Genomic DNA, 72,089 nt, shown 5'->3' with positions numbered 1-72,089 from the left:
GTTAGCCGGGTTGCAGCACGTTGCAAGCTTGTTGCAATTAGTTTTTGCATCACCACCCAGCGAGTGATTCGTATGCTGGATATATCAGTTTACCTCGCTCAACCTTGCTCCACCAACTCGCCACAAAGCGAAAGAGGGAGCCATTAAATCGACTTGGCAGCTACCAGCTTGCAGCTGAGGCAAACTTCCGTGTAATTAAGTGGCATACACAATGGTCCCAGCACCACCCATTGTGTGGGCCAGCTAAAAGCACAGACTCCACATCCTAACTGAGCTGCACAAACGTTTTGTGAAGGCCCAGACAAGCGTATGCACATGATTTCAACAAGCAGACGAGCAGCAGTCGGGTCTTGTCGTCTGTGCCAGAGCGGCGCCAGAGTTGGTTGGCAACAAAAAGATATCGCAAATATGATAAATTGGGCGCTAACTTTATTTATGCGCCTGCGCCCCAAACACTGCAACAGACAACAACACAACAACAATAAAAAACCAGAACCAGGCATCAGGCACCAGCTCTTCGAGCCAGTTCTCTAAGCCAACTCTCTGGCCTCGTTTGCCTGTAATTTGAAGCCATTTTGGTCAACCAAATAAAGTTGTCAGCTGGCTCCTTCACACAAAATGCAAATGATGGCAACCCCACCGACCACAGAGCCCCCGACTCGAGCTCGAACTCGCACTCGAACTTGGACTTGGTTTCACTGCGGAGGCTGTTGTTCATTTTTCTTATTTTTTCTCCTTTTTTTTTTGTGGTACGTGTCTTTGCAAATTAGACTATCGTGCAACGCGTTTGTTAGTTGCTGAAAAGTTTCTAGAATTTCAATGGCATTTAATTGATGTTTGTGACACGAACAGCGCATACCCTGTAAGCATACAAGTTGCGGATAGAGAGGGTATGTTTATATAATCTGATAAAAGTCACAATAGTAAAGATAAATAAATATGAAAATTGGTTTAATAGTCTGATTACAGGGTATCTTAAAGCATGCTATCCAATTACTCTAAGAGTTTCATGAGAAGCGACTAATAAGTCTAACTACAGGGCAATTAAAGCATACCATCCAAATTTTCTTCGAGTTTGATGACGATCGGCACACAAGTCTGATTGAGGTTTTCATGATGATCGCTCCATACTTCTGATTACAGTGTATCTTAAAGTATTCTATCCAAATATACTAAAAGTTTCATGACGATCGGCACATAAGTCTGATTACACGGTATCTTAAAGCATGTTTTTAGTATAATTAGAGTTACATGCATATCGACCTATAAGTCTTACTACAGGGCATCTTAAAGTGTGCTATTTAAATAAGGCTTATAGATCTGAGTACAGAGTATCTTAAAGTCGTATGTTAGTATGTAATTCAATTATAAACATTGCATAATAGTGGGCTTTTAAACCTGATTACAGAGTATTTAAAAGTTGATCACTTCATAATAGTATTCACTTACATTTTAGCATGTTCTCCAAAAAAGCCGAAAGTTTCCAGCCGATCGGTCTATAAACATGATTTTTTTTATAGGATATATTTAAGTCTATCACTCCCTGCCAGTTTCACTTGTTTGGTTTTTTCTTTGGAGCCGGTTGCCACACAGCAGCAAAACAGAAGCTGCGGAAGTCTTTAAGGCTAATGGAACGGCTTACGGGAACCAGACAGCCGCAGCAAAATCCAGTTCTCGCATATATGCGAACCGAACTAGTTCGCCAAATGATTGCAATTTCCAGATAGTATAGAAAAAGAAATAGAAGAATGGCTCGCATCGAAGCGGCATTAATAACTTTATCATGGTAATTTGTTGGATGTCGTGTCGCAGAAATGTGGGTCAAATAATAATAACGTCCAATTTCTGACCATTTCGCATGCTCAATGCACACTCTAGACTCTTGTGAAATGATAATTAAGCACAAAATTCAATAAGTACAGGCATAAATCACATCGAGTAGATGGAACCTGAGTTAATTATATTGTTTTTAATAAACGATTCCACTGATAAATGATTTATTTTGCGCTAATGCTAATTGTTACTTTACATAAGTGCGCTGCAAGTGTATAATAAATGATATGAATTATTGAATTTATAATTCAAATGCTTTAACGGCTCATCAATTAGGCATCTACGCTGAATACGCCTTAAAAATGTTGTAGAATTAATTAGCCACATTGCGAGAAAAGAACGTGTTCGCGGGAACCAGTTGGGAATTATTGTATGTCCTCTTTTAAGCAGTTAACTTCAATTATTTGTTGTGTAAAAGATTGAAAAGTGCTTTGAGATCTCTTTTTGTAATACATTTTCTAGACTATGCAAAATTACGTGGTTTTTTTTTAAATTAAAAAATGTATATATATATTTTTAAATAATAATTATTTCTTATTTTTACCTCTTCTTTCTTTTTAGCATTTGAACGTAAAATTTCACCAGCTTTTCATTCAAATTGTAATAAAATGGTATGAGGTATGTTTAAATATCATTAAATATATCTATATATGTTTATCTATGTATATCCATATTTCTATATGTATAAATATATATTCAACTTATTGCTTTGACTGACTGATTGACTGACTAACTGGTTGATTGATCCACAAGCCACAGCCTGAACCCTTTAAATCATTATTAATTATAAATACATTTAAGATGCTTGTACATTTTTCACGTTATTTGTCTGTTGTACTGAGACGCTAGGACAGGAATTTTGAAAAATTTCTACTTTAAGTCTGTAAAGCGATTTTCAAATAATATTTACTCAACCTGGTAACTCTGGCTGGCAAACGCGGGACTAGGATTATGAGGTGGGGAAAGCCATTTCCTAACATGTCCATATTTATAGCCCTTTCTTAACATCTGTATCCATAACTCATATATAGAGAAAATCCATAAATGTCAATAGCCAATACGCACACCCATTGAAAACTGACCAACAGACGAATGTCAAATACACAATTTCACACAAATATCGCGCGCACATTTATCGATTGCTATAAAATCGATCATTAACGCTGTTAATTTGCTGCGCCCCGCGAGCGTTGATGGCAACGCATCGACAGCTGAGCAAAAAAATAGAAAAAAAGGGTGCAAGAGTCATAAAAATTAAAAGCAAATTACGCAGCTAGAATCGTATTAATAATAATAATAACAGCAGCAGTAGGAACGATAACTACAACAGCGCCAGTTAACTCGACAATATTAGCGCAGTGTTCGAATGGTTTGTCGATTGGGTTCGTTCGATTGAGCCACTCAGCGAGGAACCAGACCAAGCGCAACCTTTTGTCACTCTATATTGACGCACCTTATGCCCGGACAGCCGGACACTGGACAGCCGACTTTCAGTGTGGAAACTGGAGACGAGCACTTCCGTTTAGCATTGAAGCGCAACCGTTTCAATAACTTTTTTACCCCCACCTGGTAATACAACGAGTCACAAATAAAAAAAAGAGTTGAACTCTATGGGCAAGAACAATTTGAGTGCCTAATGACGCAGAGTAATGAAGTCGCCGGCGCACTACCGCCCCAGCGCCAGTCAACTAGCTAGAGATGAGCGGGGCATGATTTATAAGGCACGCGAAAGGCACGAAAATTCGATTCAAGCAACTAAAAAACGCACATTTTAGCTAGCTTCAAGTTTTGTAGAGATTAAGAAGCGATTGTCGGGAAGAGATTGCTTATTAAACGGAATATAAACAAAAATCGATTGTGTCTACAAATATCGATATCACGAATAAAATGTCTTAGGTAACAATATATAATACAAAAGAAAATATCTTAAAGAATATTATATATAAAACTTCCTAGATACCTTGGATAAAAGTTATTAAATGTTTGACTTCGAATAGATTTTTAATATATATATATTTAGCTCACAAAAATTTATTTGGGTTAATCTAGATACATTGGATTTGTATTTTATAGCCCAAGATGTTTATCTAATACCAAGAGCAATATTTGAAAATATTTCCCAACTAGATTTTATCCTAATATTTTACAATATTGTAGTCCCCAACAAATTATTCCAATATTGTAATTCTTTTAAGTAACAATATAGCTTTAAGAAAATATTATTCCTAAATATTTTAATATTTATGATACTGAAAATTCATACATTTTTTTTACCTTTACAACTTTTGCCCATTTTATTTACAATATACAAAACATGATATTCTGATATCTTACCATATTTAAAATACATAATACTTATTTAATTCTATATATTCTTTATATAAATTGTTCTAAAATTATTTATTTAAGTCTAAAGACAAACAATTTTTTGGCCATCTCTAAGGCATAGACGACCGTAACACATCGAACCAAACCCCTTTTTTTCGCGCTTGATGTGTCGTTGATTTGTTGTTGCTGTCGTCGTCGTCGTCGTTGTTGTTGTTGTTGTAGTTGTTTTTGCTGCTGATGGGTGCTAAAAATCGTCACAGCTGTGCAACGTTTCGAATTGAATGACTTAATGTGCAACATTGTGCCATCAATATCCGTTCCATTCAGCTCTCAGTCACTCTGTCCCACTCTCCGCGTGCGATTCTCAATTGAGTTCTGACCAACTGCCCGTGACAAAAGTGTGAATTACGCTTGAGCTTGAACGCCCACTTGTGCTGGGTCCCTCTAGACAATAAATACCCCCACCTCTGCAGCTCCCCTCAGCCTAGAGTCGCTTGATGCAACCACCCACTGTCAACGCAGTCAGTCTGAGTGTATTTGGCCGTCGACTCGTCTTACCAAATTTGCCTCTCGTCTCGTTAATCCTTCACTTTCGTATCGCATATGACCGTCGATTTTTCTCGCCCGGTCTTGTGACTGACATTTGACAGTCAGTCAGTGTCAAGTCATCAATATGTACTTAGTGCAATGCCTCTTAGCCCTGACCGGGGCCACTCGACCACGACCTCGACTCTCGACTCGTCTCTCGCGCTCGCCTTTGTCTCGCCTAATCCCTATGTAAATCTGTCAAATTAGATGCGATTAGTTCAAAGTGTCAAGTAGTTCTTAGCTCTCTCGCGCCTTCTTAAGATGCCGCCGCAAGCGTCGATCCGTCGAGACGTCGACAATGGGTACTTATGGGCGTTTGAGTGTGGAATTTTCGGGTTGATGGGCACTTGTTTTAAATTCACTTTAATGTGAGTTGTATTTTGGAGAATTTACAGTATACTCATGATGCAGCTAGGTTATATTGATAGGAAATCCTTTTGATGAACTAGCTAGACAGCTATAGCTATATATTTACTCCAAGCGAAAGTCTTATCTCAATTTGATTGGGCTAGCTTAGACAGTTGAATGAAAAGGTGTAAGGACAGATTTCTATGAGATATAATTAATTCCCAGGTAAATTTTGAATATATACATGAACTTTTAGTCAGGGATATATTTATAATAAATAAAGCTATAATGTTAAAGGGTTAAGGTGAAAAGTAAAAGGTCAAGCTTCTCTAACTCCTGTTTGTGCTATTATAAAATCATTTTGATAGGTTTCACCCAGTTGGATTTCTTAGTTCCTTAAAATAAATGCATCCCTTAAACCTTTTCCAGCACAAAACAAGACTTTCTTATTTGCCTGGCCAGTCGGCAAGGCTTACATTTAAAGCATCGGAAACTTCTTCAAGCTTTTTCACACCACCTTCCCGTGTTTTAGTTCACTGTAAATCAGTTTCTCACGCCTCTAAGCTCGCTTTCATGCCCTAACATTTCAGCTATTCAACAAAGTGTGCGCCAATTTGCACAGCTAATAAAATCTAAATTTCATTTAAATTAATTTACAAATTCCCACGTACGCCCAACTAACTAAAAAGCCTTGCTAGCGCAACGAATCGCTTAAAAAAAAAAAATAAAGAGAAGCGAATGCCAAAAAAATTGAAATCACGCGACCTACGCAACGCAACTTTTCAATTTAGCGGCAGGGACAAAATCAGACAGGAGACATTACCAGGCGGCGTATGCTTAGCAATTGGCAACGCCAGACGGCGGCTCATCATCATCATTATCATCCTCAGCAGCAGCATCATCATCATCATGCTCGTGGTCTCTCTCTCTCTCTCTCTCTCTCTCTCGCTGGTTGGTTATCATCGATATCATAATGACACTATCTGGCGATGCGCAACTGTGACAAAATTAATTTTCAACTTGACTGCATACGCTTGGTTAGAGAGTTTGAGAGGGGGAGGGAGGGTGGAGGACAGGCTGCACCCTCGCACCGTTCAGTGTTGATGATAATGAGACCATAGATAACAGCATTTTATGTTGCCGAATTTTCCGACAAAATAGTTGCACGAATTTAGCGCAGCGCAGAGCGCAAGCGACTGTCGAGTATCATTCGCCATCATCCGCATTCGCATCCGCATTCGCATCCGCATCCGTGACCGTGCCCTGGTGCAAAGCACTCACAAGTCAACAGCAGGCAGACAGGCGAATGTGTTTGGCTGTAACCACCCCTTTGCTACCCTCTCCCCTTTCCCTTTCCCTTTCCCTGTTATTTTTTTGGTGGATTGTGGCCGGTGGCTATCTGAAAATCAGAACGTGGCCGAGCAGCGGGAACGGGTCGGGCAGGGCGACACCAAACGCCACCGCACTGACAAATTGTTCCGCTAAATAAATCACGATTCATTATTATCGCCATGAAATCGAAATTTTACGCTTTATTTTCCATGTCTCGGGCACAAGTTATCTAATATGCTTTAAATGTGACCCCCCCTTCCCCAGCAAGGGAGGGGAATTGCATTGCGACAGCTTAACGAGTAGCTGAATTATTGATTTAGGCTGGATTTAGTTTTTAGGCTCGGCTGAGAATGGAGCAGGCGGATCTAAACGGATGATATGGGAGCTTGTATAAAACTATTGAGTTTTATAGAGGAAATTAGGGAAAGAAATAATATCTTTATACTTAACAAATGGCTGAGTGAGTTGGAATTGGCTAGTAATAGGAAAAAGGACTTAAGGCTTTCTAGAAAACTAAGAAGATATGTTTGCAGAAGTCTATCGATTTCTGTTCAAGGAAATTCGGAAAAGTAGATTTCTTTGGCTGCTGTCATAAGTTGATATAAATATAGAGAGAGAAGATCAGTCTTAATAAAAAATAAAGAATCTCACGGATTTCTAACAAACTATAAAAACTATTGAATCACTTAATAGACTTCTGCATACTTATCTTCTCAGTTGTCTAGAAGAGAGTGTCTCCTTATCTTAAGGGAAAAAGAGATTCTTTTATTTGATGCCCAATGAATATGGAAAGCTTTGATAGGGATCAAAAATTCAAGGCAAAATTAAAACCAACATCAATGAAGGAAAGATAAAAAAAGTGAAGAGAAATAAAGAAAATAGAAGAGAAGGTGATATAGAGGCTTACAGCAGTCATAAGGACCTTAAAAAGAAAATTGGAGAGCGAAGAATCTTATGTTGACTTTAAAAAATGATAATAAATAGAATTTTTTATGGGAAAATTAAATCAATATAATATTAAAAGCTTAAATTGGTTTATATATTTGTTCAAAAAGTATATAAAATATAATACATAGCAAGTACTTTTGAGAAACTAAGAAAGATTTAAAAAGAAACAGTCGAAGTCTGCTTGCTATTTTCCCATAATCATAGAAATAAAATAGAATTGATAAAAAAAACCCCCCTCTTAAAACTAAAAAAAGGTATAAGAATAGAGGTGTCCTGTGCGACCTCTACTATTTGTGTGTATCTCAAACTTCACAATCTTAAACAATTTCAAGTTGACCTACTGGAGCAAAAAAGCCAGCATCATGGATCGTTAGCTGCTCAGAGCCAAGCTAACCTCAATTGAAGGTTCAACAAAGTCAGCTAATTTTCTTTGGGCATTGTCTAAGACAAGATTTGGCAATAACTGCAATTAACTAGACACTGAAGGTTAGCATCAACATCCAAATCAAAATCAAATCAAATCGAGCTCAACAACTGACAAATCCTGAGAAAGTCAGTAAGCCAGTCAGGCAACACAATGCGCAATCAGAACCACCCCAAAAACCTAGAGAGGGGTGCCAGAGAGTGAAACCGCAATAACAAGCCCTCTTGTCATATTTGCTCATTTAACGGGCTGACACATCAATGTCAAATCAAATCTGAGACTGCGAGAGAGAGAGAGGGAGAGGGAGATATATATGTGTAAAAATGTGTCATTGTCATCAAAGTATGAGAAAAGAAAACAAAAGCGCGCCAAAACATGACAGCTAATCTAATGGCAATTATGTGGCCCAGCCCCTAGGCCCTGCTGCTGCTGCTGCTGTCGCAGATGTGTGAGCAGGAAAAAGTCTCAATTCCTCTAATTGAAGTTAAGCATAACGAATGCCAGAGTTTCACTACCAGCAGCAGCAGCAGCCGACCCCACCCCACCCCATCCCGACCAGCATCAGCCGTCCGACTCGAATACAGACTATAGTTTTTTTTTTTGTCGGGCTAACCAACTGTCAAAACTGACGTGAGACAAGCGACGTATCAAACGAAATCAACAAGAGTTGCCGTAATCAGCGGCTGATAGGTGCGTGCGGGGGTCGCTCGCTCAGCGGGGGTAGGGCGGGGGGTAACACCGGGCTGGTGTAGTTGTTGTGGTTGTGGCTGGTGCCATTTATGGAGCGATTTTCAGCATTTGACACTTGACATGCATATGAAAATTCTGACACGTCAACGCGCGGCGGTTTTTACACGCCAACACACACACAGACACCCTACTCACACACACACACACACACACTCTCCACACACACACAGCGCACAGTTGACCGCGCTGCTTTTGTAATTTGAAACGTTACTAATTTTTTTCTAGCTCTGCTTTTGTCTTGTAACACACAGCATAGCACACTGGTTAAAGAAAGTACATTGAGGAGGTTAAAGGTTCAAATCCCCGACAAACATATAGTTGCGCTAAGGTCCTGTACTTTGAACTCCCTTCCAAATGAACACAAAGGGGAGTTCAATTACAATATAAGTACTCGTATAAAAACTGAAATTTTACTTAGCTAAAGGTTTAGGCTAAGGTATAGATTATCCGCTCTTAATCCGTTCGACTTTGCACATTTCGTTCCTTCACGCATATTGTTGCTTCTTTTATATAGAACTCTATACTCGATCTTGCAAATTTTAATATAATATTTTCCTTTAATAAATAAAATTGTTTCACTTTTGTGACAATGTTAAAAAATAATGAAAACAGAAGATTTCTAAAACATAAGTTTAAAGAAATAACAATTATAAAAATGTATAGTGTAAGGTTTGAACCAGCAACCTTCCGCCACTAGACAGTTTATACACTCTGCCCGAATATATTTGGAAAATTTGAATCATTAACTTTTTTCAAATCTTCGATTTGTTATAACTTTTGCAAGCTACCAGTAGCTGATTTATAGCCCATCATAACCATAATTTATTTCTTTTCTATTCAAATAGCATTGAACCACTGTGCGCATTGATAAAAGATCCATAAGCATTCGATATTGGAAATGGCTCTGAGGGGGCGTGGTGACTTCAGCCAGACATCAAAAATTTTGATTGACGCATTTGACAAAAGTGGCGATTAAACGCGCTCACTCGGTCGGTCTTCTCGTCTGATGTTCGACATTAGCCTGTGGCAATATTATTTCTTTGTGTTTCTGTCTCTCTTATTTTTCTATATAAATATCGTTTTTTTGTACCTGGTAATTTAGCTATTTCAATATCGAGTGATTGTGACAGACAGCAGACGGCTTGGCATATCAACTGACAATTGTCGGCGGCATTCGCTTTGTGCAGCTTTTGGTCACTTTGCATATCAAAGAAATGTCCGTAGAAAGTGTCAAAGTGCTGGCACAAATTGATGACCATTGTTAGCTGTGTGTGGTCGTCAAATAGCCCGTGCTTAAATTACCTTTATTGATTTGTATGTGGAATAATGTGACTTGAAAAAGCGTTCGACCAAAGGGATAAAGAGAGATAAAGGTAGCAGTCGGTGTTAGCTGAGGCTTGGACTTAACTAAGTTCCGGGTTCGAGCTCCCGTATAGTTTTAATAGGCAGAGACGAAGTATTTAGCTATATCATTTTAATAGTAACAGATAGTAAGAAGAATTAAATGTTTCCCGAAGAGCTCTTCCCTTCCATTCATAGACTTCTTTAACCCAAGTCAGATAGATAAGAACCACATTTTTCTGGATTACCAACGTATCAGGGAAATTTACAGATGGAAAAGGGATTATGATCTTGACAAACTTGAAGAACTCGCATCATCCAGCCTTACCTAACCCTTATATCATCCAGTTATAATAAATTTCCTATAGTTCTTTTAAGTATTGTCACAGATTGTCAGCCCAGCTTAGCCTCACATTACGTGCAATGACTTTCTTTCTGTTTGGCCTGAAACCATCCTAATCTTTGGCATTATCCCAAGTGCTCGACAATGACAGCTCTTGTGGCTGTCGCTACAAATGCCATTTCAATTTGTTACAAACTGTTACACACACTACACTCAAGTAGACTCGTGGAGGAGATTGTCTGATTTAGGAGACGGCGACGGCGATGGCGACGGCGAAGCGACTGTCGTGTCTGCCACAACTTGCTACGCATTCCAGAAGCTGAACAAAATCTCTACACCATGTTGGCGTTTATCGGCTGACTGCGCAACTGCTGTGAATGACATGGCCAGAAAGGCAGACGAAGAGAGAGCGAGAGAGAGAATGACGGGCACTGCGAAAGATACCCAGACAGAAATCCATTCATCAGTGGCAAATTTGTTGGTGGTATGAATCCATCATAAGGCGAGTGAAAGATCGTTTGTCGCTGATCATCAGCTTAAAAATCGCGCAAATGACGAGCGTAAGACATGAGCATGAGATCCGAGTTAAGTTGAGAGTTGGATGAGAGTTGAGGATGGGAGGATGAGGTGCAAGCCCGGGATCAGCACCGGTTGTGCTTGTGCTGGTAGTCAGTCAGTGCGTCAGTCAGTCAGGGAAGTTCTCTTTGGCGACTTGGCTTAGCTTTAAGCTGACAACAGGAGGCGGCGGCGGCGGCGAAGCGCCAAGGAGGAAGCAACAATGTGAGGAGGAGCTGCTCATGAGCTGTTTTTAACTGGTTTTTTTTTAATCTCATGAGGGGCGTTCGAGTAGCCTAATGAGCAAACGGTCCCCTGAATTCGATACGCTACATGGGCGCACGTGTGGCATATATGTGTGGGCTGGGGATTGGCACATGTGCAGTGTTGGAAAGTCGTCAATTTTATAAACAAAATATAAATTAGACGTAATGGGAAGAGCTTGGCATTAGAGGATTATGTACTAAGTAGCATTACATACATATCACCTACGGCTGGGTTGTTGATGTGTAGTGTTGGAAAATATTAATTTTTTTGCTACCAATTAAGAAGATTGAGAGAGCCCTTAAAAAAAATAGTCGAGAATTTCATGGCGCAAGCGATTGAGATATATTTAAATGGAGTACAGGCATGTGGCTATTGCAAAAGACCAGTGTTGGTAAATGTCGAATTTAAATTCAAATACATAGGTTTAGTGTTGGAAAACGTACTCTCAGATGAGATACCATTTCAAAATTCTTTTTATGATGAAGTGCATAAAATTTGGTAGGCTGTGCAATATGTCCAGTGTTGAAAATTGTAAAATTTTCGAACATACATAAACTAGGAGGTTTAAGAAACCATTATCAGAGAGTGGTGAAAAAAAAAAATAGTGTAAAATGAATGATAGTTCTGGGCGGCCTTAGTGTTGGAAAATTTAATTTAAATGTAATCTACTATTTTAAAAGTAGTTTTATAATCAAATAAATCAAATTTACTTAAGAAAAATGCAGGTTGGAGGTACAATATGTGTGTTGGAGTGTTGGAAAGTATTGAATTTTCAGTAGAGTAATCAAACAATAAACCCAACAGAGAAACTATTTCCGAATTACGAAAATTTAGTGTTGGAAAATTATATTTTTAAAGAAATTGAGAAAAGAAAATCTGAAAAGCTTGTGTGTTATAATATTACAACAAAAATCTATTTTCAATTACCTTTTAGGTAACGATTCGTTTCATTGAGCTTTCTGCACTTCAGTTTTTTATGTAGCTCTTCGTATGTAGCTCATCTTGCATTCAGTTCGAATCGAATCCAGCTCCTAACTCAAAGACAGCTGCTGTTTCTGTTGCCATTTGTGCTACCATATTGGAATTCCCCCCAACTGTGCCCGTCGACCACAAATGATGTTGATTTTTATCAAAACTTATTGAGAAAACGTAATTTTTTAAGCTTTACATGTGTGTGGTGCTTGGCTCAAAAGGCTGCTGCTGCTGCCAACTTGTGACTGGCCCGCTTGCCCTACACCCGCCCACACCCCGCACCCACGCTCCAGCCGAACGGGGGGCCGGTGGCTAAGCTCGAGGCGTTTGTCAGTTAGTGGAGTATTTGAAAAATCAGCACAGCGAGCGGATGCTATAAATAAATACACCAGCATACAATGTGCCTACAGGCGAGTGGAAGAGTAGGTTAGAGGGAAGGGGGAGGGGGGAGAGCGTGTGGTGCGGCTGTGGTGCTCAATTCGACGGGTGTCTCGGCGCGGTGGGTTGTCCATCAATTTGCAACTGGCTGTGCGAATATTCAGCAAGTTTTATTTGGTAGCCACACGTTGCACGTTGAATGTTGTATGTATGTTGCAAGGTCTGCTGTGTGGTCTCTCCCTCTCTCTCTCTCTGGGCTGGTGTTGGTGTGGCAAGTAACTGCGCGTATAAATTTCCATTAACGATGCCATATATTCGAATTGATTTAAATGGACATCCATATGTCCCGCAACCGCAATAATACGAGCGCCATAATTCACACGATTGCCAGACAAAAAGCAAGCGGTTCGAGTTTTTATTTTTAAGTGCTGCACTCGGCTTCCAGCTCTAACGAACTTCTAATAGTTAACAGCAGATTAATCTTGGAATCGACATAAAAGAAATGAAAAGAATGAAAACATTCGACAAAACGATTTAAAATCGATTAACCCGATTTGTGCGGACATGCAACAGGTTGAGGGAATTTTCGATACTCTTGCCTCACGGTGTCTTATTATCAAAAAATATGCGGCTTAAAACAAAGGCTGCCCCGTGCGGCAGAGGGCGGGCTGCATCGAGCTCTGCCGACAGAACATTCAAACCGACAAACGCCTACCGCAAACATATTTTTTTTTTTTTCATTTTCTTTTTTCGTTCGGGCCGTTTTTTTTGTGTTTTGCTTTTTCTGCTCACGAAAAAGCGGTGAGAAAATTGTTGATTAGCTTCCATGGAGGGCAGCCCCCAGACCCAGAACAGGCAGCAACAGCAGCAGCAGCAGCCGCCGCCGCCGCAGCAGCAGCAGCAGCTCCTCTCTCCCCCTTTGCCCCTTCCCCTGGCGGGTCTCTTCTCGCAGCGATCTTGATGAAGATCAACATGCCATTGGTGGGCGGGGCTGCATATGACTTTGATATTTGTCGGCATTTCGCTTTGGTTTGCGGCACATCCACTCGCTGCATCGCACGGAATGCTGAAAATAATATAACTATTAAAATTATGAAAGAATACGTCAGCTCCCGAGCAGGTTAAATGGCACGGGGGAATGCTCTAAGAAAATTAAATACTCTAGCTATTAATTTTTTATGATTTTAGCTCGAACGAGGGAAGGTATTTATAAAGTGATATTTTTTTTTCAATATTCTTAAAATATATATATATATCGATTTTTCGATGACAAAATGGCGTTTATGTCGAATGAATGGATCAAGAAATAAATTACGGTTAAATATATATAAATGTGTACTATAAAAATCTAGTTGAACCAGTTCCAAACTGTGTACAAAGTATGAAACTTAAGGCATTATTTTACTATAGAGCTTAATCCAAGTAAAATGGATGTTTACAAACCCAAATTTAAGGTTAGAAGTCGGCAGACAAAAGCTGATTGATGCAATTAACTTTGAGGTTAGGTCGAGTGGAGGAGTTTGAGGTTATATCAACTGAGCTTGGCAAACGACTTAGGGATTATTAAACTCTGTTACCGACTACTTAAATATGGCCTCAATATACCCTACAAAGCTGAGCGTGATGGTTAGATAAGTCAGCAGACAAAAGCTGACTGATACAACAGATGAAGCAGTTGAGGTTAAGCCGAGTGTAAGAATTTGAGGTTATGTCAAGAGAGTTTTGCAAGAAACTTCGGGATTATTGGACTCTATTACCGACTACTTAAGTATACTTTAGCTTAAATATACCCTACATAGCTAAGCGTGGTGGTTAGATAAGGCAGCAGACAAAAGCTGATTGATACAATGAGCTCAGAAGTTGAGGTTAGGTAAAAGAATCAAGCTTTTAACGAACTTAGCAGTTGAGGTTAGGTCAGGTAAAAATGTTTTGAGGTTATATTAAGAAAGTTTCGCAAGAAACTTAGGGATTATTGGACTCTTTTACCGACTACTTAAGAATAACTTAGGTGTAATATTCGAATACTTTAGTGTGGCCTATACCCTACATAGAGTTTTTAAACTTGTTTACCAACTGCATAAGTATTGCCATATGCCCTACCCAAATGCAGTGTATAATTATGCACTGGTCAACGCATTGGCTGCTGCTTTTACCTTCGACTGGCTGCCGCTGCCGCTGCCGCTGCCGCTGCCGCTGCCCACTATCACTTACTACACTCAACGCCCTGTTCCGATGCGCAGCAGCAGCAGCAGCAGCCGCCGCCGTCGTTGCAGAAGCATCAACTTGATTCTGCAGAGATCACGGAGTGAGGGGGGCGGCGGTTGGGTGGGTTCTTGAGGCCTAATAATAAATTCGAGCGCGTGCAAGCGCTCCCCCCCCCCTTCGCCCGTGTCCGAGGCACATTGCGAACCACTGAACTGGGCCTCCTTTGGTGGCAGCCGCTCTATAATTATCTCAAACTGAAATTAACCGTCGAAAGAGAGTTGGGGGAAAAGATTATGCGCATCGCAACGGATCGCAACGCAACGCATCACATCGGATCTGGTTCTGGTTCTGCATGTTAATGTCCCGCCGATCGACAAGTTACCCAAGAGCTAGACACTGACCAGGGGTGGGGGGATCACTTGGGCTTGTGCTAATTTATTGCGCGTTAATATCGACAGGATGAGTTCTGGATCCCGACTGGAGGCATGATGCGAGCTAATTGAAATGCCCGCGTTCTTATCGCAGGCGCAACGCGTCGGCGATATTCTATGAGCCTATGCCTCTGCTGCCTCTGCTCATTAGCAGAACAGCAGAATTACAAGTCATTACACACTCAACTGACCCAACTCTCTGTAGTGTATCGGCCCAGCGTGTTGGGCAATTATAAATAAATTAACCTTTTTTTTTTCTTGGTTTTTTGGCCAGTCCCAAAAACGATTGGCATCTAGCTGCTAGTCCCTTGACTTGACATCATATGCCAACATTTGATTGATGGATTGCTCTACATGTTCTCCCCCTGCTCCGGCTCTACCATATCATATCACCTGACAACTGATCAAGTTTTGCCCCACTAATAGAGCTGTTCTGGAGAACTGAAGTAATTAGTTGAGTTGAGCAGAAATTTAAATTATAGCTAGTATTAGAGCAATAGGGTATATATAACAAATATCATGTTATGCAATTTCTGTTGCCATTTTCATAAAATCGATAAATATCGATTTTGATATTTGGTTATTTAAGCACAACTCGAGGATTATAAAAGCTAGATTCACCAAATTTAGTGCGTAGGTGACTTTTAAGTACATATAAAGAAAATATAGTCCACTTTCTAAATAACTCCTTTCGCTCTCACAAAAATGAACAAAAACCGTATATTTTAAATTGAAGCCTTGTTCTATGGTATACGAAATTTTTATAATCTCATATTTAAGCCCTAAAATTTTCATAAAAATCGGTTTTAAAACACCGAAGTTAGTCAAGCCTAACTTTCCCATTCATAGGGGCATATAAGGGACTAAGAAGGAAGTTAAAATGTTTGAAATGACAGCTTAGCGCTAGGTAAAATCTTATGAGCGTACTGCATATAAATTATTACTAGCTCTTGCGACACCTTGCCACATGCACATGACAACACCCACAACTAAAAATGTGGACTCGAACCCCTCGAATCACACATCGCTTCCCTTTTTTTTTTTGGTTATCGAAGCGCATCCCTTTCGAAAATCATTGGATTGAAAAGCAATTGTATGAAAATCTGGCAAATGTACTTAATTTAATTAAACATCAAGTGCAATTTCAATTAGTCCCAACAAATTTGGCACGCATTTAATTGCGCCGAAAACGCGATCAAATCCCAAACTGCAATAAAGTGTATTAAAAACGAGTCCAGAGTTGGGCGCATAAAATCTACCGCTCAATGCACGAATTTAACATAAAAATGCTGTGTAAAAACAAAGGGGATTCGTACCTGCAATCACTTTGGCCACTCTCGACACTTTCTGTGCGGCTTCGGCGGCGGCTGGTCACATTAGACAGCCACGTGTCTGGGTCATTATGCTGAAAGTTACACGAACGTCGACGCTTACTTTTTGACTGGCTAAATTTGGGTAAGAGGAGTGTGCGTGTCGTGGAGGGGGGTTTGTCTGTTAAGCCCCCCACTACGCCGCCTCTGCCCACTCGGCAAGCTCAGCCTTGTAGCGCAATTTGTAGCTGTCAGTGAGAGAGACATCGAGACAGACAGCCGCTTGACACGTGTGTCTGTGTGTGTGTGTGTGTCTGTGTGTGTAAGTGAGTGGGCGTGTGCCACATGGGCGAGCGGGTAGTCGTTGTCGTAGTTAGCTAATTTTGTTGTTCCTATTGTTGTCTTTGTTGTTGTTGTTGCCTGGGCCCAATGGCGATTATCGCCATGGCCCGGATTTGGCTTTGGCTTTGGCCCCGTTGTTGTTGCTGCTGCCTTAAAAATTCGAATCGGATTTGTGCATTGTGCGTATAAAATGCGGATTCAATTGAAAAACGAACCCAAATCTCTCCCATACTCTCCCAGCACGCACAAATGTGCTAGTTAATTTTAATGGCCTATGAAAAGCGGAGATTTTATGGATTAGTCGCCGAAGACCGACCGACTGAGGCTTAGTTTAGCTGGAGTATCTTGTGTGGGGGCAGTGTTGGATAATGTTGCTGATTAGAATGTAATGACTGCGAAAGTGACCATGGAGGAGACAAGTATAAATGTACAAATTAGAAATTAAACACGTATAAAGTACAAATAAGAAATTATTAAAGAATATAAACCTTTAATCGATAATATTTTAATATATATGGGGCAAGTGTTGGGTAACGTTGCTAATTAGAAACTTATGACTTCAAGATTCACCATGGAGGAGACAAGTATAAAATTACAAATTAGGAATTAAAAAAAAACATTGGTCTTAATATATATTGAAATCAATTTAATTTAATAAAGATGCTGAATGTTTTTATCATCATCAATTGCTCAAAAAAATATATCCCTTATAACAAATAATGATAAAGATTTTGAACAAATTATTCTAATTTAATAATACATTTACATATCACATACACCAATTAAAAAATTTATTAAAATTAAATAATAATAAAAAAAATTAAATTAAATTAAATTATATCACAGTAAATGCATATACAAGAATGAGGAAAGTAACTATGAAGATCACGTTAAACTAAATATTTTCGAATATTAACTAAGAAAATAAATATCCGAAAATAGTAAAGTATAAATTTAAGTGAACATGGAGAACAATTCGAATACTATGGAAAGTCCGCCTTTTTTGTTTATTAATAAAAACTAAATATTGGGGGACAATGATAAACGTTGCTAATGATGTGAAGTTCATTTATAAGAAACTTTTATGTTTTTTCTCACAATTCTCAGCTGTAGAACCTGACACCGTCTACATTTCGGCCTGCTCTGCCAATGTCAAAACATGTCCATATATGTATATGTGTGTGTGTATATGTGTGTATAGACATATATTCCCGCTAACGAACCGAGACTTCCTAATCATATATCATCGACTCGCATATCGCTGACATTTGCGCTGGAGGCGACGCGTGTGTGAGGTCCCAGCGACTGTCTCTCTCTCTCTCTCTCTCCCTCTCTCTCTCTCTCTCTCTCTCTCCTGTCTGTCTGTCTCTCCTGTCTGTCTGTCCTGTCTGCCCAGGAGCTGTTTCGAGCAACATGTGTCACGAACATGTCAATTAGATGCCCAAACTTGCAGCGAGCAGTAGCTAAGAGGAGCACATTTTTTAAGAATTAAGCGCAACACACGTGGCCAGGAAGTGTGGGAAGGTGTTGGGGGGGGAGGCTGCTTAGCGGGGTGGGCGGCCATCGAAAACGTTGAAGTGTGAACAATTTGTAGCGCAGGATATGTGCAGGCAGTTAATTAAGAGTCGCGACTAAACAACAGCTGCACTGAGAGAAAAAACGCCAGTCTAAATTTGGGAGCAACAAAAAAATGTTGTGCTCTATTTGATCAAAAATTGTTCCTTCCTTTCGAAATTAGAAATTGCAAAGAGGAGAACATTTTGTGCAGTGTCTTATCTTATTTAAGATAAGAATTTGCATATAAGAAATTAGCGTAAAACGATCCAATAGATAAAGTATTTTAGTCTAGTATGAAGTAAGTAAATTTGTTTAAAAGAATTTCGGGATTTCAAAAAAAAACTTTTTGAAATAAGACTCAGATTAAGTACTAAAATTTTACAAGAATTCACATGCTTGAAATGGGCAAAAAAACATTTTTAAAGCAAGTATTAAATTTCTTGGCGTGAGCATTTGATACTAGTATAAGGAAATTTGATAGCTTAGATAAAATCTTCTTGAAATAATGAATAAGTACAAAATAATTTTAACAAGAATTTGCATGCGTAAGACGTGCTTAATTGAAGCAAAACTTTTCTTGGATAAAGTCTTTAAGTCTAAGGAAAATTGGCTTTTAAAAAGAAAGTTCTTAAAGGAATTTCGTGTTGAGGCTACAAATTTGGACTCTAACCACATTTGCACTTTATTCCTACACAAAATCCTATGCTATTTTCTCTGAGTGTACGCCAACGGCTCCCTGCCCCGGCACTGCCGCAGCTCCTTGCTGCCACACATGGCCCACCCAGCTGGGGCATTGTTGTGATTTGCGGCTGACTTGCCTCATAATTATTTAAAATTAATGACAATATGAAAATGTGTGTGTGTATTGCCCCCCTTCCCCCCCGCACACACGCCGCCGCCTGCGTGCCTTGGCCCTCGCACGATGTGGCGCCATTTAAGCGCCCAGTCGCATAATTTATGAATTGTCAACTTAATTTGACATTTCAATGTGTTGTGTGTGTGTGTGTGTGTTTGAGGGAGGGGCAGGGGCAGGGGCAGGGGCAGGGGCTAGGAAAATTGGGCACGTTCAAACGTGGCAACTTTGGCGGCATTCAATTTATATTTGTTTTTCGTTTGCGGCCTGTCGAAGTGTGAGAATTATGCGATCCAATGCTGCAGCCAGCAGCAGCAGCAGCAGCAGCAAGAACAATCTACAGCAGGCAAATGTTGTTGTTGTTGTCCTGGTTGTTGTTGTTGCTGGAATGTCATAAATTTCGTTACGCTCATTAGCGTTGCGACTGCATATAAATCGTGGTGCAGAGCAAACGGAGCATTATCAGCTATAGCTTGAAGGTTGAACACTTTAAAGTTGAAGGAAATTAGTGGGGCATTATTAAAGCGAACACGTTCAAGCTTGAAGATGAAAACTGGTATAAAAGGCATACGTAGCTCGTCTAAAAGTGGAATAAAACTGGTATAAGAATAATAAAAATCTGGTATAAGACTATAATAAAAGTGGAGAAATAAACAGCGAAAGAATGAATAGAAAAAAACTGGAATAGATCTTAAGTAAAGTTGTTATAGTAAACATAAATAGGTATAATATAATAGAAGGTGTTGAAAAGCTGGATAAGACACGCATAAAAGAACTAGCTTAAAGGTAAGATAATTCTGCATTTCTGCAAGGAATAAAACTGATATAATCTTGTATCAAATAGGTCAAAAAAGGTATAAAAAATGATAAAATAGGTATAAAAAAATTATAAAATAGGTATAAACAATTATAAAATAGGTATAAAATATGTATAAAATAGTTATAAGATAGGTATAAAAAATTATAAAATAGGTATAAAATAAATATATAAAAAATATAACTAATGTTTAAAACGGGAATACTTAAAATGTTAAATAGCTACGAAACAGTTATAAGAAATATAAAAAGGTATAAAGTAGACATAAAATGTCTAAAATACATATAAAATAGGTATGGAACAGATATAAGGGAGCTAGAAAATAAATTTAAAAATATATAAAATAGATATAAACTTTTTATAGAGTAGGTATAAATTTGATGCAAATCGTGCAAATTTGATACAAGTGGGTATAAAAGTGGTATAAGCAAAACGGGTATAAAATGGTTAGAAAATAAACAATAAAGATGTATAAAGGCTGAAAAATCCATTCAAAATTGGTATAAATCTGTTAGACGACTATTTTAAAACTGATTCAGAGCGATATCTGGATACATAATGTAAGAACAAACAGACAAAAATGAAGAGTAATTAAAAGTAAATCTATGAAATAACTTCCAAATTTAGGCAAGTGTATTTAAACTTCGGCACTCTAATTATACATTTTTCATTGTTGCAAGTGAATTTGTTGTGCGCTTCTCGCTACTTGCAGGGCATTTAATGTGGCAGCCACTGTGTGTGGCCGCCCCCCTCAGCCAGACTCTGAAATTGTTGAGAATCTCTAGAGTTGTCCGTGCGCAAAACTTGTGACGTCAGCTAACTAAATCGGGGATAAAAACAAAAGATATTTTTTGTGATAATTAAAATGTGCGCATTTCAAAAACGAAATTTGATATATTTTCGTGTGTGTCGCTTGTCAGTTGTCGCTTTTTCACATAAATAATAATTTATTTTGTTAAATTTAAAGTTTTGCGTCTAATTTTGCGCGATTAATCAACACACGACTGCGTGTGTGTGTGTGTACGAGTGTGTGTGTGTGTGTGTGTCACTATTTATAGTTCTTCTTCATTATGATCACATGATGGCAGCACATGTTCACCTTGCCTGAAACAGGTGCATATTTTTATTTCGACTCCCATTTCCACATTCATTTCTCGACTTCTCAAAATGCACATAAATTTTCCGAGCTGCATTCATTTCACAATTAATCAATTTGTCTTTTTGCACCGCGCACGCGCGCGCTCCTCTTCTAAACAAATATTTGTAATTAATTAAACGTTAAAACTGAACTATAATATTTTGTATTTTTAATGCCCAACCGCCTTCTGCTTGATCTATCTGCGCTCTATATCGTCAGCTAAACACTGACCTGCAGCAGTCTGCGCCCTTCGCATTTTAGCTGGAAAAACTGCAGGAGGTGCCCCGTGGAGCCCCCTTGGCAGAGGGTTGAGGGTGCGGTCAGGGGCAGGTGCTCTGGGCAGCCGACGACTTGTAAAGTCATCACAAACTGAGACAGTTCGTTTTACGCCATTTACTGGGGTGCATTTGAAGGAGATCAACAGAGGATCTGTTGCGGGTTGACATAGGAAATGTTTCCCTTCTATACTTTAACTACATTTTTCTTAGTTATATGATTTATGGTTAGTTTAGCGATTATCCTATATGGAAGTTTATGTATTCAGTTTGTTTAAATTAATTTTTTTTAAAACAGAATTTTCCAGTTTTTAACTCGACGTCACAGCGCATTTGTTAATTTAGCTCGAGGTAAAAAAGTTATTATTCTATTTTGAACCAGTTGGATTAGAAAGCGCTTGCTTGCAAAATATGCCTTGCTCGAGTGTTATATATTATGTAAAATATTTTGAAAAATTTTTGAAAAATCAATTCTTAATATAGTAACATTTGAGTTATAATATAAATATAATCAAGGCTGCCAAACAATTTTGTATCAAACCAGTTTCAAGTTTTAATTCAACATGAACTGAATCTGGAATAGCCATAATTATATTATAAATATTATAGATAATAAAAATATGACTATAATTATGATAATTCTCTTTTGATGTTCAATATTTGAAATATCATATATTGTCTATTATTTTTATGAAATATGATAGTGTGAGCAGATTAAGCTGAAGTAAGTCCAGGCGAAATAAACCTGAACCGAAAACAGAAGATTTATTATTATTTCAATCTATTTTATATTTTTTAATTTGCTTTTTTTTTGTAATTTGTAAATATTATTGAACCAGCGAAAAGCTTTGTTGCATTTGCATGATGGAATCAAAAATGTTAGACTCTTTGAAATGTTAGCTACACATTATTTTTCTCAGTGTAGCCTTTAACTTAGTTTATTTTTTTAGTTCGTTTTTGCGCTGTCAGCGACCACACAAAAAGGCAGCTTTGATGTGTGAAACGAATTGTCAATTGGTTGCAATGCAATTTGCGGAATGTGGCAACAGCAGCAGCAACAACAACTGCAACAACAACAACAACATATACGATTAATAGCAACAAAAAAGTGTGTACAAATTTAGCGCAGAGAGTGAGAGAGGAGAAACGCGCGAAAAGCGCGAACCACCCAAGTGGTAAAAAGTGCCAATTCGTGAAATTTCACAAATGCCAATCGATGTGAATAATCAGCAGCGACAACAGCGGCAGCAACAGCAACAACACGACTTTGATGTGGCAAGTGAAATGTGCCCGCCCCTCGCGAGTGCCCCCCTCAAAAAAGCCAGGAGGCGGAGCGGCGCAGACAAGACAACGCTGTTGAGTGACAAACAATTGCGAGTGAGAGGCGGCTGGGGAGGAATTGGCATTGGAATTGCAGGAGTTGCTTTAGTTGTTGTTCTTGTTGTTGTTGCCACAGCAGCCGCTGCCTGCTATACACACACACACACACACACATACATATATATTGAAAAAAGAAGAAGAAGCAGATGGAGCAGCAGTAGAAAGTACTCTGTTGCTTGTTTTTAATCACATTTTGTGTGGCTTTTTGTCTCGTGCGACTTTTAATTAAGTTTATTGCCTGCAGCCAGGCAACTGTTACAAGGGCTGCAGCCGACACCCCTCCCCCTGCTACAGCTTCTTGTGCGCCTTGGCAAAACTAATTTCTCTGACTCACACACACACACACACGCACACACGCACGCACACACTCTGAAATCCTTGGCTCTCTCTCATTTATTTGAGTGCTGCAATTGTTAACAAGCTACGGACAAGTTGCAACTTGTCTGCCCACTCAGCGTATCCCCACCCTTTCCGCCCGCTTGCCTTGCCTCTACCATCTTCGTTTTGTGTCTCACCTTCCAACTCCTGTGCCTGTCGTGCTCTCTCTCTCTCTCTCTCTCAGTCACTCTCTCCTGCTGCCTGTAGTTAAAGCTTTCAACATTGTCTGCCATTTTTGCCAAGCAACGCCCTCAATCATCCGCCTGTTTAGCAAAGCACACACACGCACACATACACACACACACACACACACACACACACACACACACACACACGCACGCACGCACGCACGCAGTAGCGCAATTTTGCGCTCACAATTTCCCCTCACATATTTTTTTGCGCCTGTCGCCTGGAAAGCTCACTGGAATGCCGCGCACTCCCGCTCTCGCTCGCTCTCTCTCTCTCTCTCTCTCTCTCTCTCTCTCTCTTCCATTTGCGCTCTCCCTTTGCGGCTGAGCTTGAGCCGCCCAAAATGGCCGCCTTTTACAAACTCACTCAAAACTAGTCGCTCGACTTTTTATTCGCTCTTATTGTTGTTGTTGTTGCTTTCATTTCGTATTCGCCGCAACTGCCTGTCCCATCTCAAGGGGGTGGGGGGGGACTCGCGCGCGCTCTCTCGTTTATTTTCTATTTGCCGCCCACGTTTTCACTTTGATGTCCGTTCGCGTATATTTCGCACCTGATTAACATTAACTTTTATTCGTATTTCGCGCACATTATTATTATTTTTTAAATGCCACGCCTCACACACACACACACATAATTCACAGACCATAAAAAATGTTCGGCCCAGTGAAAAATAGAGCGAAAATATTTATTTTTAAAATGTTCATTTTTGAGTAAAAAAAAAAGTGTGCTTGATTTTTTCTTACCTGTTGCCATTAAACTCACTTGACAGCTCATCGAAGCGCGCGTTTATACGCATAAATATTTATTAATATGTCAGGGAATACGAAATACGGGAAATTAGGTTAGAAATCATATTAACGAAGTGTCGCAGAGAACATATTTTACTCTGTTGCGTGTATAAATATATTTGGGGAACCAAAAAATGGGAAATAGAAATAGAAAACATGATGGGAAAATTATTTTTTAAAAATAGTCAAAATTAAGATTATGTTATATTTATTTTATGATATATTTATTATTTATTATATTAATTATATTTTACTATATATTATATATTATTTATTATTTGTTATTTATCATTTATTATTATATATCATATTATATTATAAATTGTTATTATTATAATTTATGCTACAAATTATTTTTAAAAATATTCAATATTCATTTTATATATATATTTATTAACTTATATTTATATTATAATGCGATACAGGATTTTAAATTAATTAAACGCCTTGAATCTGAAATTCTCATTTATTTAAATATATATGTATTATTATATCAATTTGCCTTAAATGACAATTGAGGGACCAATTTGAGAAATGTAAGAAAAGGTGTTCGATTAAAAATTACAAAATGATAGATATGCGGTATATAAAAATGTAATCTAGAATAGTTGAGTTCGAATTCAAGCCCAACAAAAATGGAGTATACCGAGGCAATACGCCTGCTGGAAATTGTAAGAAGAGCGAAGTCCATAAATTAATGTGGCAGTTAGTCTACATAAACATCATATTAATATTATCCATAAATATAAATAGACTAGTATATTTAAATGTCAGCAGAGCTACGCAAGATACTACATTTTCAATTGCTGTAAATTTGCATATATCTGAAAATGATTTAAACAGCGTTGACATCTTATTACAAGCAGTGCCAAAAAAGAAAAAGACAAATAATATTATATGGTATATAGTATTTAAGCAGAGCTATTAAGTTGACTGCAACAACGCCCACAATGGCCGGCAAAGTCGGGCGGCAGTTGCGAACGCTTTGTATCTGTAAGATACATTTCCACTCTGTTGTGTGGCTCGCATGTGTGCCAAATGTGTGTATTTGTAATTAGTAGCAAAGCTGTGTGCAGTCACCCCTTTTCTCACCCACCCTCCCCCCTCCCCCCACTCCCCTTCCCTCTTGCCCCTTGGCTTGTTTTTGTCGTCTGCAGTTTTTGGTCTGTGGCCTTTTTGCGAGCATCGAGATATGCGTGCAAAAGATGAGCTACAAATTTCTCAAGTGTCAACACCAAACTGAGCAATAGTCTGCCCGTCTGCCCCTCCGCCCCCCCCCCCTGCCTGAATGTCTGCCTGCCCGGCTGTGTGCGTATCTGTCAGATACTTTTGGCCATGAAATAATCATTTTTCATTGCAGGCAGCATTGCATTTAGTTAATGCACACACACACACACACACACACACACACACAACGCACACACACAGTTGTCATTTATTAATGGTCATTAGCAAGTTGCCAGCCTAATGATGAACATTTTTGTCATCTTAAAGATACAAAACACTCGACTGATCAATCAACAGTTAGCCCATATACTACAGAGACTATATATACATCTATTTGCTATCAACATTTTGCATCTTGACAGTTGTGTCGAAAAGTTAATGAACCGCACACGAAAGATGCAGATCCAAACGCTGAGTTTCTCTTCAGTTGCTTCTCGTGAGTTCATTGAACGTCGTCGTCCGTGCACAAAATTGCAACTAATTTGCACGGAAATTATATTTTATTTATTTGATATATGCACAGTGTTCAGCCCCCCCCCCCAAAAAAAAAAGCCCTCTGCGCGCGCCCCTGCCCCACCTACACACGTCCCGATTTGCCTTCAATAAGGAGCGCATATCCTTGGGCAATTTAAATTGCAGCGATAAGCTTTAAACTGCGCGCACTTCCGGCATGTTGCAGCCCCCTTTTGCCCTCACAGCGCTCGATTTCCAGCGGCAGGGGCGTAGTTGAAATATTTTTTAAGGTGGGAGGGGGGTTTAAATATATTGTAAAGCTTTCTATTACTTTATGAAAATGATTTCAACTTACAAATGTGGATGTTTAAACAAAAAAGAATAGAAAAAATTTAAAAAATTTGTAAAAGAAAAAAAATTAACTTTATCAGGGAGAAAACCAAATTTACGATATTTAACTACATTTCCTGATACACAAATTTTCTTATAATTTGTTTGAATTTTTTTATACATTTAAAGAACATTCATATATTTACTAATAATAATAATAAAATTATATAATTAATTATAATATAATTATATATAATATTTTATATAATTATATATATTTTTTATTATCCTAATTAAAGGGGCGCTTTTAGTGTTATGTGCCAAAGAGAATTATACGACTTTTTTTAGTGTTGAAAGATGTGTTGTGCAGTTTAAAATTGAACTAGTATTTGCCACTTTTCTCAAGCTTCAAATAAATTTTAAATGGTTTCAATTATTTATATATTATTATATTATTCAATATATAAAAAACAGCCCCCCTCCCCCGTCTACGTCACTGTGCCGATACATATATGGGCAAGCAAGTATGGCCGGCATGGAAAGTGTTGGCAAGGATATGCTTAAACATGCAAATTTTCAATATGCAGACGAAGGCAGACGAGAAACACCAAGAGAAAAAGAGAGACAGAGAGAGAGAGAGAGAAGGAGAGTAAGAGCGTGTGCGTGAGGGAGATAGACTGTGTACATGCATGCCTGCACAGGAGAAAATTCTCAACTGGCGTAACGTGAAATGCATTTGGGTTACTCGAAAAAGGGTTGACTTCCGCCCCCCCCCCCTTCCCTTCCCTCTTTTCCCTGCTGCTCTTGCTGCTACTTTGTCTGCGTCCTGGCATTCGATGAAATTGCCGGATTGTGTTGAAGTGTGATGTAGGCATCGCTTGTTTGTGCCCTGGACACGACGCCTCCTCGCGAAGGAGGCCTTTGGCATAATTCTCGATTCACATGACGCGCACCTCCCCCTTCTCGCCCCATCACACCCTGAATGTTGGGGAAATTAATTTCATGGCAATTTTCAGGGCGCTTGTTAAAAGCCTTTGACTTTTACTACAATGTATATATATTTGTTGATTCATACATATTTTGCATATATAATTATATGCAATTATATATTATAATTTGTGCCCACAAACTTGCAATATTTGTATTTTTTAGAGATGGCAGACGCTGTATACTATATAGAACTGTTATAGAATAATTAACTTCTTTTCATTCGCTTTATCAAAATTTGCTTCTTTTTGGAAGTTTTTCAATTCATCCAGTTTTCTGTCAGAGGATTCTTTTCCAAGATCCTTTCATTTAATTTAATGAAATACCTTAAAACTTGGTTATAATATAAACTAAATAGGCTTTACAATATTTTTAAATATTTTTCAAATTTTATTCAGTTGTCACTTGTCTATCTTAAAGATACTTTTCCTTCCCTAAGATACTTTTCCGTCCCATTTTCTGCCATTTTGCTATCTATTAGATACTCTTCCTGGCCTAAGTTACTTTTCCGTCTCAATTGTTGCCGTTTACAGCCCAAAATAGATCAAATTATAACATAGGAGCTTTAAACAATTTATAAAAAGTGATTTAATTAATGATATAGCCAACTTCTTTTTTTTTTAATTTTACTTACTTTCTTTAAGAAACTTTTCTATCTATATAATACATTTTTTTATCTACAAGATACTTTGGCTAACATATCGCCAAGTATATAAAATGCACTAGGTGAAAATTTAAGTAAATTTCTGAAATATTTCTGTGATCTGGAACATATTTTTAATCATTGTCTCTTAGATACTTTGTTGTTACTTTAGTTACTTTTGCCGTAAAGAAGATACTTTTATATCTCACCCAGCTGCCATCTCTATGGGTTCCATAACACACGCCAAATACTTGTACCCAGAGCATATCAAAAGCGCGACCCATAAACAAGAAAATTGCCAAATCATGGTAGCATTACGACGGGGAGGAAAAACGAAACAAAAAAAAAAGGTAAAGAGAGCCCACCTGCGGATTGGTGGAGGGGAGAGTGAAGTGTAGTCGCTGGTTCAATGTAGATGTATCTTTTTATTTGACAAGCTGACGCTTGTTGGTTTTCATGTTGCTTTGATAAATTGAATAAACATTTTTATGGTATAATTAACTCATGTTCATGGCTAATGCGAACGACACGCCCACAAAAAAAATGAAAATATATAAAAAAAAAAAAAACTAACAAGAACCAAAGCGAGGCAATTAGAATGTCCTCAGTTGGGTTCGTTATATGAAACGGATTGTTAAAAGTGCTTGTACGATATTTTAGGTGACAGAATTTCTAACTGGCATGATACTTTATTGGGGTAGTATATATTTCTGTCTGGATTTTAAAAATGTTAAATTTTTTTGTGCATGAATATTGGAAACTATTTTCATTACTAGTATTTGATATGGGTTTTGTATCATTTTTGACTCTGGGAAGGTATTTAACTGTATCTGTCTGGTAATAAATATTTGACATTTTATTTCAATAAATATATATACTCAAAAAATGCATATAAAAATTAATAGGTCACCAAAATCAGCATTATCATATTATATAGTTTGTATTGTATTATCTATAAAATAAATATTTAAGATAAATGTATATTAAAATAATTTTATTTTAACAATGAATAAATAAAATGGTTTTGATATCCAATTATGTTAAATATGAACTCCTTTTTTGTTTGCATTATAATAATGTTATTATATAATATTGTTTTTCTTTGGAATCAATAACTTTATTTGTATTATAATAATACATTCAGTCAATATGTTTTCATGTCCTCCATGTCAACTCTGAATTCGAAATTCCATTTTATGGTCTATATATTATTTTTAGTATTTTATTAATAATTATTTTCATGATATATGTACTATTTTTCTCACATTTTCAAAACAAATAAAAAATTGCTCTTTAAAAAATACCTTACAGATTTTGGGACTTTAAAATTATATACTCGTTCAAACTGAAATAATATCTGAAAAAAGGAATCCCTGTCACTTTAAACAATTTATAAGGTATTTGCCAAAACCACACCCGAAAACACAAAAAAAAGGCGAAAAAAAAAGAAATACAAAATAATAATTTAGATAAAAGTGTGCATAATTTTGATAAGGATATTCCCCGAGCTGGCGACCCGACTAGAGGAAATTTATATGCTCGCACCTAACTGCAAATTGTGTGTAATGAGCTGAGCGGCGTTTACCTTTGCCTTCACCTTTGCCTTTACATTTGCCACTACAAAAAAAAAAAAAACAAATTCTTTTTTCTTGCTCAGCTAATTTAGTGGCACCTTTTGCGTTGTCTAAGCCTGAAGAAGACATAAATTTGTTAGCGCCTGGGCAGGTTTGGCTACCAATTTCCATGTTTTTTGAGGGTGTTTTGTTATTTTTTATACCAGCTCGCGCCAGCTACTGCTCGCCCCGTGTCCAGGCTTAGGCTTAGGGCACACCAAAATTAGTCAACAACAACAACAACAACACGAGGGAGTGTAGAGAAAAGGTTGCCGACGTTTTGCCCGGACAGCTACATAGATATGCTTGGGGTATACATAGATCGGTCGCCTCTGATAAGTTCTCCTTCATATTTATGTTGGAAATTAGGCAAATTTTTAGTGGCGAGATAATTTGTGTACGACTTTGTCGCAGTGAGTGAGAAAATTGCAGCTAATCTACATTTATCTACAATTTGGGGTGTGAGGTCTACGTGTATTCCATCAGATTTTCTTTGAATATGTCTGGCCATGCTTAAAGGTGCTTAAACGTCGGCGGTTCTCTAATGTGTCGCGGGGTATTTAGGTGCTAAGAAGAGTTATCTTTAACCCAGGAGAACGCTGCAACCATAAGTACTCTAGTTAGTGAATTTGGTACGTGGATGCTTCTATATAAAATACAGATCGAAGTTATTTCCAACCTGGAAAATAGGTTTGATATATTTTTTTAATGCATCTGTTAAGTTGGTAAAAATAATTCTACTTAACCCAGTCGAACTCGGAAACTATAAGAGCTGCAGTCAGTATATTTGGTATGTGGATTCTCCTACATAAAACACAAATAAAACATATTTAGAATGTCTCCCATTGGCTCCACACACTTTCTTATAGCCTTCTGACAAATTGCAAAAACGCGAGAAAACATATATTTGGTGCCTCAAAAAACTCAAGTTGCATAGAGTTCTAAAGCACATATTCCCTAAAATATTAATAGGGTATCTACCCCATCAATCATTCTAAACAACAACAAGCTAAGCTCTGTTACCCCAACAAACTTCCATGGTAGAGCATTAATAATGCAATTAGTTGGAAACCAAACATGCCAATAAATACATATTGATTGCTCTGACAGTCGGAACAATCGGAATTCTAAGCAATTAAAATGCTTTCAGGCAATAATTAAAATGTTAAGAGCCCAATTTACACACTACTCATGAATATTTGATAGAAATGTGACACTTTCTCACAATTTTCCCAATAGCAAAAGTCGGCTTTTTCGATTTTTTCTCGCAGGGGCTGCTCAAACTGGCGAGGGTTAATTAAGATATTTGGAAAGTTGTTTAGTTGCTCAAAAATGATTTTATAATTGCAAGCTGCGAGCATATAATTATTAGTTAGTTATCGGTTAGGTCAGGTAAGCCCTAAACACTCGCTGTTATATAAGCCATATTTAAATATGCCGTCGAAAAGTCTGAAGTTAACCGCGCCCCTCTCTCTCTCTCTCTCTCTCCCTCTCTCTCTCTCTCTGCGCGCCTCTGTTTCGTGGCCTATGGGCATAAAAATTAAGTTATTATCATATACGGGCCATATACCATATGCTAGGGCCTTTTGTGTGTGTATGTGTGTGTGTGAGACTTGTAATTATACATGATTGACAGCACGAGTTTTAAATATGCTGTAAGTGAGCCGCAACCAACAACAACTCGTAAATGTCTAATTGTTACAAATTGGAACATTTGCAAATACAAGAAATACTTGGGAAATCCACACAATGTACAAATATTTAAGTACTATAATTTTCTTTCATAGGTCGGTGCAAGTTATTTCTATTTGTCTTTGTCGGGATCTGGTCGAATATGTAATATCGACATTTTATTTGACATACATTTTGATCATCAAGGTTATTTGTAGATATATGTTAAATCGAAAGGTTTTTGATTTCAAATTTAATTTAAGTGCAAGCTCAAATGTTAAATCAAGTTTTAAGCCAAATGTTAATTTCAAATGTTAAATCTAATGTTAAATTCTTTGTCAAAAAAATTATGCCACCCGATCCAAAATCTCTAGTAATAACCCTTTTCATCATTTTAAACTCTTACAACTTAGTCAAAGCTGAACCGTTTTTTAAGTTTGATGACTTTTTGCTTAAGATTTGAAGTCTAGATTATTTCTGCACTTAAAAATGTAAGAGTTCTGTCAGAAATATACCAGGTACTTCCTCCGACTTAATTTAGCAGATTTGAATAAGGGAATTAATATACTTAACTTTAATAAAATAGCCTTGAACGTTGTTCGTTGTTAACATATATCTATATATATATATAACAAATACTCAATTTGAGAGATCCCTGGGTGGTGGAAGCTGCGCAGTCTCTGTCGCTTTCTTCTGCAAAGTCTTGCCAGCATAGCTGAGCAGCGAGTCGGGTCAACTGATGTCGCAAAAGGTCGCCTCAAGATTCCTTGCTAATGCCCGGTTGCAGATGTACCAAGGTGCCCTAGTACTTAGGCTGAGTACCTTAGCTTGGCAGAGACTCACTTGGTATCCACTATGAGTTGGCTGCTTTTTAAAAGATTTATATTCAATGTGTAAATAGTACCCCTCAAAACGTGGTAGCCTTTCTCTGCGTTTGTTAGTGCTTTATCTGTGCTAGTAATGCTAATTAAAAAGTGCATTAAAAAATATTAATAACTAATGTCTGCACAAAAGCTACAACAATTAACAATTAATAACAAATGTCCGTGCTGAAGACATACATCATTAGAAATTGATGACGCATGTCGCGTGCAACTGCAACTGCAACTGCAACAGCGAATACTTACCCCTTCCGCTGCCCGCCGCTGCTGCATAGCATGACTGTCTCTCTCTCTCACTCTCTGTCTCTCACTCTCTCTCTGTCTCTGGCATCTCCATCGTTGATTGCATGCGCTGCACAACGAACGCTGGCAACCCTTTAACTATATTGACTGCACCCCCTCCTCCACGCCCCGCGCGGCTACAAATGACTTGAAAAGTGGAAATGATATGATAGGAGTATAAAACACGGACTTGTAATTAATTAGACTTTCATAAAGAGCACAAAATTCTATAAATTATATTCCATTTGGCGCGGCATAAATGTCAGTGGCAACCCTGCTGCCCCCGCTGCCCCCGCTGCCCCGCTGTCCCCGCTGCCTCTGCTGCAAGCATTGCTCTGCCACGCGCGACTGCGCATCACGTGCGGCTGCATTTTGTTGCCGACTGCACATCATCATCATCATCAACATCAACATCATCATCATGATGATCATTTATTAATTGTTTAGAGATAGATGTTGAACTCGCCACGAACAGCACTTTTTTTCTGCTTCTTCTTTGTGTTATAAATTGTTTATTATTATTTTTGCACATAATTTAAATAGTTTTGCTTTTTGTTTCGCTTTTTTTTTTTTGATTTTCAGTTTTCATTTGGGGTTGTTGGGGAGGGAGGGGGCGTGTCCAAAAGTGTACATTAGCTTTGCAATTTTTACAATATATTTGTTTGAAGTTAGGAACATTTAGACAACAACAAAAAATTTGAGTTAAGTTTTGAAACACAAGCGACATTTTTGCACTAGTTCTAAGCCTAATTAAATTAACTAATACTGTTACACGGCTAAAACTACAAACTACTTTAAGTACATATACATTTATATAAATACTATATTTATATCAGGTTTACGAGCAGCAGCTGCAATGTGTTTAGAAATTTATTGGAATTTTTAACATTTTCATAGGTAATATTTGAATCAATTAAAAACAAAAAATTTGGTTTATTTTGACAATATTTTTTGGAATTATTTAAGAGCTATAATTTATCTTGTTGTTGAATAATTACTTTTCATTTTGTTAACTTAAAAAAAAATAGTAATTTAATTCCTGTTTAAAATTTGGTTGTTTGCCAATAAAAAATTAGATTGCATTATTTATCTTAAGTTTTTTAACAAATATTTTTTCACAATATTCTGCATATTGTTTGGATTTTTTTCATTGGATAGCTATGCATAATTCGACCAGCTGCATATGGATATATTTTTATATTAATTGTGATACACTCACATGAAAAACACAACTGACCAGAAAGCTTGAGATTTAAATTATTAAATTAAATATAGATTAAATAAATTCGCCTTTGCAAAGGCGTCTGGTTCTAAAATCAATTTTTCTTTTTTTAAAAAGTAGAAAATAATGTTTTATTGGTCAATTTCATCTAAACATAAATATTTTCTGTTATTAAATTTTTTTTTAATTTTTTGCAATATTCTAAATTTTTTTTTTTGATTGTAGCTGAAAGTGAATTAAAAAAAAAGTCCTTTTTTGTTGTGTTCAATTGTCGTTGATAAATTGGTTATTTAATATTATTATTTACTTTTAATAAATTTGTTTATTTCTTTTTTAATTCTTTATTATTGCTTATATTATTTTTTATAATTTTAAAACTGATTGAAGTATTTTATTTTTGTTATTTTAACTCGTGCCGAATTATTTTTTTATTTATTAATTTAATTCTTGCAGTTTGATTCTTTATTTATTTTATTGTTTTTATATAACAAATACTATTTTAAAATTTTCATTTAAATATTGCACAATTTTTATCAGTATAAAACAAATTTTCAACGATTGAAATGTTTTTTGGCAGTGGAATGCTTGACATTTAAATGTTTGTATTACACAACTTCATACAAATTTCACATAATACTTGAAATTAGAATTTTGATTATCTCAATATTATCTATTTATTTTCTTTCACTTTTTCATTCAATTGCTCAAGAAGATTTCTTTAAAAAATGTAATAGTTTTTCTTCTAAATATTTGCAAGATTTAATAATTATAAATTAAATTCCAATAAATTTCTAGACACGTCTCAGCTGCGTTGCATAAACGAGCTGCTAAGTTGAGTGTCTGCCACATGTTGCTGCAACATGTTTAGCTACACAGCTTTGAGTGTGAAGTGTGTGTGTGTGGGCAGGGATGCGGGGGTTATTTACAAACATTTTTCGATCATTGCACATACATTTCGTGTAGTTTATTTGATTATTTATTTTATTGTCCCCCTCGACGAGGGCCGCGCGGCGGCACTTAGGGACTCTCCGCGCGCATCGAGGGCGCCGGCGAGGAGGCGGCCTGCGGCTGCTGCTGCGGCACTTGATACGGACTGAAGCGCTGCGGATAGTGGCCCAGCTGCGTCTTGATCCGCAAATCCGGCGACGCTGAGCCGCATGATGATGTGGGCGTGCCTGGCGCTGGCGGTGCATGCAACAACGACTGCTGCTGCTGCTGCTGCGGCGGCGGCGGCGTGCGACTTGCCCCAGCTGCCGCGGCTGCCGCGGCCGCAAAAGCCGCCTGCTGATTGGCGCTGGCCAAAAAGCCGGCGGTCAGCTGCGGCCACTGTTGCTGCCACATGCCCAGCTGAAAGGCGCCCAGCGTTGTGGGCGGCGGCGGCGGTGCGGGCGGCGCGGCGCGCTGATACAAATGCGGCAGCAACATTTCCGTATACGGCGAACGGCCAAACATCTGCAAATGCTGGCGCGCCTTCTCCAGCAGCGCCAACGAGGCGGCGTCCGCCTCCTGCGGCGTCAGTTGCGCCATCAGCGGGTCCGGAAAGAAGCGCAGCGGTGCGGCGCGCATGTGCTGATCGAAAAAGAACGAATCCATGGGATCTCTAAAAAAACAAGAAGAGAGAAAGAGCAGGTTGGCAGAGTGCGAGCGAGAGGGGGAGATGGGTAACTTGTTGCTGCTGCTGCAACACGGAGGCAACGCCAAAGAGCAATAACATAATTACGTTGAAAGTAACTGCCAATTGCCGACACTAAACAACGCCAGCAACAACAACAGCAACAACAACAGCAGCAACAACAACAACATTCACTCATTATTTTCGTGTTTTCATTTCATGTACGAATCAGCTTCAAAGTTAAAAGCGCCGATCTGTAATTTACGCCACTTAAGACGCCGCCGTGCCGGCTAAAAACATTGAATGTTGTTGTTGTTGTTGTTGTTCCTGTTGTTGTTGTTTATGTTGTTGCTGTTGTTGCTGCTGCTGCCCATGTTGCTGTTGTCCATGTTGCTGCTGCTGCTGCTGCTGGCCTGCGTTTGCTGTCTTAATAGCACACGTAGCCGCCGCCTTGCAACACTTTTTAAAGTCGTTGTCGAAAAAAAAAAATTATATTTAAAAAGGGCAGCTCCCTTTGCAGCGGGCTGTTGGGAAGTCCTGTGCAACCTGTGCGCTTGCTGCATGCAACATGTTGCTTCTGGTAGAAGTTGCAAGTGGACATTTAAAATCTAAACATGATGTTATTCAAAGTTCCTACTATTAAAAGATTCCAAAAGAAAGGGCATATTAAAGCCGAGTTTAAAAGAGGACTTAAGAAACAAATATTTTAGATCTTTATTCAGCTCTAAATTGGCAAAAGACTTTACAGAAACATATAAAAATGTTATCCAATAATTTTATAATAAAATTCGCTACAAACTTCAACCCAATATATATTATTAAAAAAAAAATGTCAACTGATCGTTCCTATTGCAGCTATATAATATAAGCTGAACTCGGCTCGGAAGTCTTTCTAAGGCGCCGGTGGGTAAAATATCGATTGATTGATTGACTGACTGATTAGCTAATAGGATAAATAGATGTAGGGAATGCTAATTATCTACAATTTTGAAGTCTCCATTGTAATCAAGCAACAAATGTGTTTTCATTTAAATTTTTCGGAGAAGTTGTTTAATCTTATGCCGCAAATACCCGCTGCTCCACTTTAAACATTCGCTAATTGAAATTGATTCTGCTGTCAACATTTTCCCAACATTTGCTGCAGACTTTCACACATTTGCGCTAATCAGCGGCTGTTGCTCGGGCTACTGTACGATTTTTCCGGCTAACCGAAGCGACAGAGGTTCATCGTAAATGAGGCCATAAATCAGCAAACGAGCCTCATAAAATTGCTGGGGGTCAACAACTATTTTCAGTTGCGTAACGAGCACTCAAAACCCGCCGCCCCCGCCGAAGTCTTATAAATAGTGCTCTTCTTGTTTTTTTTTTACTTACCTATCAAAATCAGTCAGACGCGACGAATCGCGAAATCCTTTGGCGAACGGATTCGAATCGATTTTCAATTTTGTAATCAATTGATTCTGATAGGCCGTCACGGCCGTGAATACAGTCTCCGGGAACACGAAGGTTTTATGATCCATATCCTGCAGCTCCTTGGGATTGCCGGGTATGCTTTGGCCATGGCTTAGACGCACCAGATGAATGCGTGGCTGATATCGATGCATCGAATTCAGCACGACCTGCAAAAAAATAACAATTTTTTGTTGACTTTTTACTCCGTTTTTTTTTCTTTTTTTCTCGTGAGGTTCTTATAAAAAATTTACAACAATAAAAAGTAGTCGGCGTTTGTTTTGACGCTTTTCCGGGCCAGCATCCTTTATGGCAGCGATAAAAAAAAGAGAAGTATCTGCCTCGTAAACAGAGCGTCGTCACTTGCCGTGTTATACGGCAGGGGCATATATGATATAGGGGCAGGAGCAGGAGCAGGTATATAGAGGTTATAGAGGGGCAGGCATAGGGGAGGAAGTTTGCCTTGGACGCGGCTTTTGCATTTGCCACCAAATTGCCAACAATTTTCATTCATTTTTTGCAATTTCCATATGCCGGCTGTATTACAGGTTCTCTCTCGCTCTCTCTCTGTCTCTCCCTTTCTCACTCTCCCTCTCTCTCCTGTCTTACTCCCTCTCTCAACCCTGCACTGCTGCACACAATGGCAGCCTAGTCGCCGCGGTTTTTATGTCTTTTGTCTTGTCTAAATTATTCATATATTTTTGCTTTGGCCAGGATGCTTAAGGAATTGCTGCTTGATAATAGCTACGAATTTTCGCGGCTTCTTTGCTTTGTCTTAAAAATGTAGGCATACTATTTGCGGCACTGTAGTGCGAATAGTAAGTGTATTGTCTGATAGATATTATTTAGATATTTTTTGTGTTTAGCAAAATTAACAATTCGAATAAAATGTCTGCGACAAAATGTACTTCTTTGATATAGGAAAATTATAGCCGACCTATTTTCATACCCTGCACAATGGAAATTGGGTAGAAAGGGTAAAATGATTGTATGCAAATTAAACATATTTGCTTCTAAAAAATAGGGAGAATCGTATTCGATCCTTTTTCAAAGGAGTATATATAAGTTGTAGACCAATTCAAAACTGTGTTTTTTTTCTAGTTTGGGCAAACGAAATACAAGTTTTTTGAATTAAAATTTTATCGGTCCTTTTCTTTATTTACTCAGGCATTTTTTTGCGCTGCCTCTATTATCTAGAAAACTATATAACTTAATGGCCATGGTTGGGGAGATTAAAAAAGTAAAAAGTTTCTCTTAGCTTTCATCAGATTCTTTAGATTTTTGTTATACGCATTTTCTCTTACACATTTTCGTAGTAATTATATGAATACTTTTCTTCACTTTGCCTCTACTAATTGTTATAACTAGTGAATTAAATGGGAGCATAAATATTATTTACTTTAAGATCCAACAAAGAAAAGCTTATCTCTTATAGAGACGAATAAGCGTACCTTAACTCTTTCAATTACCTCAGAAAACATATAAGACTTTTCATCTATATTTCCCACTAATATTTAATGTGACATATTGTTTAAGGATTGGTTATTCTTTGAGCTCGAACTTTTGTCAGCTCTCTAGAATTCTACCCTCAATTCAAACATGTTCACAACTTTTATTGTGAACCATCGATTTGTAGAGCCGTCGCTTTGCATTGTGTCAATGTGCTCTCTCTCTCTCTCTCTCTCTCTCTCTCTCTCTGCTGCCGTCGACATTCTTTGCAGTAAACCTTTGACCCACACACACACACTCGCAATTGTGCTTACCTGTCCGCTCTTATCCATTTCGTTATTTGTCAGCTTCACCTTCTCGAAGGAGACGACTTGTTTGCGCAACGCCTCCGGGCTCAGGGGGCTGTCGGGATGCGCATAGATGCGTGCCGGAGGCGGCGGATCCGCCTTGCCGGCGACCAGCCAGGAGCTGCGATGATACGCATACCGATACCTTCTCGAGTCCAGCGGCACAATGTCCAGGAGGACGGCATAGCGATCCGGCGGTTGGATTTGACGCAGCGGGCCCGAGAAACTCACACGCACCGTGGGGAACATGCGCCTAAAAGTAGACCAAAAAGCCAAATGCTGGAAATTAAATCTACAAATGACATAGAAGAACAAGAATGTTGCATGCCCCACGAAAATGTCGAAAAGTGCTCTACGGTTTTATGTGTCCTGTTTCTGCTACAGCTCCTTTTTTATTGCCCGCCATTGTGCCCGGCGGTGGTTGTATGTAAATAAGACGCATATTTAATTTTATGACTTTTAGCACGTTTTTGACACATTTCCGCGACGAAGTAGCCACCCCCCGGATCCCCAACCCCCTGACAAACCACAACAACTCAACTCAACTCGACTCGAGTCGAGTCGACTCGCAGTTGCGGCCAGCTAAGTGTAAATGACGCTAATGACCCAGCCCAGTTCTTTTGTCATTTGTCTTCTAGTTTCTCCATTGTTTTTTTATGCCTACCTGAATGTGTGTGTGAGTGCGAGTGTGTGCGTGTGCAGTTTTTGGCTTTTAGTTGAGTTGTAAATGAATGTTGCAACATTTGTCATAATAATCCACTAATAATTAACAATAGAAATACAAATATAGTTTTTGGTTAACTATGAATACGAGAGCTGGGTGAGCTACAAGGAGAACGATTTAACTTGGAATGCAATCATAAAACCTTATAAAGTAGGAGAAAATATTGGGCCTTGAGCAAGAATCGCACACAGAAAAATCAGCTAAGATTAATAAAAAAGAAAAACCGGATTTTTTATTTAAAAATTTTCAATTTTTCCTCTATTTATTCTCTTAAAACATATGAGCGCAATCGATTCTCGCAAAATCATATTTAAGACAATTTTGCAAACATTTTAAGCAGTCCAGTTCCTGAACATTAGGTTTCTTCAAGTTAAAAATGTATTTCAGGGACATTTTAATATAACAACAGAGAAATAAAATGATCTGTATGCGGGACAAAACTGTCTATACTCTTGTAAACACATGGATTACGGCTTGGCAGATATGTCAGAAGAATTGTAAAGCTCGTAAGACATCTTAAAAGATATAAATAAACTCATTATTCGATTGATTCCCGCTATATAGCTCTATATCTAGGAAGTCAATAATATATTCCTCATATATGTCAAGTTTCGATAAGATTCTTATTAAACAAAAAAGTTTCTACAAGAGTATCAAAATAATAGATCTCGGGTGTTGTCCTTAGGCAACTGCACAACGAAAATCCGGGTTATAATTCCCAGCTAGTGTTTGGCTATACTCTTGTATAAGTCCTTGGCTATTTAGTTGTGAAACTCATCAAAATCAAGATAAAACCATGCTCACGTCATTGAAAGCCAAGCTACTTGAAGTAAGATAGGGCAAACTTAACAAACCAGTTTCTGGTTCGAAGCGCCAGCTCTGGCATAACTGTGGGCTTGGCTATGCTAACTGTGAGCAGGGCTTGGTATTAAGCTATACTTAAATAGACAGATAATACACATTTCAAATGAAAGCAATAAATCACAGCCCGAGCCGTTCGTCAGCTGTCTATGCCAATAAAAATCGTGCTGTATGTCGTGTAATTGTTAATAATTTTCTGCTATAATGTCAACCATAAATCCCGCCGACTACATACAAATAGATACAGATATGTATGTATGTCTGCAGATGGATACATTTGGTTGCGTCCGCGTAACGGGGGCGGCGTGTGGGCGTGTCTGGTGCACTTGGCCGCCATGCTGGGCGCATGTTGTGGCCAGGGTTGCCAACGCACACGTGTATATTTGCCCAAGTAATAACTGTCATTGCTGTGGCAGTTGCCAGTTGCATGCCACAATTAGCACCATTGTTGGGGGCAGCTTATCGCGGCGTTGCCATCTTTGCTACTGCAACGGCACTCGAGCCTGACGTGCTGGCAACTCTGGCCACAAATCTAATTGCGAGCAGAAATCAACAGCCAGTGTTGAGAAGAATTGCAAACACTTTTGATAGCTTGCTAATGTGTCCATAAATGTGTGAAAATGCCAAAACGCAGCGCTGCCACGCCCAGCAGCAGCACCCTCCTTTCTATTTCGCCCCTCACCCAACGGGCACTCGCCCTTCTTTTACTAGCGGAAATGTCGTAAATCATATTCCCAACATTTACATACATTTTTATGAGCCAACTCAGCGGCAACGGCTGCCGCCTGCGGGCCCCGCCTAAAACGCCCACGTGTACTGGTCGGACGTTGTGCTGGGCTGCGCTGCGGTGGGCGTGGCACAGTTTTATATACACACGTATTTTGCTTGTTGTTTTTGTTTTTTTTTATTATTTTCTTTTTTTTTTTTTTGCTCTTGCCCTGCATTATTATTATTTTGCTCTATGCGTCCAAGTGTGGATTTTATGTATTTGTTTATGGGAAAATTAGGGAAATGGCTTTCACTCATTTCCCAGACTGGTTGGCTTTAGGTGCCAAAGGTTACAATTATGAAGTTTACACACCATTTGCCATAGAGGGTTCGCTGCGATACTCTACATAGTGGAGTCTAGACTTTCAATTAGCTGGCTTGACCAAGTTGGGCCCTCTCTCTCTCTCTCGCTCTCACGCCCAATTAGAGGGCTCTTCTCTAACCGCTTGGGGCCATATGAGCCGCAACTTATCCGCACTTCCGCCCCGGGAACTATACGAATTCATTATCAACACCTTAGTTCCAGCAAATTAAGCCGCCAGCTTTGAGTTAATAAATGCACCTAAATGCTAATTCAGTTGGCCGTCCTTCTCAAGCGCTTAAAGCAACCCCCAGTTGCAGCTAACCTGACCAAAACTGAGCGATCTTTATCGCTGCTTGTAAAAATATATGAAGCGCAGCCTATTTACTGCGCTCTCTCTCTCTCTCTCTCTCTATCTACCTCTGTCTGTCTCTCTCTCTCTCTCTGTCTATCTGCCTGCCTTTTATTATTTCCCTCCCCATCTCATTCACTCGCTTTTATTATTTAATTAATTCATAATTTGGTAGTTACATAGACCTAGCAAAAAGAGCCTAGACAAAAGACTTGACAATTTTACACTTGGACAAATGAATTTATATGTGAGCATATTTTGATAAATAAAAAAATTTAAAAAAAAATGTATTTTAAATAGTTTCTATATTAAACTTGCTTTAAGTCTATTTGAGTTTGAAAAACTCTTACAACACTTAAAAAAAATGTCAATCTGAATATGTATATCAATATGAATATGAATATATACGAAAAAAATCAATTTATATTTTCATTATCGAATGTTCCTTAGCAATTTGAGCCTAAAAACTTTGAAAACTTTTCAATTTTATATTTTATATATGAAGAAAATCAGAAAAATGACCATTAAAATTCTTCAAAAATGAATTTTTTAAAAGGAGTGCCTTAATATACTGTATAAATATATATAAAAAAAATATTTCCCTAACTAAATTCATTTCTCATTTCCATTTAATTTAATAGAGAGAAAAAACAGTATAACAGCTTAACAGTATAACAGCGTAACAGTATAACTGTATAACAGTATAAGAGTATAACATTATAGCAGCATAAACGTATAACAGTATATCACCTGTTATACTATACAATATAATTATTATAATTTTTAAACAATTATAATTATAATACATTTCTCTCAGTGTAATTTATGAAGCTATAAACTGCCCGCGATCCGAATGTGTGGACTACTCTAAATGGGCACAGATCCTGCACCTTTCTGCAGGGGATTAACTTGTTTCATTATTGTCCTCGACCGAATGATAAATGTTCCCTCACATAGTTCAGCTGCCAGGCGGCCACAGACAATAAAATATTAATGAAGTTGTGCGAGAATTGTTTAAAATTAATAAATTGTCGAGCGCCCAGGTTAGCTTGAGGTGAGTTTGAAGCCACATTTTTTTTTTCTTGGTGTCTTCGCTTCAGGAAAGCATGAAAATTGCAATTGCTACGCGCCTTGGCCGAGGGGCTACTGTCCGCACGGCTTGAACTGTGCGGAACAAAACTGCGGAGAATAAAAACAATTACCTAACAAGCGTGAAGACTTGTCGCTAAAATATTGACAAACATTTGTTGACTACCCGCTGCCGGCCGTACCTCTCGCACCTCTCGTACTTCTCTCAACTCATCTAACTCTGGGCCTTTGGGTTTGCCGCCTGCTGCTTGGCCGGGACAATTAGGCCGCCTGCGAGTTTTTCTCTATCTTATTGCAACCGCCAATTGCCGCTGGTTTTTGTTAACCGCTGACAGCGTGACAAAATCCACAAAAACCACGTGACATTTTAACTCAATGACCGCAACAAGAGCTCGAACAATTCAGCCGACCCCTGGCAACAGGTAAAACTCTCTATAAAGGCCAGCTCGATCCTTTTTTTTTTTTTTGGTCTTGGTCATAAATCATAAATCATTTTGCCAGACTCTTTTCGATTTTGGTTGCGTAGTGCTTCAAATTGCTGCTCACTTTCGATGTGCTCTACGCCTGCGCATTTGCATGTTTTGGCAACACTGTTTTCCACGCATTCCCATTCGCTTCTTTCTTCAGATACGATGGCGAGTTGTTTGAGTTGAAGAGAAGCATTTTGTAAGCCGCGAATGTCTGTACATATACAAATAGTACATACTTATAATGCAGTTGAAAAGATAACTTGAAGATCACAAAAAGCAGTTTTATCTTGTGCAAAAGGTCTTCATATTATTCAATGACATATATTTCAAATGCATTGAATATGGCTTGTAAATTTTGACAGCAGGTTAAAAAGATAACAAGAAGACAACGAAATTAAATCCTGTATGCAAAATAAAACCTGCGTATTATACAAATGCGTTAAATATGTCTTGTAAATGTTGTCAGTAATTTAAAAAGATAACTTGAAGATAACGAAAAGAAGTTTTATCTTGTGCAGATAAATATGCGTATTATTCAAATACATTGAATATGGCTTGTAAATGTTGTCAGCACCTTGCGATGATAACGCGATGATAACCAAATTAGATTTTTTGCCAAAAATATGCGTATTCAAAGATTTATGGCATCAGCAAACACTTCGCTATCTTCATGTTAAATATACAAGCTGCTGACAAAATTTACCAGGCACATTTAATATTTTCCTCTAAAATATATCATTAGCTACCGTAGTTAACACAGCTTGAAAGCATTCATAAAACAGCTGCCGCCGCTGCTGTTGCTGTTGGTATCGTGTCACGATATATCCAACTCGATATGGCATATATTTAAGCAATTTAAAAGATATCACTCAAAACAGAACAGAGCCTGCAATTGTTGTGAAGGGCATTTCGCAGCGGCTGCTGCTGCTGCTGCTGGCAGCCAAACGATGTGCTGACATAGATGCATATCGGGCAAGGGGTAATGCCTTGGCGCTTTGGCCAGCCCGCACAAATGTAAATAAACAAAGCGGCATTGGGGTCCTTTGTGCTAATTACAGGGCATAGCAGCTATGCACGGCGACAGCAGTCGCAGTCGAATACAAAAAAAAAAAAAAAAACAAAACAAAACACAATTCGTAAAGCCAAAGGACATGCAAATGTGTTGTTAGCGCGACAATCGGCAGCTATTACATTGCAATTTATACTTTGTGGCGCTGTCAGGACCTCTGACTGCCAGCCAGGACGAATGGCCAACCAGCGAAAGGAGTAAATTTGTTAATGTGTCGCAAATGCGCACAGCAAGTGGGCAGGGGGGATAGAGGGACAGGGGGCGGGTGTCCTCTGCCAGGTACGAACACGGTGAAAAGGGGTTAACAGCACAACAAACCCAAACAAACAAAAGTTGCCAAGCACAACACACACACACACACACACACACTCACTCACACAAAAACTGAAAGCCGGAAAAAAATACCGAAAAAAAAACAAACGAGAAGAAGAAGCAGAAGAAGAAAGCATATTCAGCTCCTAACTACCAGCTAGCGACTAATGCGCATTTCGCATGTCATCAGCATAAGAACTGAGACTCGAAAAGCAACAAACGCAACGCGGCTCAAATTTATGTTACATGCATGCTTACCCTGTAAATCAGCAGCCAGCAGAGTGGTATATTCACGTGTCGTTTTAGTTTTCTATATCCCATTGCGGTATGTTATAATTATAGATTGATTTTATAAAAGAACTTATTCCGCTTGTATAAATGTTTCACAATTCTCATTTCTCCTAAGTATACCCTGTACACATTGAAAATGGCTGAACATTTGCATAATACAAATTTGCATACCATATCTTGTTGATTATTAAATAAAGAGACTGAAAATGTTGTATATGGATTTTCCTTTGTATAAACAGCTCAGAAATATTAAAGCCTTACGAATATCCTTATGTATTATGTAAATAACTAACCTATACAATAATCGTTTTCTATTTACAGCTTCATCCGGCATATTTTGATAACTGAGTTTGAAATTAAGCAGGTAAGTCTTTATATTTCTCAACATAATTTTCATTTATTCAATCGCCGTTTGATTTTTTAATATATATTGAAAATATTTAAATATTTAAATATTTGTCTGCCTTTTTAATGAAGCCATGTTTAATCAGCTTTGAAATTGATCAAGAAAAATAGAATAAAATTTCATGGAGTTGATTTTAAGCATTAATACAGGGTATGCTATAGTCGATCAACTGCTTGATGTTCTAATTCATTCGCATTTTAACTTATCTGGAAATATGCAATTATATTTATTCATTTACTTTTGAGGTATAAAATAAAAATATAGGGTATGCCGAAGTCGATCAACTGCGTGCTGTTGTTATTCATTCGCAAATTAAACTAATCAGGAAATACTGAATTATATTTGAAGATGTTAAGACAACTTTAAAGACAAGCTTTCATTTAGTAGGTATAAAGTCAAATTACAGGGTATGCTGTAGTCGAGCATTTACCCTGCTGCTACTGCTATTCATTCGCATTTCGCATTTTATACGACATTCGCACGAAAATCGTCAAGCAATAATTTTTGAAGTCGACTTTGTTGAGTTGCGAATGAAAAGTCGTTTAAGCAAACGCCGACTGTGTGAGTGTGCCTGTGTGTGTGTGAGTGTGTGTGTGTGCCTGTGTGTGAGTTTTAGCTGCAAAACGGCTGACAAGAAACGGCCGCCAGTTTGGCTGCCTCTGCTTTTGGCTTCTCCTTATTTCTTTATTTCTTTTCCGTCTTTTTCCTTCTCTTTTTTTTGGGCTTGGCCTCTTGCTAATCGAAAATCGAAAATCGACGGCACATTATTTCGATGCCTTGTCAATCAATTTTAGGGGCAGGAACAGTCAGAAGTGTAAAAGGGGAGCGGGGGGGCCAGGTAGGTGTGGTAGGAGGAGGTGGCGGCATTTGTAATGAGAAACTAACCAAAAAGCTGCTGATATTTTGCAGTTAACTCTCAAACGGGCCGCTCGAATGTCGTGAATGTAAATGAGAATGTGAATGTGAATGTGATTGTAAATGTGAACACTTGTGTTTTATACATCGCCCCGCCACGCCCCCTGGCCAGTGAGTGAAAGGCGTTTGCGAGTTTATTGATTGTTCAAGTTTTGCGTTTGAGTTCAGGATGAGTTTTTGTTATTTCTTTTTGTTTATTTTTTTTGCGACGGCGCTTTCGAGTGTCTGATTAGCGGCGATTGATGGGCTGGAATTGTTTTTATGCCACTGGCGACATGTGCCTAAAGGCAGCTAATTGGAAACTTAAACGAAATGAGAGATGAGCAAACGACAGAGAAGGAAACAAAGACAAGTAGCTGAGTGGAGTACGAATTGTAGGCTAAATGGTGCTGCAGTCAGTGAAAAGTTTACGAATATGACACAAAGAGAAAATGAAAATTGCAGAAAATAATCATTGAGAGAAAGAGACACAAAGTAATATATGCTAGATTGAGGAGGAGTCTGTGAAACGTTTACGAATGGGCGTCAAAAGGATTGAAAAGCTTAGCTGAGAGAATAGCAGTAAGATATACATATAAAGAGAATGACAGAGAAGGGAAAAGATGGGCTAACAGACAGAGCAAGAAATAGATGGATAGGGTAAAATACAGAGGCAGAGGCAGAATAGAGAGAATGAGAGTGAGACAGAGAGGGAAAAAGAGATGGAGATAGACCTTGAGATAGCGATAGAGACAAAGATAAAGTTAGAGATAGAGTAGGAGTTAACTTTAAAGTTATAGATTGATATAGAGGTAGAGATAGGGTAAAAGACAGAGGAAGAAAGATATAGAGACAATGAGAGAAACATTTGATACTGTTGCTTCAGCCGCGCAGTCAGAGAAACGACGACGCAAATGAGACCAAGAGAAAATGATAATTTACATGCTAAGCTTACATCAGAAATGCAGTGTAAGAATTGAAAAGGCAAATGTCTTAGAATCATCAAAAAGTAAAAAAAAGCAAAAGACATCTTTTCTGTTTTATGGAGAAGTAAAAATTTGGCCAAATAATAACTTGTCTAGGGTGAAAATATTCTCCCTCTCTCCCTGTAGATATACCTGAGATAAGCCCAATGAAGAAAAATAGTTGATATCTATCAGATATTTCCGCAAGACGGACGGACTCTCTATGATAATGTCAGCCCGAGTTAAAAACTTTTTAAAAAAGCCAGCTCATCATTTAAGTCTTCCCTTCCAGACACCTGCCTGGTTATGTGTCTTATGTGTCAGTCTCATTGGGGATTTTATCCCTTAGATATGCTCACCTGCCCGTTTTGGTGATGATCATTTCGGTGCCGAGCTCGTGAAATTTATCCCACAGCTCCTTAGTCTCCAGATGGCATTGCACGGGCATGAGATCATCGCAATTGCATGTGCCAAGAATTTTCGGCGTCGGCAGCTGTGTGGAGAGAGGAGAGCGGAAGTGTAGGGGGAGGTGGAGGTGGAGGGGGTTTAGTTGCAAATGCATTTTTCATAGGTGCGTCGCGAATTGGTTTTGTGCTAACTTTGTGGCGTTTGGTTCGTACCTGCGCGGGCTCCTCGGGCGACAGGCGCTCATCTTCGCTGGGGCTCGGCGCGGCGCGAGACGGAGGCGGGGGCGAGGGCGTGCTGCCTGCCACAGCCGAGGCAGCGGCAGCACTTGGTGTGGCCGTGGCACGCCCTCGATGGCTGCTCGATTTGCTGTGATTGTTGCTGTTGTTGTTGTTGTTGTTGTTGTTGTGTGGCTGATTGTGTTGTTGTTGTTGTTGTTGCCGCTGCTTGTTGGCTGTTGCATGCGACTGCTGCCGCTGCTGCTGCTGCTGCTGCTGCTGCTGTTGTGCAACACGCAATGCATGACGCGCATGCTGCTGCGCGGCTGCTGCTGCTGCTGCTGTCGCCGCTGCCGTCGCCGCCGCTGCGGCAGCTGCTGCTGCTGCTGCTGCCGCCGTTGGCGCTTCGCTGTCGCTGCAGTCAACCACGTCAACGTCAACATCATCGTCCGCATCCTGCGTCGAGTAGCGCTCCACAGACAATGGACCTGACAGAGAGCAAGAGAGCAAGAGAGAAAGAGAGAAAGATAGAGAGAGAGTTAAAGAGAGTTGTCAAGTTGTGGCAGGCGGCAACAACATGTTGCATGCCACACAAATGCTGACGCACAGATGCATTTTGCAGATAGCCGAACAAAAATTCAATTATTTTCAGCGCTCCCAAATGCAATTTCATATGTTAATTTGTGCCGCCCGCTCTTATTGTTGTTGTTGCACGGATTTTGCCATTGTTTCAACAAATGTTGGCAGAGGGGGCGGTACGCGGCTAGAGGGGTGGAGGGGGGGGGGGGGTCCCAATTATGGCATCTAAATAGTTTTGCGCATGCATATAAATCGATAAATATCTATATACACATTTACATGTGTGTGTGTGTGTGTGTGTGTGTGTGCGTGTGTGTTTGAGTGTGCGTGCTCGTCATGACATGCAGCACACACAGCCACGCCCCATCTCTGTCAACTCGCCAGCCCCCCGACCCACCCCACCCCGCAATTGGCAGCTTGCATTCAAATAGGCTTTGATTATTTTATTGCCCGCGCATTTGCCGCAATTATCAAGTCATCAACGTTGCATTGTCATCAATATGCAATTTATGGGATGAAAAAAAAACACACACACACACATACACACAGGCAATAATTGAATATGCAACTGTGCAACATTTTGCAGCAAGCACGGTTACAGTAGCTAAACTAATGAAACCCTCAATCTTGCATTGCTTTAAACATAATCATTAACTAATTTATTGGCAGCCAATATTAGCACTAACTAATATATAAATATTATCATTAGCTAATATTATAAGTATTGTTATTATTATATCTTTAATATTTTATTTGGCTAGCAATTTTGGCTGTTATATGACAGATATGGTACGCTTTGCCAAATGGATAAAGTTTAATATAATTACTATAATGGTAAAATATTTAATTTCCCTTAAATTTTTATATATGTTTTTAAATTAAATTTATGCATTTTCATACTTATATTCCATATATTTGTTGCTTTATTTATTGACAATTATTCCTTAGTTCAATAATTCTTTTAGAATTTTTTTGTCTTTCTTGGATTAAGACTGTTTATGAGTTATAATTATATTTCTATAATTAATATACTCTTATTTAATTATGAAATATAATTTTCTATTTCTATGTATTATATATAAAATATATTATATATTTTTATATGCTCTGCTACATAAAAAATATCGTGACATTTAAACAACAAAAATCTTTTTAAAATTTTAAAATTACAATAAGGAACAGATAAAATAAATGTATTTGATTTTCAATAACTATGTATATATGAAAGAGATTATCCTGACTAACTTACTGACTAATTGGCTTTTAACGAATATCCCAAACCCATAAGTCTAGAAAGCAACAATTTGTATCGAAGCTGTTTTTTGGGTTCAATGTGAGTGAGGCGAGATTTTGTTCAATTGCAGCTGAAAGCTTGTATAAAAAAACCCCATAAAAATGTGCTTAGCGAAGGTGAAGCGACAGGTCGCCGGCTCAAATTCATATTTTTAAATGTTTTGCTTACTGAATTCGTTATTCAACAAACAAAAAGGCAATAATAATAAATGACAAAGGCGTCTGCCTAAAACTGGAGCGAATTTTACAACCTTTTTTTTTGTATTTCTTTCTACTTTGCATTTCTTCTACAAGATTTGACTATTTTACAACATTTTTCACTTTACATTGTTAGCTTCTACAAAATGTAACCATTTTACAACAAAGATTAATATAAAAAAAAAAGTTGTATTTATTTAAAAAAGGGCTTTTGTTACTTTTTTATTAACTGAATTAATTTGATTATACATAACGGCATTTAACGCATGCCAAGTTTTATTCACGATTAATTTTTCTGTTATTTGGCAACTATTGAAATTCATTTTAATATTAATTTCATGCAGCTGCTGATTTAAACAGATGTCTCGTAAAAAACGGCTACAAAGTGTCTAAAACTCTTCACAGATTCAATTTTCTTAAGCTCTTTTCACACCTTCCAAATCGTTGAAATGGCAATAAAAAGAAATCATTTTTAAAGCAGCTAAAAAATGAGTTATTCTGGATTCTTTTGATTTGCATTTGTTATATATATTAATCTATTCTTATTATATATATTAATCTGAAGAATAGCAAAAAACTAAAATCATAAAAATTAATCAAATATATATTTATATTCATGATTAAATGGAAGTTTATATTTATTGAGCTGTTCACCATATTTTTGAGAATTTAACAGATCTATAAAATTATATTGAAATTCTCGATACAGAATTTATTCGTGTTTAGATCAACTAAAGTCTACCCAGAAGCTTAGTTTAACGTGGCTTCACTTTGGTATTATTGGCTTTCGAACTTCTAAAACTAGTAGATATATATATTTGTATATTTCTAAAATCTGCTTTAAAGCCTAGTTTATTAATTGGATATCAATATGTATAGTCGGTTAGCATTTTGCATTTGCTTATATCCACTCTCATCTATCTCATTAAAGCCCAAAAAGTCAGCAGTCAAATCTAAGCAAGAAATCTGCTAAGCGAACTATTGCTGCTTCAAAAACTTATCCTTGAATATCGAAGTTTTACTTAAATTAAGAAATTTGAAAATTTTAATTTTTTAGAATGAATTAATTTGATTTTAAGTTTTTGGTACCTAAGTCCTGCCTGTTTTATGTATTTTTTATGTTTATTTATTTAATTTGTTGGTGCCTTCAATTTTGGTATCAAGTTTGATTTATCCTTTAAATTCTGATTCGAAATATACTAGAATTTAGAACGATAATTTTTTCCGATTTTATATTTATATGACAATAGGAGAGTCTTCAGGGATGTATTATAATATTAAAGAACTTTTTTAGGATCTTGAGAATAAGTTAATGCTGGGATTCAGTTTCTTCAGAATTCTCAGGTGCTTTGTATTTATCTTGAACAATTGTGTGCTTTAATTTTGAAACTAAAATGAAATAATTTATGAATAGCTGTCTTCTACGAGTTGCATGTTTATGCCCTGAAACTAGGATTTTGTTTAGAAATATTTCCTAATCCTCAACTACTGCGTAAGATATAATTTAATATCTTTGTATTTATCTGATAATATTAAAAACTATAATACTTTTTAAGCTAAATAAATTAACTAACATTTGAATAGATCTAGTCTACGCGTTGCCTATTTTTAGCTGGGATTTGAACTAGCATTTTCTATGTTCAGAATTATTGAATCTCTCTAATAGATATCTATTCTCAAGATATCTTTTAATATCTTTGTAGCTATCTGATATTTTAAACTTGATGTTATACAGGAAAATAAAAAGTCTATTTCTAAAAATATTCGGCTAGATGCCTACCTTCTGACTGGAATTTGAACCAGCATTTTCTTTATCCACAATAATAAGTTTCTTAAATTCAATATCCTTTTATTTATCTGATTATATTATAAACTCTTTTTTAAATTAAAGTTAAGAGTCTGTTTCAAAAATAATCTATCCTACGCCTTGCATTGCCTTCTGACTGGAATTTGAACCAGCGTTTTTCCTATTGTTCATACAAATTTAGTCGCTTATATTCGCTGGTCAAGATTTCTTTTAATATCTTTATATTTATTTGAGAATATTTAACATATATTTATAGTCTGACTCAAAAATAGCCTGTCCTACGCCTTACATACCCGCTAGCTGGAATTTGAACCAGCGTTTTTCCTATTGTTCATCCAGATTGAGTCTGTAATATTCGCTGCTCGAGCTATCTTTCGATCTCTTGGCAATGTCAAGAGAACACAGAGCAGATCTTTTTTTTTTGCGCATTAAGTTCTGTCTGTTTTACAACTTGTAATAAGCAGATATATTTATATATATATATGTATATCTTTGGTTATATATAGATGCAGCTAGAGTCTGTGGAGTCTCTAGTTGGCTAGTCTCAATTACTTTTGCTACTCACTCAGACTCCTTTCGGATGGCTCGCGGCTGCTCGAGGCGTTTCCGCCGCGCGCCATAATCGCGGCAATTGAGAAATCCGTGGCAAAGGAAATATTATGCTGATGATGATGATGATTGTTCAGATGATGGTGATGATGATGTTGCTGTTGTTGTTGTTGTTGCTGATGATGATGGTTGTTGTTGTTGTTGTTGCTGTGGCCATTGGCAATAGTTGTTGCTGCTGCCGCTGCGGCAGCTGCAGCTGCTGCTGTTGCGATTTGTTGCTGCAACTTGGCTTTGAAACTTTGCGGCGCTGTTGGCGACGGCGGCTTGGCATTCGCCGGCTGATTGCTTAAAAGCATTTTTATTTGTTTCTAATTTTTAAATAAATTTTTTTTGTATTTGTGTAAAAAATTTGAAAAACTTGTAATTAGCACATTTCACACGAGCGCAAAATTGCGGCAAAGTTTCGTTACAATTTTTCGTTCGATCGAGGCGCGCGTTACGCGATATATATTTTTTTTTGTTGTTTTTTGGCGTTTTCGTGTTTTTGCGTTTTGCCGTGAAAACCGCTTTACAGTCGCACAGCTGACCATTGAATGAATTTGTGGCGGCGGCTGCGATTTGCTTTTTGCCATGTAAACGCATTCGCAACAAGCCGAAGTGCGAGTGCGAGCCCCTGCGCCCTGCGTGCCCCTGCCCCTGCCCTGCCCCTGCCCCTGCCCCAGACACGGACAGCTGACGATCTCTTACGGCGAAAAGTTTTCAACACCACGTAACGCTCTTACGTGACGCGTTACGGCAAACAACTTAACGAACTAATGTGTGAGCGGTTGAGTCTAAGGCACTTTCTGTTGTTGCTGCTGCTGCTGCTGTCTAGTTGTCCGGCTCTGCGCGGCTAGCGCAAAATACCTGACAGCACTGGGCGCCGCAATTGTACGCAGCTCGCGCAAAAGCGCCAAAAAGTTTTGTGGGAAAGCGCTCACGTAAGCTTCACACGCAACGTAAAGCGGTTAACCGCAGGAGACGGACAGACAGGCAGCGCAGCAGCAGCAACAGCAGCGGCGGCGGCGGCAACAGCAACAACAATTGCTCCGAGAAATGGGCGTGCGAGCGAGTCGGCAATATGCAGGCATGTGCAGCATTCCAATGCAGCGACAGCGAACAGCGACGTCGTCGACACATAACTCATGCTCATTTTCAGTTTTCCAATACGAACACGAAAATTCCCATACACTCTCAGCTGAGGCGCGCGCGCGTCGGCCCAACGCTCAGACATGCGTGCAAGCGAGATGGCTGCTAGCGCTGAGCGCGTTCGGAGTGGCCAGAGCAATTGAGCGCGTGGCAGCGTGCGCCTCGTGTTGTCTCGCTCTAGCGAGCGCAAACAAGTTCATAAATTCGTCATTTTGTTTTTTCGGCTGTTGACAGTTGGTCTGTTTAGTTGTTGTTGCTCTTGTGTGCGCGCGTGTGAATGTTTGTGTGTTTGGGTGTGCTGGGAGGGGGTGTGTTTTGTACATTTCGTCGGCTATTTACAAATATTTTTTTCTGCCCTGAGTGCATGAGTGATTTTTTGTTTGACTTGTTTCATTGCCATTGCGTTGCGCGCTGTTTCACTTGATGCCCACCACGTTCCACGCTTTGAGTGAGTTTTGTGCTGCGTTGAGTTGATTTGAGTGTAGCTGCACGTTGAGTGGAAAGTGCAGGATAAATGAGCTGTTTACGATGTGGAAATATTGACGGGAAGAATTTAAAAAAAAATCTGAAATTAAGCTTAATACTTTGCAGTGTTTTTTTTATTCACCCAAGACTAAATTTTTTTTTAATTAAGATTAGGTTCCAATTCTGTTCACATACTTTTTTTCTTTCTCAGACTCTCAAAAAGTCTCAGATCGAGACTTTTTTTCAGATCGATTCATGAATGAAATGTCCACTTATTTAAATATTGTGTATTTATTTTAATATTTTTTAATTTTCTATTAATTTTATACTTTACCATAAACGTCTCGATTTTTTATAAAATATTCTTGCGATATTTTTGGGTTCAGGCACCTAAAAAAAAAATACAATCCCACAACTCACGCTGTTTATCTGAAAAACTGTCGCGCCCTTCAATTGAATAATATCATAATTGAATATCAGCGCTACCCACACACGCACACCCCGCACACACACACACACACCCTGCATATGTAAATGTTTTTAATTTAAATGTTTACTCAAAAGAAGCAACAACAACAACGAAAATGTAGAGTGAAAAGACAACAAAAAAATGCGACGATGGCGTGTGAACGCAGCAGAAAATGATAGCAGAAGTCGATCCCAGGCTGCCCGAGGACACAGCCATCTTTATATACGCATGTATGCGTATATATACATATGTATTTTTTTCACAATTCGTCAGCTGCGCCCCGACGCTTGTCCTGGGCACAGGATGCGCGGCGCCCTACCCCAAATGTACACTCAAAAGAAATGAGCCCTACTTCGCCTAGATAAGCATAAATATATTTTTATTGGGCATATATGAAATAAGCTTATAATATACTTTTTTTCTTTTTTGAAATCAATAGTTTTTGGAAAAATGTACAAAGTTTTGAATCTTAAAAAACAATTTTTCGAATTTCTTTCTTAAATGTTTCTAAACTAAAGAAATTTTATTTATAATTTTCACGATAAGCCAGGGGAAATATCTTTTTCTGAGTGTGATCTCCTGCCCCCTCCGCAACCCGCCTGCTCTATTTGACGCCTTATTTGAAACAAAGTCCAATTTCTAAATTAGGAGCAATATTTTTTTTCTCACTGTAAACCCCTACCCCTACCCCCCGCCCGCTTGTTCGTTTTGTCTCCTTTAGCGGCTGCGGTTTCATTTGCATGCGATTCGTGGTTGCGACTAATGGCCGCAGGACTCGGAGACAGGACCTGGCCCTGCCAGGGGGTAGGTGTCGCCGGGCAGCAGGGGCAACGGTGAGGGCAGGGGTAGGGGTAGGGGAAGGCAATCGGGTAGGGCAGCTCCTTCCATTGGCTTGGCTTGTTTGTTTTTGTTTGCATTGCGAGCCGCAAGTTCGGTGACAATTTTTCAATGATTTGTTTCCTGACGACCGACAACTCATTTGCATAGACCACCATATTTTGTGGCCATGCCCATTTCCCGTTCCCGTTCCCGTTCCCGTTCCCGTTCCCGATACCCTTACCAAAACGCAACTCCTGCGCCTTTTTTAAAAGCATTTTCGGTGTGCTGGCTGTTTGAAAAATTGGACTTGTTTCATTTAATCACGTTCAAATGGGCGCGTTTTTAGATTAATTTACGTATTTCGAGAACTTTTTTTGTATTGGTGAAGAAAAACAAATAAAAAGGCAATCAAAGCTCTTAAGCTAATAAGAACAAAAATTTCTTTAGGTGTTTATTTTTTTTTATTTGCCCGGCTCAATCTACAATCAACGCAAACTTTTCTCGTTGCGCTTATTAATTTTGCTTAAAATATCTCAATATCAATACCCTTTTAGAAGATATCCCAATTTTGTCATTAAACGTGTTAAACATAAAGTATATTTGTTCTAGATCAGATTTTTTCCTATTTATGTGTCCACTTTTGTTTAAAAACAAACAATATATTTAGATAACATATAGTTAATTTGGATAGCGAAGATATTTATATAAGAAAACTTCTGTTTTAATGTATCAAAAGAGACAGTTTTTTTTAATTACAATTGAAAATATGGACATGACTTGTGCATTTTTAAGCTTAACCCTCGAATGAAACTCTCAGCTTAGTCTGAACTTCTCGCTTAAGAAATTCATAGCAATTTGCATTAATGCCAACTTATATCTGTTTGCATACGCATATACAGTACGACCTCGCTCAACGCAACTCCTCGATAATTTCAACACCCGATTTCTCAACATTGTAGAAACAGCTAGCTATTCAGAAAAGTATAAATTGTAAAAAAGTACAGACCACAAAATTTCTCAATTTTTCAAAATTTAATTAGGTAAAATGAAATCCTTGCTTTGAGCACAGAACTATTCGATTTACTTTAATTTTAATTAAAGTAATTAACTAAAAGGCATCTCTTTTTTTTTTCCTCGGCTCTTGCAACCACCTCAGTTTTCGCAATTGGCCAAATTTTAATAGGTTGCGTTCAGCGAGGTCGTACTGTATCTAACAAATCGCATTGATATATATTTTAGTATTTTGTTTTTGCGCTTAAATCACAATTTGTTTACATTGGCAACGCGTGCCGCAATCTGTTGCAATCGCATGTGTGCCACAAGCTGCGGCTCGCCAGCCCAGCCCAGCCAACCCATCCCAATTGGACACTCACGCAATTCAATCCCAAAAGCCAATCCCCAGAAAAAAAGAGAGCAGAAGAAGAAAGCTGAAATTGTACAATAGCCGCAATTTTTGTTTACGCTTTGACAGGATTATGGCCAAAGTCGCAGGCCGCAGATTGGACTCAATTTGTTGTTATCCTTGTTGTCCTTGTTGTCCTTGTTGTTGTTGTCATTTTGTGCCATTAGTTTTTATTCCATCACAAAATTGCACTATTTTGTTCGCTTACGTGCGCTAAATGGCCAATAAGCGGGTCGGAAAAACAACGGCAACAACCAAAGGAAAATTTGGAAAATATGTGGCAACTAAGCCGCAAAAGGATACCTACGCATGTGTGTGTGTGTGCAGTGTGTGTGTGTGCGCCGTGTGGCAAGCATATTGCAGAGAGACTAGATATATCAATTTTATTGCTGCACAAAAAACTAGCAACATGTGCGTATACCATGCCCCCGCCCCCGCCCCCCAGCATGCCCTTCATATACAGCAAATCGTTTTTCATTCCATGCTCTAATCCTTTGCGCAGAAAGAAAACAAAAAATAAACATGAAGAAAAACTTCACATAATTGCAAACAATTGAGTTTTATGATTAGCCTTGAGCTCGCAGGTGTGTGTGTGTGCGAGTGTGTGTGTGCGTGTGCGTGTGTTGTTGTGCCTCTGCCTCTGCTCTACAGTCAAGGACGATACGCCCTCGACAGTCAGCCCATCTGGCCCGTACCCAATTATCCTTGAGCCCGGCGTGCGCTCTGCATTCCAAATCCATGCCAAATCAATTAACAGCTGCTCCGAACTTGAACTGGAACTGGAACTGAACGCGAGCTTTTCGCTGCAACTCGTTGCACTTGCGGCACTTGTGGCATGCCGCACACTTGCCTAATTTGATTTCATTACCGCGCCCACAACTAAATCAAAATCTATATATACCATATATAAACCATATATATATATGTATGAAAGAAAACAGGGCGGAGCTGTGGCCAGGCTTAATGCGAAAATTAATCGAAGCGAAATCGCAAGCGCATCAGCTGCACGGAGAGAAAAGCGCGTTAGCGAAGCGTTGAAGAAATTAATATGATCTATAGATGGATATTGATGGAAAGTCTTATTTATGTTCAAGTTTGTGCAGATGTTGAAAACTTCCTGAGAAGATGCAACTTGGAACTTAAGAAGATCTCATTTGGATTTGGCCATTTTCTGAACTTTGTTCTGAAATAAATTAAAATTAAGTTTGAAATATTGTTAAATTAAACCAAGTTCCCATAACTTTTGAATCAGACTTGAATAATATGAAAAGCTTATATGTCAAGTTCGAATTCGAGGTAAATACAATTTCTTGGATTGTGAAATACATTTATATATTACTTATTTATAAGGCATTTATTTTTTTATAAGAAAAGAAGAAGGCAATCCCTCTGTGTGCCTTCACTTTTCTTCAATCGAGTCTAAAAGTATTCCAGAGTTAATAAAAGTACTTTAAATGAGAAGTTCTTTCTCAGTTGGAGAAATTTGGATTAAATTGAAACAAGTTTTGATTACACATGAATCTCTTGCTGAGTGTATGAAAGAATATTTAATTTATTTCGTAATTTATATTATAGATTTTGTGAAATTTATATTCCAGTTATATATACACTACCTTATTTATTCTGATAAAAAAGATTTGAAATAATTATATGCCAGTATAGCTATATATCTAGTTACTTGAAAGCTGAGATCTTTCGATAAAAATATAAGTAAAGAAAATTTTTAAAACAATTAAACGTAGTTTAAAATCACAAAACTCATCAAAATTATACGCCCAGTGTTGCTTAACTTTAATTTCGCTCAGTGTATGTACATATCGAACTTTAGCTACGGCTGCGGCTGCGGCTGCGGCTGCGGCTTGTGTGTGCGGCATCTTTCAGCTTCCAGCTGGGCAACGCCCAATGCGGGGCAGCAACTAGTATGGAAAGAAGAAGCAGCAGCAGATGAGGCAGCATCAGCAGCTGAGGAGCACTACCGAAAGCGTTGAAAACACTTTGTCGGCTCACAGATGCGTTGATAATATGCTAAAATTGCTGATGATGCACGCCCACAGGTGTTGCGGCTGCTCAGATAGAGATGCAAATGGAGACGGAGTTGGAATTGGACTCGAAGTAGAAGTAGAAGATGGAGTTGGAGATGCATTTTGCAGACGCTGAGATACATTTGTTTTAAGGCCACAGAAGGCCGGGCTGGCTGCAGGCTGACAGTTTCCGGCCAGGCGTTGGAGGAGGCGGCGGAGACTTGGTAATTGCCGCATGAAATGCAACGCCGAGATTAACGATGCCGCATCCTGTGGCTGAATCGCAATGTGAAAACCGTTTGCTGTCAAAAATGTATGAGCTCAAACTAGCGGCAATTGCGGCAATTAACAAGCTAAACAAAGCGGCCAAACGGCTAGATCAAAGAACTGGAACCGGAATCAGAAACAGGAACAGGAACAGCTGCAAAAGCTGCGGAGTAAAAAAAAAATGGATGAAAAAAACAATCTTTTATCTCAAAAGAAAAATATTGCATAAAAATCGTATTTATACAAAAAAGTCTTTAAATAAAATCTTTAAATTTAAATGCATTTAATTATATTTAATACAATATTTATTACACTGAGAACTCGCGCCACCCACTCGGATTGAGCGCTCAACTCAACAGTTGTGTGTGTTGACGGTCAGCGCTGGGAAAGTGGCAAACAAAAGAGGCCCAGACACAATGTCGGAAGAGAGATGGGAGAGAGAAGTGTGGAGGGGGCGAGGTTCCTTTGAACTAGCAACCAAAAACAGGTTGCAATCAAATCGAAAATAAAACCTCTTGTCATTGTTGCTGTCAAAACCTGAGGCTCACACCTTGCTTGCACACACCCGGGGCCCATTGTATTAGCTGCCTGTGATTAATGCGATTTATATCGGGAGTGCATTTTGAGAAAGGACAACAAGTTGACACAAAATGAAAATAAAAAAGGCCAAAACAATAGACAAACTGGCAGCGCAGGCTCGGTCAAAGGTGTAAGAAAGATCGCGCTGTGTGCAACGTGCTTGATGCTATCAGCCAAAAAAATATAGAAAAAAAAAGAATAAAATAAATAAAATATAAGATAATAATGGAATAAAAGGGGCGGGGCTGCTGCGACGCTGATTTGTCTGGCAGCTTCTCATGCGCTTCCTGGAAGCGCATCCAGGTCCAGTTGCCAGCTTCAGGGCACGTCATGTCCGTGCGCCGTTCTTTACCAGGAACCAATCATTGGCGGGCATTTGCCATGCACTTGCCATGCACTTGCCATGCGTTTGCCATGCATTGCAATTAATCATAAGGCGTTGCCGGCATTTGATGGCCACACTGCACGCTCCTCGCATATTGACGAAACGCCATCTTTAGCTCCACTCTGGCCACACACACACACACACACACACACACATAGAGAGAAGGAAAAAGTTCGACAATTGCTTGGCAGAGGCCGGGCGAACACACGCGTTGACATGCAGCACGCGATCCGGATATGGCCACCGAATGCCCTGGACGCCATCACGTTGAATGGCAACCAAAAACCCGTCAATGGCAAATTACATGGCCTGGGTGGTGCCACCGGCAACTGCCACATGCGACAAAAGATGCAATCAAACAACAGCCGAGTAAGCTGTTTAACTATATAAATACCCTGTAAATAGCTCGTGTGTGTTAAAAAGATTTGCTAAAGTTGCGCAACAGCTGCGGAAATTCCAAAGAAAAATACTGAGCAAATTAAACTGAGTTTTCTTACAGCATTCTGTACTCGCAGATCCATCATAGCTATTAAAGTTTTTCCATTCGTCATTTATGCATGTCTCTTAATTTTACTTTTTGCAATTATTTGCGCTGCTTTGTGAGCTACTCTTAAACGTTTTACTGGCAGCAATGCTAAATTGTTCAGGCTAGAACGAGGCACACAGAACTGTTCACAGAACTGTTCACAATATTTTTTACAATTCTTCTTTGTTCAATATTCTTAAACGTTTAAGCTGCTTAATTAACTCAATGTTATCAAAGACTGTTTATTAATATTTTTCAATTCTCTTTTGTGCAATATTCTTGAGCTTTTACGCTGCAATTAACCCCACTGAAATCCCATACTGTTAACTATTTATTTTATATTTTTTCAATACTTTTTTATTTGATATTCGTTAACGTTTTACTCTCCGTGCCGCTGAATTGACTGGCTGGAATCCCACTAGCCACAATTATAAGCTTATAGAACAATTCAATATATTTTTCAATTCTCTATTGTGCAATATTCTTAAACATTCTACTGGCTAGATATAAATATATAAATATACTTGAATGTGGAATAAGTGTTAACTTTTGGATTATGATAATGTATCCTTATATATTCATATATTTTTATATATAATATATTATTTAAATTGATTCAATAAGTTATCCCTTTGCTGTCTTGGTTTACCCTTCCATTCATTATCAAATCCCTTTTCACATCGCAACACTTACAGGGTATACAGAACTGCAACCTACGCGATTGCAGCCATTCGAATAGCTCAATTGGGAGGCATTGCCACGCCCACCAGCAGGTGCAGGTGCAGCTCTCGCTGCCAGCTGCAATTAGCCGCTGGCCAAGTTCGTGTCGCGACATTTTCATCAACTATGGCAAAAAGAAAAAAAAAACGCCGCGCAATGAAGCTCTAAACTTTGGCAAATTCACGCGAGCCATTTCTCTATAGGCCAGACGCGACTATATACCAGACATATATATCAGATATATACGTGTGTGTGCGTGCGTGTGTGTGCATATCAGATCTGAGCTGTTGTTGTGGCAATTATATGTATTTGAGGGCATTACGTGCATCGCAATGGCAACCACTGAAAACTCAAAACGCCCACCAAGTGAAAATGTCGCCAATTTTATTAGCTCTGGTGGAGGTTGTTGTTGTTGTTGTCGTGTTTGTTGTCGTGTTTGTTGTTTTTGCAGCCTGTGCAATTAGAGCGCAAAGTGTTTGCATTTTGATAATTTTGATTTATTTTTTTTTATATATATACATATATTTAATTACATAGGGAGTACCCTGCATGAAGCTGAAATAGCAATTTTGATTGTTGTTGTTGTATCTGCCGGAGTCATGCAATGGGGCAGTGTAAATGTGCGATATGAAACTGTCATTAAAAATGCCCATAATACCCTGTTGCATCTATCAATTGAATGAGATACATTTTTTTTCTGTCTTATTAGTGGAATTTGTCAGTTGCCGCTTTGTTGGCCCCAGCTAATTGAGAGGCTGACAATTGAATTGAATAGAACGTAAATAAATAGATAGAATACAGGCTTTTTAGCTATAATTGTTGGCGGCGACAGCTGAAGATTCAATTAAGACCATTGAGATAGGCAGTCTTTATATGAATTGGGTCCAAAAGCCGCCTAAACTGTTTGAGAAGTTATATTTTATTAACAACATTTCAGGTGTTCCCTTTAACATGTGAAATAGCTGATAAATTGGCCTTAGATGATCAATAGAGTAGCTACAGTTATCAATCGATTTGCTGGAGTTATCGAAGAGTTAGAATATTTTAATTTGATTGACATCATTAGAAGATATTTTTTAGATAGATCGATTTAAATCAAAGGAAGATTTTTCACAGATTGATTAATATCGCGCTATAGCTTGCAGTCTGTATATCGATTTATGGAATCATTTGTGTTTTAGTGGCTTACAGAAAGATCGTAATAAATACGTAAGAAAAAAGCGATGCATGTGCTAAATTGTATAGACAACATCGATACCACGAGTTTCGATGAGAGACTGACTTTTCGGCGGTCGATCAGAGCAAATGGATAGTCGAGTGTTGAAATAGGGATATAGAGAATATAAGAAAATACTGCGAACTTAACAATGAATTTGTCAGATTGATTTTCTTATTTAATATATATGATCGCTATATTGTTATATTCGTTGACTTGTTGTTTCTTAAGATTGGCTATAAAATGGATCGGTTAAATGAAATATAAAGTTAGAGAGGGTTTTCGGATAAGTTTGTGAGCTCGTCGTTCTGATTTTATATAATTAAGCGAAGCGTTTCGATATTATAATCGAAAGATATAATCGATAAATTTGTATTATCATCGTAGTCTCGCCGCGTTGATTTTATTTACTATCGCAAGGATATGGATGGATATTGATTAAGTAAATATAGTAAATGTAGGTAGATATCTCACCTCAGATTGTTAAAGTGACTTTTATATAAAACATAGATTGGGCGTATATTTTTATTAGATTGTGATCGACATAATGATTGCATTAACATGATAGTTGTTTTGATCCAATATGAATCGAGGGAATACATAATTTAAGTATGGAAATAATGATTGGTTTCTTTTGGTTGGTAAATTGTTAAAAGTAGTATATAATTATAAGAAGACGCAGCTCAAAAGCCTTTACGATAAGTATTTAAAATTAAGCAACTGGATATTGGGATAATAATAAGACAGTATTATTCCGTATACCACAGGGAATATAAATTATTGAACATCCATATTGTGACTTACTCGCAAACTTGTTAGAGTTTTTCCCTTGACTTCTATCCAGAACTCTAGCCAATCGAGTCGACTTCAAAATGTGACTGCGCCTCATTGGAGTATATCAAATTAGCGTAGACATTTGCCACAGCTACGTGCCACATGGCTGTCGCGCCACTCTAAGTGGACATTTGCCACGTATTGGCCAGTCAGGTTGAGGGCCTCTTCGGGCTTCGATTTTCGGGCAATGAAGCCGTGAAAGCTGTCGCGAAAAGTGCGCTAGACGTTTAGACAGCTGCCAATGCCAATTTTGGTGGCAAAAACTTTTCACTTTGCGGCCAAAACTAATGCCGCGGGGCTGCCTAATGGCACGCGCATCGTTTGCCCCGCTGTCTGGACGGTATTGAAGGAGCTGCACCGCCCTCAACCCAGCCACAGTGTGGGGCACATTGCATGTTGCACGGTCTGCGGCTTTTTGTTTGACGTGTTTATATTTTGTGGCAGTTGCAATGTGATTGATGTCGCTGCAACAGCTACAGCTACAGCTCCCCAGTTGCTGCCACATTAAGCTGTAAAGTCATTTTGGAGACAGTTTTATGAGGACAACACATGTCGCACGGGGCGAATTCCCACCTACAGCTTAATCCTTTGCCTTTGGCTTGGGTTGAAACTGCTTTTTGGCGCAAAACTAATTTGAAGTTCGGGCAGCTCTTGTGGAGCTCTTGGCAATTTCATTTACAAATATGGCAGGCAAATGCAAATGTCAGGGCTTTCGATGAAGTTGCCACATGTCCGCTTACCCCCCCCCCCCCCCCCCCCTCTCTCTCACTCTCTCGCTCTCTGCCCCCTCTCTGTGTGACATGTCTCGCCTTTGTTTGTTTGCATTTCGTTATTGTCTCCATAGCACACAGAAATCATTGTCATTTCCACACGCAAAAGTCATTTGGCACATGTGACAACCTTTTTTTTCTCTCTTGGCTTAAATTGCTTTGGTTTTGTGCCACGCCCTTCTGCCCCTTGCTCTTTGATCCTTGATCCTGTCGCATATGCGTTCAGACCGTGGCAACATTTGCACTTGCATTTGTAGTCAATATTACACGCTGGCAAAATATTTGTTTAAATTACGAGTTCCTCCCGCCCGACTCGCCTTGCCTCGCCTCGCCCAGCCACATCTCTGGCCATTTCTCGATTGGCATCCCTTTATCCTTTTTGGAATTTCTTTCCAGCCTGTTTCCAATCACTTTCGACTCGCACTGGCAATTGGACTGCTAACTGCTTTTTCTTAACGCTTCGCTGGACTTTTATTAAGCCCATCGCAAGTTGTTTGCGTAGCAAAATATTAGATTGTCAATTCGTAAATTGCAGTGTGCGAAGCATAAACAAGCGTGCCAGTGTTGTCAAATGGCAAAAAAAGAAATGAGTGCTGCAAAATGTATACTTTTTCCTTTTGTGTGCAAGTGTTGATAACAGTTGGAAAAGTAGATTACGCAAGTTAAGCTAAAAATTGGAAGATTGTAGATTGTGAAGTGCAAAAGGAATTTAATTTGAAGCTGGCGCCCGAGCAGGGATAACTTAATTCAAATCGAAAGTGAAATAATAAAGATTAAAAAATAACATCATTTGCAATTGTTTTGTTTTATATATTTCAAAGTTGAGCAAAAAGCCTCTTCAGTCTTGAAAAACAAGCTTTGCTGTGGCGCCCGAGCAGGGACTTGGTAATAATTGGTCATTTTTAATAGCCTTAAAAAGCCAAATTGTGCGACGATAGCTTAAACACTGAGAGACTAGTTCACATAGAAACAGACAGAAGGACACATGGACATGGCTATATTAACTCTGCTATTGATGCTGATCTAGAATAAATAGATACTTTCTGGGGACGGAGATGTCTTCTTCCACAATTCGGGACAAAATTATAATGCCCTTTACAAGAGTCTAAAAGCACTGAAAAGTACAAAATGCCTACGAATCGTGTTAAGAATTAACTTGGACAATTCAATTTGGAGGCACAAAAAGAAAAAATCTTAACAAATGAAATACCTTTTAAAATAAGCCCAATTTTACAACGATTGACATTGAAAGAAGCCGTAAAAAATAAACCATTATAAAAATTATAATCCGAATATAATCGGAGCGATAAATCGATGTAAATGCCGACAGTTTATTTAAAGATCAAATCCGAAAAAATAAATTCCGACATATTTAAATCTTAATCAGTATGATTTGCTGTACAATTTAGCCTAGTGCATGGTCTATAAAAACAATACGCAAAGAAAAATGAAAGTTTTTTTGTTTGTGCTCGTGTTCGTTCTGCCTTGATTCAAAACGTGGCGCTCGTAAACTGAAAACTTTGGCAATGCTTATCTGGCGAGCCATGTGGTTATATATGTGGGATATGCAAAAGGAACGGACAGCCAACGGACAGAGTTTACCGAAACTTAATGTGATTTGCTATTTATGGGATATTTTTTAGTGAAGGAATCGTCCCGAGCCCCGCCTGCTTGCACAACAGTACAACTAATCCAGCATATATGAAGTTGCGTAAAAGTTTTGGCCAGCCCCCAGCCCCAGCCAGGCACATGGTATGTAAATCCTGAAGAGATAAGGCGTCGGAATAGCACAATGACAGCCGCAGGAATTGACCAAAAGGCCCGCGCAGGACAACAGCAGGTTGCAGAAAAAACCAACCGCAGGGAAGGGAAGGGTACTTACAGAACGTGAATCTGAGATACACGTAAAGTAATTTCATAAGTTTAGCAAATCACGAACCCAAGCAACAAACAACAACAAACAACAACAACAACAACACGTTGGAGTGGCCAGTGGCTCTGCTTCTTCTTGGTTTTTTGCGCAAGTTTCGAACAGTCCTGCGGCTGCTTATTGGTCCTGACATGGGGACACATGTGTTATGGACAACCCAGCCCCAGCCCCAGCCCCAGCCCATGCATGCTCATAAAAAGGTAAAAAAAAAAAAAAACAAAGTAGAAATAAATATGGAATACAGGAAAAAGAAAGCAAATAAGAAAGTTTTGTTTTATTAGTTTTTCATGCTGGCAAATGTCTTGCCTGCTTTATTATTAGAGCTGGTGGCTTGAGGAGGAGAGTAGAAGTGGTGGGGGGGGGGGGGAGGGGTGGGGCTGGGGATCAGCCAGCAGCAGGACATTTCCATGACTTGCAAGTTTTGTGCTGACCAATGTCATAATGGATAAATAGCTGGTAGGTGGCAGTTGGACCTGGCCGTAGCATTTGCTGGGACATCCTGTCATGCGTTCAATTTCGAAATGGTTTCGCATAATTTGCAAGGGCGACAGAGAGGGAGAGCGAGCGAGAGAGGGAGAGAGGGAGAGCGGCATAAAGCACCCAAGTCCGAGTTCGAGTCCAAGTTTGAGGCTGGCAATTTGTGCTCAAAACTGCGTACGAAATCCATTTCAAAATTAGTTTTCTCTCCCTTTTTTTTTTATTCGTTTGTCTTCTGCATTTTTTTTTTGTGTGTGTTTTGCTTTATGTGAAATTTACCTGATTTGATTAAATTTCGGCACACGCCGTTGAATCGTCCATTAGGAGGCTGCTTATGCGCATTAGTGGACAGTTTCCTTGCGGCTTTTCTTCTTTCTATTTTTCGCAGCTTGCCAGGGAAAGTTTTACTCAAATGTTGCAGCTTGTTTCGCTTTTTTGGTCTTCGAGCTAATTGCACTTGGAAATTGCCAGGTTTTGCGACTTGACAACTGACTTGAGCAATGTTTATGCAGACACTCAGTTCGTGAAATCAATTTCGTGATATTAGCGAGATTCCAAATGGGAAGCTTTCATTGCAAAATAGAGTTCATATTTTGAGAGACAACATTCTTATGATGTTTTATCTATAAAACAGTCAGACTGAACATTCGGAAAAATTGCCAAAGATGTATGCCGATAAAATTAGAATATATTGAATATATTTTAAATAATTAATAAATATATAAATCTCTATATATTAATAGTTTTATCAATATAATATATAATATAATATAATTATCACACACTAAAAAACATAGCATATTGACAAAAAAAAGAAAAAAGAATTTAAATATGTGTTATATGTGATAATACTCATAACCTTTAATTAATATTTGATATATATATTTTTCCTTTAAATTTAAAAAGAGTCCGACTTTGAGGGACACAACTATGTTATTTAATGAACAAATCAAAATATACTTTAAAACGCCAAAATAAAAAATAAAAGAACTTTGAATGAGATTTTATAGACATAAATTAGTTTTACCATTATTATTAATATTTCTATTTATGTTATAAGCAAACTATTTAAAATTGACAGTGAATAAATTGAAATTGTCTTAAAAAATAATAACAGACATTTGTATTTTTCCCATAATAACATACATTTATATAGATGAAGCCAGGGTTACCTTAAATAGCTATTTTAAACAGCCCTGGCTTGAGAGATTTAACATTTAATAGAATTTTAAGTATGTTAATATGTCATGATATGCACACGCATGAACTGCCTCTGAGAATTAAAACATTTGTCACGTTCGATGACTTAAGTCTTGTTCCATAAAAGTCTAAAGAGTGAATTCGAATTCATGAATAATCTCACGCATAAACGTCAGAAAGAGTTGGTCTTGGCTCGTTTTACATTTGGCTTCTGCTTATTTATGGCACTCGAACTGATTGGCTGCTGCTGCTGCTGGTGCTGCTGCTTTTTCTGTTTGCATCAGAAGCGCCAGAAGAGCTCGCAGCAAAAGTTAACAAATTCACGCCAAGTCACCTTAAAATCAGCAAGAGACCACCCAAATGAATTGGCCAGCCGAGGAGCTGACTCTGTCTGTCTGTCTGTCTGTCTGGCTGGCTGGCTGCAGCTTCAGCTTCAGCTTCAACTTCGAGTTTGGCTTTAGCTCTGGCTGTTAAGCCAACAAGCTGCCATATAAAGCCAAACGACAGGGCAACTGCTGTCTGTGGACTTGTGAGGTCTGTGGAGTACGGTCAGGCCTTGGCCAGAAACTTGGCATATATTCATATATCAGTTTCATTTCCATTCGTCATGGCTGCTTAATGAGCCGCAAGTCCAAGATTTGAGTTGAGTGAACGACGACGCTGACATTGCCATATAAAAAAAAAAAAGAATGCCAGCCATATATATATGTATATATGTATGTATATATGACCATATTTGTCTGTCTGGCGATTTTATAATCTTTTTTTAATCATTTCATATTTGGCTTTTTGCACGGTGCCTTTTGTTAACGCTTCTCAGCCAGTTGGCAGCTGGAAGCTGATGCTGCGTTGATTGACGTCTCGCATTTATGAATACATATCGCATATATCTGCCATATACTATATATGTATATATATATATATATATATATATATATATATATTCCCTCAACACGGCGCACTCAATTGACGGGGCACAACAACAGTTGGTTGACTTTTTCCTTCGCCTTCTACCACTTTTCACGCTCTGAGAGAGACTGCCGACTTTTGCCTCAACATATCCAAAATAAAAAACATTCCAGACATTTAATTCTCGCTTAATCACTGTCCAACAACGGTATTCCCGACCCTGAGCCTGCCTGCTGTTACCCGACAACTCGCGTTGCCTAAGTTGACAGCCGCAGTTCAGGATGTTGTATGCCCCCCAAAAAAAAAAAACAAAAAAAAAAGTAAACTAACTTGGCTTATTAATATCCAGTGTCGAGGCCTACGCATCTTCAGGCCTGTCAAATGAAAATTTCATGGGTGAGAAATGCCAGAAATATATACTTTATACCATATTCAGCTTGAATGAAGGCAACTTCTGACAAATTAGCCTCATTTGTTGGTCAAAACAAACGCCAACTGGGCAGGACAATGCGATAAAGATCGTTTAGGGCAGCCCAAGGGTCAGGGGCTACAGCCGCGCAGCCGAAGCTGTAACTGAATTCAAAGCGTTTCTCATTTACTTAATACAAAAGGTGCAGCCCACACACACACACACACGCACACACACACACGCACAAATACCTTATGAGCTACCGTTTAATATGGGCTTAGGCCTCAAATTTGGGCTCGAGTTTCATTCGCTTGGTTTAAACAATTATTTAAAAACAGGAAATCTGTTTGACTGAAATGAATTTCATTTCATCTTTTCAACAGTCTTCTTATTTAACAAGTAGCTTCAATTTTCAGTCCTTGCGAGCTGATCCTCAATATCGTTATAATTACTTTTTTAGTGTTAACAAACTATCAGGCTATTGCTCAGTTTTCCTTTTATGCTATAACTATTTGATGGATATGCTAAAGATTTAGCTTGAAAGTTGATAATGTTGAGAATTGTATTAAAAATAAAGCTAAGATTAAAGAATATATCAAGAAAATATACCATAGTTTCTATATATAAAACCGTCCGATCGGTTTCAAACTCATTTTCAAAGATCTTTGGGAGAAACTTTAAACGTGCCACGGGCAAGGTCCGCTATCATATATAGACATAGTTCAAAATTTCCTAGCCCCATAACTCGGCCAATTCTCATCAGATTATCACGAGGTTTGGTTCTTTTATCTTGGTTTGGCCTTTAGATCAACTTGGCATCTTAATCTGGAAAAATTATTCTTGGTTAAAATTCATGTGAAAATGGTACCGTCAAATATCCTATATAGACATAGTTCAAAATTTCCTAGCCCCACAACTCGGCCAATTCTCATCAGATTATCACGAGGTTTGGTTCTTTTATCTAAATATGGAAACATTATTTTGGGTCAAAAATCATGTGAAAATGGTACCTTCAAATATCCTATATACTTAGTATTGAAAATACAGTTGTATTTGATATGTTAAATTCATGTGCAGATTTTGAACTTAATTTTCAACATTATTACATTATATATTTTAACCATGTAGATGCATCAACTACTCTTTCTACCAAAGTAAGTAATAGTTATTTCTCTTCATAATATCACCGCAAATCTCAGTTGCTAGATATTTATGTAAATATGGTTTCTCCTCGCAGCAATCGACCTTCGAATTGCGCATGAAATCCCAAGTTAGGGGTCCTGTAAACGTCCTGATCATTAAGAAATCTCTAGGCAACACACTCCTCTACGAACTCGCCTAGTTCGTGCCAAAGGCCATCAATTGTCTCGCTCACATGGTTGTTTGATAAATGATGAGCCTTTTAACGGGGCGGGGGGCAGTTTGTTTGCTGAAGTACCAGAACCCATTGTTGTGGACGAGCACAAAACGGAGGCTGGTCAAATGATTTTCAGCTTTTCAGCGAATTCAGCTGACGCTTCGAACAGGACTGACTTTTTGCCAGTTTAACACCTTTTTTTCTTGGGCAATTTTATGGCAAGGCATTTGACACATTTGGCAAGCTGTGTCAATAGAAAACAAAACAAAACAAAACAAAACCCGCAAACAAGTTTCACATGAAATGGCAAAGAGGCAGACGACAATTTAGGGAATCTAGAGTCCCCGTGCAATGGAAGAGCCTTCTATTTACACTAATGAGCAAATGTAATAAAATCGAGTCGAGCCGCACAAAGGCCAACACGAGCATTGCAATTGTTCAGTTTCAATTGTTGCCCAACCACACGAAATGCCAACACACACAGCAAGCGGCCTTTTGGGGCGGGAGGAAGGGAGAGGGTAGAGAGTTAGGCACTAGGGTGCTATCTTCCCTCTAGCTCACACTCGCACTCACACTCGCACACACACTCTTCTGCTCTCATTTACCAAATGTTCTCGCTTGATTTGTAAAGTTGCCCATAAATTATATATACGACTTGCAGTCTGGCAACCTCTCCCCTCCCTTTCTCCCTCCCGGCATGCATCCATCCAGCATCTGCCTTAATTAACCTGGCATATTTTTTTGTATTGTCCTCGCTTCGTTTTTGTCTCTGATCAGCTTGTTGCAGCGCCTCTGGGGTTGACTCCTCTCGAGCGGCTGCTTTTCAATAAGCGTATGCCGCAGCATCTTGACCAGAGTCGTATAATCAAAGTGGAGCAACTGCGGCTCTTGTGCTCCTCGGAATGCTTGGCAACTCTGTCCGCCCCACACCCAATTATTTATGCGTTGACTTTTGCCTATAGTTATATACATCGCACATTACGCTGATTAGCGTGCTGAACCGCTATAATTATAGCTGCGAAGCGATCAAGTTACACTTTCAGCTAGCCGAAGACTGTATACTCTACTTTAGGTCTAGGTTATGAGAAGAAGAGATCTGCAGAAAACTATGGCTTCAGATGATAGAGAATTCCTTAAGCCTCAAATATAAAATTAATATAATTTAGCTTTTAGATAGTCGAAGTTTGAATACTCTTGGTATCGAAAAGCTAAGTTCTGAAGAAAAAGATGGCGTCAGATACAAATGATCGAAGCTTCTTAAACCGTATAATAAGTTATTATTCCGATGAACTGTTTTTAGATAGTCGAAGTTTGCTCTACTTTTTGCTAATATTCTTGAAAATATTATTTGTCATTTATTTTTGGATAATTAAATAAACAAATTATATTATTAATAATTATTAACTAAAAGCTTTCAAGTTAAAAATCGACTCAAAATATGTAAAAAATGGGAGAGAAACAAAAATATTTGATAATTAAAATTAATTATTAATTATATTATAAATGCATTTCAGGCAATGCCAAAAGCTTTCAGTTTGCCTCAAATATGAATTTAATTATCTTCAATTGCAAATTTCAACACCTCGCCATATGCCCACAGTATATGATGACATTTCCTATGCCTTGCCATACTCACAAGGCAATTTAATATTGCTCACTAATATGGAAATAGATAGGGTATAGCAAGCAAAGGCCAGCTCGGCGCTGGCAACAAATTTACAGGGCAATCAAAGTGCAGCAAAGAGCAACTGCAGCTGGAATGAAAAGCTGTGGATAGCTGAGGAGGTTGCCGGAGGGGGGCTTGGGGGAAGGTACGGCTACGTTTAAGATTAAACACATTTTGCATTTAATTTGCCATAATTATAGCAGGAGCGGAAAGTGTGCTGCGAGGGACGCAAGTCTCGACACGCTGCAACCCGTTGATGGCGCCAAATGAAGTTGTAAATGAAGTTGGCGGCGGTTGCATATTGCAACATGGAATGTGTTGCTGCCACGTAGCACGTTGCAGTTGCGGACACGCTGGTCAGGCTGTGTTGCCATCAAATTCTAAGCTTGTATTTAACAGATACGATTTTGAGTTTTAACCTTCGACTCAACAATTTTCGATTATTAATATGCCTTCAGTTTTGTTTTTTTTTGTTTTTGGGGTGTTTTTTATTTGTTTGCTTGTAAATTAATGTTGTCCAATTAATTTGTGGCACTAAACGTTTCTCCATTTCGGTAGGTTTTTGTTTATTTTTTCATAATTTATGTGTGGCAAAATGTGTTAGTTATGGTGTCTGTTTTTGGACCAGCATTTAAGTGTGTGGGCTTTAGATTTATTTTCTCATGGCTATTGATATGGGTGTGTAAATGTGAG

The 72,089-nt window shown here is 38.5% G+C and overlaps 1 protein-coding gene across 1 annotated transcript; it reads right to left on the bottom strand.

The window, feature by feature from the left end:
* Positions 1–34,156: 34,156 nt before the first annotated feature.
* On the bottom strand, positions 34,157–52,461 carry H15. The gene is made up of 6 exons (XM_064683469.1): positions 51,804–52,461; positions 47,359–47,849; positions 47,098–47,231; positions 38,204–38,489; positions 36,366–36,610; positions 34,157–34,979 (listed from the first exon to the last, which is right to left on the bottom strand). The coding sequence occupies exons 1-6, from the start codon at positions 52,141–52,143 to the stop codon at positions 34,397–34,399; spliced, it is 2,079 nt and encodes a 692-aa protein (XP_064539539.1). The 5' UTR covers positions 52,144–52,461; the 3' UTR covers positions 34,157–34,396.
* Between the last annotated feature and the right edge of the window lie 19,628 nt (positions 52,462–72,089).

This window comes from Drosophila montana, unplaced genomic scaffold (genome assembly GCF_035044405.1).
Source record: "Drosophila montana isolate Dmon_TW-CO22-7 unplaced genomic scaffold, ASM3504440v1 contig_2626_1, whole genome shotgun sequence".
NCBI lineage: Eukaryota > Metazoa > Arthropoda > Insecta > Diptera > Drosophilidae > Drosophila > Drosophila montana.
The sequence above is the reverse complement of the archived record's forward strand: the minus strand, read 5'-3'. Positions and strand labels throughout refer to the sequence as shown.

Bases quoted from the DNA above. Each gene is read 5' to 3' on its own strand.
- H15 (XM_064683469.1), bottom strand. From the start codon at position 52,143: ATGCTTTTAAGCAATCAGCCGGCGAATGCCAAGCCGCCGTCGCCAACA. The intron at 47,850-51,803 runs GTGAGTAGCAAA...GCTCTCTGTCAG, and splicing joins GCCATCCGAAAGGAGTCTGA to GTCCATTGTCTGTGGAGCGC. The intron at 36,611-38,203 runs GTAAGCACAATT...ATTTTTTTGCAG, and splicing joins AAATGGATAAGAGCGGACAG to GTCGTGCTGAATTCGATGCA.